Raw genomic sequence first — 65,841 nt, forward strand, 5'->3', positions numbered from 1 at the left:
TAACCAGGCCAGGGTCACACAAGTCAATGACAGAGCTGGGATTTGAAACCAGGTTTGGCTGAGTTCTGCTCTTTTCACTGGAATGGTACCCAGCATCTCATACTCACTAAAGCGCAGTGGGTGAGCTTCAGAGTCACTGCAGGGAGGGGGCTGGGCTGCTGAAATAGAGAACCCCCCCCCAGCATGGACCCAGGGATCTGCACTGTGACCGTCTCCTCTCTAAGTCCGTTCTCAGTGATTCTGATGCTGACCGTCTATGCACCACACTTGGGAAAACGGACTCTCTCAGATCTGTTGTTCCTCCTCTTAAAACCCTCAATGACTCTGTTTTCCCTCAGAATGGAGTCTAAAGTTCTGGGCCCTCCTTCGCTCATTCCTGAGTTTTGAGTTTGTGTCCTGCCTCACACCCCTGGGCCTTTGCACATGCTGCAGCCCTGCCTACTGCCTTCCTTCTTCCTCTAGGTGGTTCCTGCAGGTGCTGGGCTGGGAGTGAGGACTTCTGGGTCTTAGCCTCATCCGGCAGCAGTCGCATAGTAAAACTTTGGGCATGCCTTCACTCTTGGGGGGCCTCTGCTTCTCCACTGGAGCCACAAGGATCTGACTAGATAATGGCTGCGGGACCATCTGGCCAGAGCAGGATCTAACCACCAAAGGCGGGCATCTGGGCTGTTGCACTTGGCTGTGGGTCCGCAGCCTGCTTTCCTGGCAGGTGCTAAGCACTAAGTCATGTTACTGGGAAGTCCAGCCCCAGAGTCTTGGCTAAAGCCGCTTTGGCCAAATCAGTGTTTCCCCACCTTATCTCCAGCCTACTTGCTCATAATATTTAGACATTTGGTCTTAAGTTGAGAAATCTGGTGACTCAGAGAAAAAGCAGCTTTGGCCAGCCCCCGATCCTGGAGCCCTCCACCCCTAACAAGGACGCACCCTTCCACACAGAGAAATGTACTTTCCTCCCGCCGGCAGCCTTTCATGGTGTGGAAAGAGCAATCTGAGGCCCAGAGAGGGAAACCAACTTCCCTAAAGCCACACAGCCAGCCAGCAGCATGCATGCATTAAATATTTTCTGAGTGCTCACTATGTGCAAATCTCTGTGGCAGGTGCTGGGAAGACAATGGCCAACAGGACAGAGAAGGGAACAGTCCTTGTGGGAATTTTAGCCATGGCCAAAGGCTCTCGAGTGGATTAGACGCTGACACATACAAAGCTCTTATCGTGTGCTGGGCACCCTTTCAAGTGCTTTATGTGATGACTTGATTTAACCCTCATCTTAGCCTACTGAGGTAGCTGCTGTCATTTGACAGTAAGGAAACTGAGGCACAGTGAAGTTAAGACACTTGCCTGAGGTCGCACAACTAGTGTGGTGAATGGTGGGCTTCCAAGATATCAGGTCATAATCCCTGGCACCGGTGAACGTTACCGTATATGGTGAAGTCTTTGCCGATGTGACCAAATTAAGGATCCAGGGATGAGATGAACCTGGATTAGCCAGGTGGGCTCTCAGTGCCACCAAACGTGTCGTCGTAAGGGGAAGAGTAGACAGACACACAGCAGAGGAGAGGTGATGCGGAGTCAGAGACCGTGGTAATGTGTCACCAAGCAAAGGGATGCCAGCAGCCACCAGAAGCGGGAAAGGGCGAGAGATGGTCCCCCCCACCCCGCCCCCGAGGCTCTGGAGGGAGCACCTTGGTTTCCACCTGGCGAAGCTGGTATTGACCTTCTGCCCCCCAGAACTGAGCCGGAGTAAGTTTCTGTTGTCCTAAGCCAACAAGTTTGTGGTAATTTCTTATTTATTTATTTGACAGAGTGAGAGAGATCCCAAGGAGGCAGAGAGGGGTGGGGGAGCAGACTCCCCGCTGAGCAGAGAGCCCGTTGCGGGACTCGATCCCAGGACCCTGAGATCATGACCTGAGCCGAAGGCAGAGGCTTTAACCCACTGAGCCACCCAGTTGCCCCTGTGGTAATTTCTTACCGCAGCCACAGGAAACAAATACAACTAGTAAGTGGCCAAACCAACATTTAAACCCTGGCAGCCTTCCAACGTTCAACGTCCTAGATGCACCTTATTTCTGTTTCACGGGCCAGAGCTCGTCTGAATCCGGTCAGCCCGGATTCAGGGCCTGTGGAGGTAAGTCATGCTGCCAAGGGCTTGGGTCCAAGGAGATCATGAATTAGGGCATCAAGGCAGTGAAACAACCCCAGTCCCCACCTCCTGCTCAGGAAGTGAGCTGGAGAACCAGAAGGGCCAAAAAATAATAATAACAACTACAACAATTATTATTACTATGATTTTGCTTAAGCCAGGATGAGTTGAGTTTCTACCCTCTACAATGAAAAACAGGTCGACTATTCTACATAGACAAACGGTTCTCATACCGAACACTTTGTCAGTAAGGCAGAGAGTTCTTCCCTTAGGGATTAAGTGACATGGGCCACCAGGAGCATAGGAGCTTCTGAATCTGGTCCCATCACTTGGAACCGGAACACAGTTGATGGGAGCAGAGGAAAGCCAGGCTTTGGAGTCCAACATTCTGGAGTCTCTGCCTCCCCCATTACCTGCAAGCTCCCAACTCTGGTTAAGGGAGTCTTGAGTCCTGCCGTGGGGGAGGGGGACAAAGGGGGTGGGGGAGATGGCGTTATGAGGATTTGAGGACCTCACGCACCTCTGCCTGCTTCGTGCAGAGGGGACTCTCACTAGATGGCACTCTGGAACCTCAACTTTTCTCCTCGGAGCTCCGTTTCGCTGTGACCAAGGCAGGGTGCAGGCAGATGCCATCGTGGAGAGAAGCAGGGGAGGAAAGAAAACGAAACAACCACACTTGTCCCTGAAACAGCCAAGTGAAACCCATCTTACCTGAACAAACAGTTCAAATTATTGTCCTAGCTTAAGATTTTGTATTTCTTCCCTCACGAAGGCTCATGACAAGATCAGGCTAGGGACCCAAGCAGAAACTTCTGTGGTACTTACTCTATGCCAGACCCTGGTCACATGGGTCCCAAGGGAAACTGAGGCCCAGAGAGGTTAAGTGACTTGCCTGAGGTCACACAGTAAGTAGCAGAGCTGGGATTTGAACTCGGGTCCTCTGGCCCCATAATATCCCTCACTCTTAATCATTGCACTAGATGACACCTAAGGAGGGTATAAAAGGCTAGTTTTTCTTTGCATATCCAAATTCAAAGTAAGGATATTTGTAACTTAGTGCAACCCCGACAGTGTAGGCCCTTGTAGTGGGGCCTTAATCTTTGTGTGCACAAAGGAGCCTTCCAGAACTCACATGGGCCATCCTTAGGCTGCCTCCGACGTGCACAGATTTTGTTTATCCATGAAGTGTTTTGCATCTTGAATAACTAGACCTCCCACCCACCCCGCCCCAACCTTCCTGGCTTCTCTTAAAAAACACAGGGCTGGAGCTGAGGGGCAAGCCTGGATTTGAAGGGGGTGTCTGTTCACTGCAGGAAGAGAAAACGGAGGAGGCCTAGCCCCCTGAATACAGCTCAGTCTGAGGTGGTTTCCTGTGCCCAGAAGACCTTGTCTGGGTCAGGCACATCCCCACGATCCAGCCATTCATTCCTGCCAGGAGCACAAAGCCCCCTTGTTCCCCTGACGGCCTGGAGCCCCGCGGGGGAATGACAGCAAAGGGTCTCTGGTCAGAACCCAGACCCCACTCCACTGTTCCACGGCTCTGTGGCCTTGCTGATTCCTGTCCCTCTCTGGGCTTCCCTTTCCTCCTCCTAAGGTGGGAAGGCAGTCATCCCTGCCCAACATCCCACCTCCCCACTCCACTGTTTGGTCCTCCTCCGGGGGGGATCTACTCCTCTCACCTTGTTTGGCTGTCCATCAAGGTCGGTTGGGGGGGTCACATGACCCAAACTCAGCCAATCAGATTCTCTCTCGTGAGAAGCGTCTCTAAGGGGAAATTAATGCTGGGACCGGCCAAGACCTGGCCCTTTGGTTCCTACTCCCCACAACCCTGGCTTCTGTTTCCTGTGTCCCTGGAGCTGACCTTGACTGTCATTTCTAAGTCCCAGCTGTTCAACTTCTCCTTCCATTACCCTCCTTTCTGCTTTTTTTGCTTAAATTGGCCAGGGTTGGTTTCTGCTGCTTGGCACCCAGGAACTCTGCCTGATGCCAGGGTGACAGCTGTCGCTTCTATAGTTGGTGTGATGACCACATCATACACACTAAAGTAAACTGTAAAGTGCCACAAAAAAAACATGAGGAACTGTCGAGACACTGCATGTAGGTCTTATTCACTTGGGCCTTGGAATCAGAATGAGACTCCTGGTTTTACCCCTTTCTTGCTGTGTGACCTTGGGCTATTTAGGACCCCATGTCTTGAGTACCAAATATGGAACAGAAACTTTTGTGTGCTATTCTTATGTTATTCACGCCTCAGAATGGACAACTTTTTATGATTACAAGTGACAGAAACCCAACCCAAACCAGCACAAGCAAAAAAGATAATTTAATTGTTCCTGTAGTCAGGAGTGGTCCAGCTTCAGGCATGGCTGGATCCAGAGGTTCAGATTATGCCTAAAGAAATTAGTTTTTCCCCATCGCATGGCTCTGCTTCCCTATGTGTTGGTTTCATGCTAAGACAGGCTCTCGCATGGCCCCAGTATCCCACCAGCTCAGAAATCCTTCTGATCACCAAGGCAGGAGACATCTCCCTTCACCAAAATGAGGGGAATCTATAGATCTCCCTTTGTTCCTCGTGTGTGTGTGTGTATTTACTTAGTAAGGCCAGAAGGCTGTAATAAGTATGCTTACCAGGCTACATTTAACTAATGTTTCCAATACTTCCAGATACTAACTTTTTCATCCTCCCAGCCGTCCTGTGATAGAGGTTCTATGACCATCCCCATTTGATACATGGAGAACTGAAGCACAGAGAGGTTAAGAAATTGCCTGGGGCCACACAGCTTTTAAGTGGAGGTACCAGGCTTTGAGTCCACTCAGCCTGGCTCTGGAGCACAAGCTTTTACACTTACACCACCTCTGCGGAAGCAGAACCATAGACATTTGGGCTCCGCGATGACCTGGGCATCAGAATTTGGAGCTGTGAACTACACGCATGACTGAACAGCCACCTAAAGACTTCCTAACTCACCGCTGATTTGAGATGTTAACTGTGCCGGTTACCTATGGCTGCAGGAAAATTACCTCAAAAGTGGCTTAAAAAAATAATTTCATTAATGGATCTTCATTCTGAGTAGGGGTCGGTAGGGAAGACTGTGTTCCACTTAACATCAACTGGACAGGGACCACCAAGGGCTAGAGGATCCACTTTCAAGATGACTCACTGACATGACTGGCAAGTTGGTGCTGGTTGTTGGCTAAGCTGGGATGGAGATTTGGGGACCTTGATATGTCTCCACACAGACCTCTTTAGGTGCGCCAGGCTTCCTCCCAACCTGGCAGCTAGGATCTGAAGGCAAGCATCTCCATACAGAGGGATAAAACCAGGCAGAGGCTGCATTGTCTTTATGACCTAGCCTCCAGAGCTAAATAGCATCACTCACACTGTACTTTATTAATTAAGGTGGTCACAAAAGCCTGCCCAGGTTCAAGGGAAGGTCAAGGTCTGGAAGAGTTTATGGGACCAGAAATACCGTCATGGCTCTTTTTGGAAAACACAACCTCCCACGTTAACTTTGTCATATACTAGATGCCTGAGTGGATTTGGATCTATTTCTGGTTTTGTTCCATTAATCCCTCTGTTAATATCCACCAGTACCACAATGTTTTAATTTATTAAGACTTTATCATTTGGCCTAATATCAGATAGCTCTTCTCTTCTCCCCCTCGCTGCTCCTCTCTCCCAGAGATCTCTTGAATATTTTCGCTTGTCTAATTTTTTGTATGATTAATTTTTAAATTAGCTCATCTGGTTAAAAAGCTGTTGGTATTTTACTATGATAACATTGAACTTAGAAATTCATGTTAAGGAAAACAGACACTGCTTGAAAGACGAAACTTGCCACCCAAAATCATGGTGTATCTTTGTTCAGGTATTTGAAACATGTAATAAATACATTTGTTCAAGGTTTTTTTGTGTGCCGTTCAGTAATGATTTCAAGACTTCTTCGTGGAGGTCTTACTTATCTTTTACGCATTCAATCTTGATTTTGTTACTGTAAGTGGGAAATTATCTTTCGGTAGATCTTCCACTTGATAATCGTTTGAATATAGGGAAGCTATGGATTGATGTGTGCTAATTTTGTGTCTTGACATCTTACGGCATTATCTGGGGTTTCTCACAGACAGGATCATTTTATATACACAATACTGGTAATTTTACCTTCTGCTGTTCAGTTTTCATGTCTCTGTAACCTCTTTCTTTGTCACCTAATTTGGCACTGACTGGTGCCATCTTAAATATCCAGTTCTATGTTAAATTATAGTATTGAAAATGGACATTTTTGTCTTCGTCCTTTAGTGGACACGCTCCTAGGAATTCTCCAATAAGCATGATGTACTTAGATATATTTTATCATGTTAAAGAGGCAAATACCTATTTACACTTTACTGAGTATCTATGGATTCTTAGTTATTGAATGCATGAGTTGTGTTTTCATCAAGAATGGATGTTGGACTTTCCCTAATGCCTAAAAAGAATCACATCTATTAATATCATAAATTACATTAACAAGGGTGCTTGGGTGGCTCAGTTGGTTAAGTGGCTGACTCTTGATTTTGGCTCAGGTCATGATCTCAGGGTTCTGGGATCCAGCCCCGTGTCCTGCTCCGCTTGAGAATTCTCTCTCTCCCTTTCCCTCTGCCCCTCCCCAGCCCATGAGCACACACACACTCTCTCTCTTTCTTTCTCTCATAAATAAATAAATCTTTAAAAAAATTACATTAACAAGGGCACCTGGGCGGCTTAGTTGTTAAGCGTCTGCCTTCGGCTCAGGTCATGATCTCAGGGTCCTGGGATCGAGCCCCACATTGGGCTCCCTGCTCGGCGGGAAGCCTGCTTCTCCCTCTCCCACTCCCCTGCTTGTGTCTTCTCTCGCTGTGTCTCTCTCTGTTAAATAATTATTTAAAAAAAAAAAAAAAAGTACTATCCTCCACCAGCATTTCAGCCAGCAACAGGACAAGAGAAGTTGAACAACTCTCTGTCCTGTGGGCGCCTCATCTTAAAAAAAAAAAAAAAAAAAAAAATTACATTAACAGATTTCCCAATATTGAACTAGCTTTGCATTCCTAGAATAAAACCCACTTGGTTATGACGTCTTATGCTTTCCCCCCCCTAGATTTTACTTTTAAGTAAACTCTGCACCCCACATGGGGCTTGAACTCATAGCCTTAGGATCAAGAGTCACATGCTCTACTGACCGAGCCAGCCAGGTGCCATGAGCCAGCCAGGTGCCACTGATGTGTTATTCTTTTATTGTGCTTCCGGTTCTGTTTGCTAACATGTTATTGAGAATTTTTGCATGGACAGTTAAACGTGAAAGTTGTTACTTTCTTTGTGCCAGCCAAGGCTTCAATCTCAACCTCATACTTGCTTCTCAAAAATAATTTCAAAGTTTTTTTTTTCTTTGCTTATACTCCAAAAGGACTTAAACACCTTAGAATGGTTTGTTCTTTAAAAGTTTCAGAGGATTTCTCTGTGAGGCTACCTAAGTTAGGTATTTTTGGTGTTGGGGGTGCAGATCCCCAACAGCCTTCTCTATTTCTCCCATGACCTTCACCCTCATCCAGATATAGCAGCAGCATCTGGGAGATGCTTTACAAAATTGAGGGTCTCGGACAAAACCCCAAAACCAGAATCTCAATTTTAACAAGATCTTCATGTGGTCTGTGTGCTCCTAAGAGCAGCATTTCTGTGGGAATCAGTCTGGTTTTTTTCTTCTGTTCTGAAGCCAAATATGGTAAATTATATTTTCCTGGAGAATTCTTCTTTTCATTCAGATTTTCAATTTTCATTACAGAGAGGTGAACAAAGTAGATAGACCCCTGTGATCTTTTAAATTTTCTCTTTTTCTGTGGCTAATTCTCCCCTTATCGTTTCTTATGATACACGCTTGCATGAACTCCGTTTTTTCTGGATTGTGTTAACTAGTGATTGGTCTGTTTCACCATTGATGCCCGCTCTCTGCCATCATCCAAAGAACCAGCTTTGGGGATTTATATATCAGTCTTCTTTTCTTCCCTCCGTTTTACATGGCTGCTCATTAAAACAAAAATAGATATTTACCTCTTTAACGTGATAAAGATTGATTTCTCCTGCATTCATATTAATTACTTTTACTTTCCTTCAGTTTGTTTTCTTCTGTAGTTCCTTTTCATAAAACATTTTGTATTTTACTTTTTTTATCATTTTATTTTTATTAACATAGAATGTATTATTTGTTCCAGGGGTACAGGTCTATGATTCATCAGTCTTACACAATTCACAGCGCTCACCATAGCACATAACCTCCCCAGTGTCCATCACCCAGCCACCCCATCCCTCCCAACCCCCTCCACTCCAGCAATCCTCAGTTTGTTTCCTGAGATTAAGAGTCTCTTATGGTTTGTCTCCCTCTCTGGTTTCGTCTTGTTCCATTTTTTTCCTCCCTTCCCCTATGATCGTCTGCCTTGTTTCTCAAATTCCATATATCAGTGAGATCATAGGATAATTGTCTTTCTCTGATTGACTTATTGCACTCAGTATAATACCCTCTAGTTCCATCCATGTCGTTGAAAATGGCAAGATTTTATTTTTGATGGCTGCATAGTATCCCATTGTGTGTGTGTGTGTGTGTGTGTGTGTGTGTGTGTACACCACATCTTCTTTATCCATTCATCTGTTGATGGACATCCAGGTTCTTTCCATAGTTTGGCTATTGTGAACATTGCTGCTATAAATATTGGGGTGTGGATGCCCCTTCTGATTATATTTTATTTTATTTTTTAAGTCATCTCTATGCCCAGCATGGCACTTGAACTCACGTCCTGGAGATCAAGAGTCACACGCTCTACTGACTGAGCCAGCCAGGTGCCCCTTAACTCTGTCATTTTGGGATTTTTGTGGTGGGGGAAGGGGGGCAGTTCAAAGTATTTCACTGTGAAGTCTGCTTCTCCAAAATTTGTTTTGTTTTTTCAGGCCCTTCTTCCAACATTTAGTGAAGTTTGGAGTCTTTTTGTAATGGCTCCTTTTGTGCATATAACATATCATATCCATAGTCCCTTATTTCTTTAGACGGTGTCTATTAGTTCTCTTTTATAAAATTGCATTTTACTTCTATAATCGTTTACTTCTAGACTTATACGTGATAGATCAGTTTTGAATTGTATGCTCCAACTCCCAGGTATTGCAAACGACATCTTTTGCCCAGTTGTCCAAAGATTCGTTCTTTATCTTTAATGTACAATGAGTACTGGCATGTGGCTTCGTGTCATTTTCCCTGGCACAGAATGTGACCCCCTATTGTGTAGATTCAAGTCTTCTTTCACTTCAAGTTTTCTTGAATTATATCTTTAAATGTTCTGTTCAATTATTTTGTATTTCTTCTTTGTAGGTTCCAATCATGCACACATTGGCTCTCTGCTGTCTCCTCTCCTTTTCTTGTCATTTTCTTTCTACCATTCTCTTACACGTCATTGTCTCCCCCTTTCCTCGTTTCCGTCGTCTGTGTTCCTCGCTGTATTTTCCACAAGGTCTGTTCTTCATGTTTCTTCCAAGTTGGTCTTACTTTCTGTGCATTTTTCTATCCTTCTGTTTCTTTCCTGATCTCTGCTGACTCATCATCGTTATCTTCTGTGGACCATTTTCTGGGTTCTTCAGTTATTTCGGCTTTATTGTCCTCCTTCACAGAGGTAATTTCTCCGTCCGTTTTTATTCATTCCAAAATTATCTGGGTACAATTTTCATCCTCTCCATGGTCACCTTTTCCATCTGTTGGTAGAATTTAATGCTCTTTTCTGCAGGATTTAGTACAATAGTTTTGTATCGAGGCTTCTACATTTATTTTTTAATATTGGAAGGGCTTGCTTTTCCTGGGTCCCCTATTTGCTGATTGTTCCGGTGGGTGTGGGGAAGAAGGATAGTTGCCTGGCTTCCTAACTGAACGGTTCTCCCCTCTACCGCCAGAGAGACAGACTGGTTCCTGTAAATGTCTTCTCTCTGTACTTCTCTGCTCTACTCTGTTTCTCTGAACAAGACCAGATCCAAGAGGGCTTCTGCTGCCAGCACAACTCACCCCAGGGTCTACATTCATAGCTTCCCACCCTGGGGCAAGTGCTCATCCCCAGAAAGTATTTTTGCTCCTGCTTTCTGAGATTTGCCACCCCTGAGCCCACTCACTACATCGTGTGTGGCTTCTGCCCTATTTTAAATCCGCTTTTGGAAAACTTCACATACACTATGAAGTTTATGGGTTATATCCTTCTCCTGGTTTTGCTAAAAATGGAGTTTATGAGGCTTTTTTTTTTTTTTTAACTCTCCTTGATGCTTTGGTATAATTTCAGGAAGGAGAAGGGGAAAATGTTGCCATATGCGGCCACTTTTCCTACCCCCATTATCTTACTGGGTTCTCTTCAGCTACTCTGAGACATAACCAAACAATGATGATTGCTGTCCCCACGTTTCTACATGAGGAAACAGGGGTTCTGGAAAGTTCTCAGGGTGCTGCAGGGTGGCACGAGGATCCGCCCTTGCAGATTGGATCCACATGGGTCTGTTCTCTCCTTGTCCTCCCTGTCAGGCTTGTGCTCAGGCATGAGTGGAGGAGACGGAGGTCTGGTGGCATCAGTTTTTCCACTCCAAAGTGCCAAGGCAGCTGGTTGGGAGCCTGGGACTGCCCGTACCCCCATCCAGGGGGCAATCGAAGGAGGGGAGGCTTGCTGGAGCCCCTCTCCTCCAGCACCCTTCCCCTTTGGCAGATAGCCTGGTGACAGGACAAGACCCCTCCTGAGCATCATATCCCAGCCTGGGGACAAGCCTGAGAAAGCTACAGAGAAGGCTGCCCAGCTCAGCCTTCTTGCGCCCGTCCGTCCTGAGAGCTGCCCCCAGCCTCTGGGCTCTTTGCCGACTACATAATGCATTCCCTGCATAATCCTGGCCCTCCTGGGGGAGGATGCTGGAGGATAGCTTCACTGCAGCTCAAAACCTTGTTCTTTAGAGAACCTCCAGTCTCCTAACCCATGGGTGTGCCCCCATCGCAGAGACAATCAGCAAGGCCTGGATGTCAGAAAACAGGTCATTTCCCGCAGCCCTCCTTTGCCTCCAATCCAGATATGTTTTTCCTACTCCTGTATGAAAATGACCAAATACGGAATGTTCTCCTTCTTTCCTACTTCTAAAATTCTCGATAAAGAGGCTTACACAGTGCTGGCAAAGAAATACTCAGCACGTGTATGCCGAAAGAATTACACTACGTCATTTTTATTAGGCACTTACTGTATGTGCTAGACACACGGTCTTCCTGACTCCTTCCATCCATCCTGGGAACGAGGCCCTGCCATTACCCTTGAGAAAACCAAGATTCCAAGCATAAAAAGCAGCTTACTCTGTATGTAGCTGATACAAACGGCATGTAGTCAAATTGACACAGAAAAGTTCAGAGATTAAGGCATGCCTTTGTCAGTTTTTGCTGGTAACAAAAAAACCTCAGAATCTCCGTGATTTAGAATAATAAATCTTCAGTTTCTTACTCACAAGTCTGCTGAGCAATCTCTGCTTCAGGCATCAGGTTGAATTCCGACTTCTCCATGTGTCACGACTAAGGGCAGAAACCAAGAAGTTCAATGGAAACACACAGTTCCTCTTAAAATCTGTGCTCAGGACCGGCCCGCCCGTCATCACTTCTTCCCCTCCCACTGGTAAGCGCACATCACACGCCCGAGTCCAGCATCACTGGTGAGGGAGAGATCCTCTGCCCACTGTGGGAGGCCCTGCGGGCATGTGGTAAAGGCTGTGGATGTCTAATTCCAATACAGGGAAAGGGTAAGAACGGGACACCATGGTCTACTCTACCACGGGACCGTTCCAGGGCAGTTAGTTCGCGGTGGGGCTCGGTCATGACTCTCCTCCGGGTCCAAGATGGCTGCTACAGCTTTGAACCAGTCTCCAACCTACCTTCATGTCAGCCTGGCCTTCACCTCCTCGCTCTCAGGCTTCCCTCTAAAACTCCACTATCCTTCTCTGATTCTACAGAGGGGTTCAGTTCCACATCCCAACTCCAGATCTGTTTGGCATGCCCCAAAGGGCTTAGCCACTGGCCTTTGGCACAGCTAAACTCCAGGGCCAAAATCAGGGGGCAGATGGGCCTTGTTGGCCTCTGCGGTGTTTTAAAATAATGTGAGCTCTCATTTCTGGCTTCTCTTGAATCAGAAGACCTGGCCACACCGGACACGTAGTTATGGCCACACATGGCCATAGTTAATTCAACTGAGTAGAAGCGGCTTCCTTTTGGATGGCACAGGGCTCTCCACTTTCCCCTGTCTCCACCCCTCCCTATCGCCTCCCTAATAGGACAGGCTCACCTCACTGGTTTACAGGACTTGCTGGCAGACTTGACTTTGCCGCCCTCTCTTGAGCAGCATGGGAACAATAGAAACTTTGCAGCTTGGGTCTCTCCTACCCCCCGACCGCCCCCCACTTCTCAACCTGGAAGATTCTATTCTTGCACTGATATGATTCATGCCTACAGAAGCATATACAGTCAGCTGATTATTACCATTTTTCTGGTTCTTGTTTTAGATGTACTTCCTTGCTTTGGCAGCCATGACGTGCACCTGTCAGGTCTCCAGTGTGGGGCCTAACGGACAGATAGACCATGGACTCATCCCGACAGTCGAGCCAAGACCACGCTTCTGTGTCTCCCGGTTCAAGAGTGAGCGAGGCAGGGAAGAAGGCCCAGTCCTCGGAGACACAGGGCTCTTCCGGAAGCACAAGGACTCTTTGTCGCATTACGGAATTTTCTCAGTATGGCACTGCAGTCTACAACTGCCCAATCTTCCTTTCCTCCTCCCTCCCAGCCTCCTCTGGCTCCCTCCTCACTACTCCTCCCCCCAACCCTGGCATTTCCCCCCCCCCAAAATCTCTTGGATAGTTCATCCCTCTTGACTATCTCAGAGGACCTGGCCTAACACCACTTCCCATAATAGATTTGGGTAAACTAAAAGAAAGAGAGAGGTCTTCCAGGCAGGTAAACAATTTGAATAAAGGTGTGGAGGTAGCAAAGCCCAGGGTGTGCTCACACCACATCGGGAAATGAGCCTGTCCTAAGAGGACATCAAATCCCCATGCTATAGCCTAGCAAAAGAAGTGCTGTGTGACCTTGGGTAATTAACTGAGTCTCTCTGGGCCTTGGTTTCACCATTTGCAAACTGGGAATATGAATAGTACCCACTTTGCAGGCTCTTGTGGGGGATTAGACAAGTTAACATGAAAAAAATTTTTTTTAATATTTTATTCATCCATTTGACAGAGAGAGGGAGAGAGCACAAGCAGGCAGAGCAACAGAGGAAGAGGGAGAAGCAGACTCCCTACTGAGCAGGGAGCCTGATATGGGGCTCAATCCCAGGACCCCGAGATCATGACCAGAGCCGAAGATGGACGCTCAATGGACTGAGCCACCCAGGTGCCCCTGAAAAAGTATTTTGAATGGTCTAAATGGTCCAACTAAAGTTAGAGTCATAATTACAAAAATATTTAAAACTGGCCGCCTCTGATGAGGCTGGATTTTAGCTTTGAAGAAGGCAACACACATAATATTTTCCTTTCCAAACATAATTTGTTTGTGGTCTTTGGGCTATAGACATGAACAGGATCTGGTCCCTGGAAAAAGCAGGGGTGTGGGAGGAAAGATGTCCTTTCTCAGCCGAGTCTCCCATTTTCTGGAGTTGGGTCTTGAAATTGTCCTCATGACCCTATGGCAGCCAGATAAGAAAGGGAAGGTTAGGAGGGATGAGAGAGTTCTCCAGATGTCTTGTCTCTGCTGAACAGTGGACATCTGGACACAAGAAGACTCCTCCTATGTGGATGCTTGTCCCTGGGTGACAGCCCCTGGGAGAGGTGGAGGGAAGAAGGAATTTTCTGAGACTCCACCTGACATGTGGGCTTCACCTCCTAGAAGGAGGCTTGGACGCCAGGGTGGAGCCCTGCTGGGTAACTCTCTGCCATCGCCACTACCGGCAAAGTGCTCATTATACAGATGAAGTAGTTGAGGCACAGTGAGATGAAGTAATTTGCTTAGGGTCGTGCAGCGAGCGAGCTTGGGATTTGAATTTAGCTCTTAAGCCTCGTGTGTCCTAGCCCTTCCACCACGGGCTGGAGGGGTGGCCCTTGAGAAAGTTCTCCCTCATCTTCAGTCTTGAAGGCCATACCAGCCCTCAGCAGGGCGCTATCAGGCCTCCTGGGTCAGGGGAGTTTGGAATCTCTGCTTCTTGCCCTAGCCTGCCTGTTCGGCAAGGCGCCATAGCTGGAGAGTTGGGCCGCCTGTGAAGAGGATACCCTATTAGCTTCATCAAGTTAGCAAGCCTGGCCTGTAGTAAAAGTGAGGCTAATTAGATGAAGGGACACCCTTGAAAGCTCACATGGGCCGGTACCGTGAAAGGTGCTTTGGGTGCATTTACCTCACGGGGTCCTCACACAGCCATGCCCCGAAGGTCGTCTTAGCTAGAAATGTTTTGGGCTGCACGTAAGACTCATGGTGTGACTCATGGTGTCTATGGCAACACAGACGTTTGATGAATTCTTAAACAAAAGCCTGGAGATAGGTGGTTCCTGGGATAGCTATTCTTTAGCTCGGGTTTGGGGTTCTGCAATTTTCCTGGCCTCCCCTCAGGACACCCCACCATCACATCCTCACACTATAGTCTCCAGAGAAGAGGAGGCAAATAGGGAGGGGAAAATCCCCCAGAGTCCCCCAGCAGAGGTCCAGAAGGCTCCCACGTGGCCTCGCCAGAACCAATTCCTAGCAAAGAGGGATATCCCTGCTTGGGTCAGACCAATAAGAAGAAGGCAGGGCCACCTTCCTAAACATGTGCCCCATTCCTGAACAAAATCAGGTTCCATTAGCAAAGGTAGAGGCCAGGGGCCCCAGTACATTCTTCTCTAATTGATGTGGGAACAGCTGGTCTCCTTCCCCGGGGGTGGGGGAGGGGGAGTTGTCCCTAGATTGAGTAGGCAGGAGAGACATACTATATGGGAGTGATTTGGACTGGGGAGCTGCTGGTTTACATTCAAGCCTGGGAAGTGAGGTGGAAGAGCTGACATTTATTGAGCACCTACTGTATACCAGCCCCCATGCTAGATGATTTCTGTCTCTCATCATGTAAACCAGTCCTCACAACAGACCTATGAGGAAGGAATTATTCTGCCCATTTTTCAGATGGTGAAACTGAGACCTAGCCCTGATCACATATATGGGGAGAGGCTGAACTGGATTAAGTGCTGACAGCAGTTCACTTTCACTAACGCTCGCTTGTGTATCTGGCATCCAAGACGTGTCCGCCAGATCACGTCATTTCCTCAGCTCCACTGGCGAGGCACCCTGGCTCAGGGGGGTGAAGCAGACTGCTCAGAGTCACACAGTTGAGCATTGGCCAAGTTGGGCTGTGAACCCCAGTGCCAGAAGGCCGCCCTATCATGCTCCCCAAATTTGGAGAAAACCCTACAGGCCTGTTCTGTGGCCTTTTTGGGATTGTTGGCTTTGTAGGCGGGTAAGCTAGATAAATAAACAAGAGGTTCAGGAAACTCCTTTTGCCTCTTGATGTTCTGAATCCAGAGAACACATGAGGGTCATCCAGCTGCCTTGACAGCCAACATTAAACAGGCAAATAAATGAATCTTTAACATCATAGCAGGAATGGTAAGTACTGTCAAGAAAAAAACCGAAACAGGTTAAGGCAATAGAGAATGATGGCATGACCACTTTAGACCAGTTGGTCAGGGAGGGCCTCTCGGAGGAGGTGACAGTTGAATAGGGAGAGAGGGATGAGGGATGTGATGGAAAGAGCCAGCTGTGCAAGTCTCTGAGAGGAGATCGTTCCAGACAGAGGGAGTATCACGTGCAAAAGTCCTCCTTGGGGAAGGACAAGAGATGAGTGTGGCTGGAGCAGAGTTGGGGAGGGAGAGAGTGGAGGGCATGAGGTTAGGGAGGGAAAAGTGGGAGGGGGCAGGTCATGCGGACCTCGGACCTCGTAAGGACTTGGAGCTGTGCTTTGAGTGAGATGGAGCCATGGGAAGTTCTGAGCAGGATTCAGTTACAGGATCTAACTTGGTTCTTTTTTTTTTTTTTTAAGATTTTATTTATTTATTTGAGAGAGAGATCACAAGTAGGCAGAGAGGCAGGCAGAGAAAGGGGGGAAGCAGGCTCCCTGCTGAGCAGAGAGCCCGATGCGGCTCGATCCCAGGACCCTGAGACCATGACCTGAGCCGAATGCAGAGGCTTTAACCCACTGAGCCACCCAGGCGCCCCAGGATCTAACTTGGTTCTAACAGGATCCATCTTTGGAGGGAGGAGGCTGAAACCAGGAGACCAGGGAGGAGGAACAGCTGCTCCAGGGGGCTACTGGAAAGACAGAAAGGAAACCTGCCTAAAGGCACCAGCAGGGGTGCCTGGGGGCTCAGTCCGTAGTTAAACCTCTGGTTCTTGCTTTCATCTCAGGCGGTCATCTCATGAGTCATGACCTTATCCGTGGGGAGGTCAAACCCAGCATCAAGAGATCACTCAGGATCATCCCTGAGTCCGCCTGCAATTCTCTCCTTCTCTCTCTCTGGCCACCCCCCTCTCAAATAAATAAATAAATCTAAAAAAAAAAAAAAAAAAAAAAGCACCCAAGCAGTAAGAAACAGACGTCGGATTAGAATCAGACCTCCGCCCACTGACTCACAACAGTCACCTGTGCCAAGCACAGTTGTTTGCAACCTCTTTTCACTCACTGACAAGCTCGCATTAATTTCTCACAACTTTGACATGTCTGTTCCAACAAGGAGCTGGCCTCAGAGCGGGTGTAAATCATTTGAAGAGTCAGTGGCGGGGAGGGGGGTGTCCTCCTAGCACCCAGGGGTGGTCTCTTGCAGAGTCACAAGACCTGGAGGCTGGCACCCTCGGCACCAGGTAATCGGCGCGATGGCCACCACTGAGCCCCTACTGTGCTCCAGTACGGGTCTGGGTGCCTTACCGGGTCTCCTGTAGCAGGGGGGGACTCGGTGACTCAGAGCTAATCCGGGGCGGCTGTTGCAGCCCCATTCACTGAAGTTATTGAAGGTAACAGCGCCGTGTAATCCAGCCAACCCCACCTAGCCCAGACAGGCTAGAGAATTCCACGTCCGGGGTGAGGATGGGATGAGGAGACTGTAGGTAGAACGTGGGGCTCTCCCACACCTCTCACTGCATTTACCCGTGTCCCCACATCACCTCCCACCCGCATACCCCCTTCCCTATCCCCATCACCCCTGGGTTTCCCCATAGTCCATCTCCTCCTCCTCTTCTCTCCCCCCTCCCTCCCCTCCCTCCCTCCCAGGAACCCCTCCCCTTCCCTGCATCACCCCTCCCGTCCCACCTCGTCCATACCGCCCCCCGCCCCAGCTGCCCTCCGCTCCATCCCACGTTTTCCACCCCCCATCCGGGCCCTGGCAGGGGGCCGCGCCGCCGGGCTGGGGGAGGGGCTCCCTGAGGGCGCCCCGCCCCTCCCCCCGGGACCCCGGCGCCGTCGGCGGGCCCGCCCCCTGCCCCACAGCTGCCAGCACGCGGGGAGCGAGGGCGGCTGGCTTGAGAGGCACCTGGGCGCCCCGGAGTCCGCCCGCCGCCGCACCTCGCCCGCCGGCCCGCCGCCCCGCCATGTCCTGGGCCCTGCTCCTCGGGCTCCTGGCCGCGCTGCTGCTGCTGCTGCTGCTGAGCCGCCGGCGCACGCGGTGAGTGTCCCCGCCCGCCCCGCCGCCCGGACAAAGCGGCGCCTTCGTGGGGTCCCGAGCTGCGCCGGCCCGCCGACCCCGCTCCCTCGGCGGAGCCCCCCGCGAGGGGCGAAGGGGCCGGTCCGTCGCCCCACCCCGGGGAGGGCGCCCGGCTGGGCCGCAGCCGCTAGAGGCTCCCAGCGGGGAGGAGGCGCGGGAAGTAGGGGACGGGGTGGGGGACCGGTCCGATGGCACCCGGTGCACAGCGCTAGGCCGGCACCTGCGCAGGGCTTTCGGGGGAGAGAGCCCGGGGTCTCCGGTTGGGGAGTGGGTGCGTGGACAGGCTCGAGCCGCTCCGGGTGCGAGAAGCCCCCTCCTGCTCCTCAGCCTCTGCCTGGGTCCCCCTATTCTAGCCAGTCCCCAGCCTTTGTCGGGTAGCCTTGCTCCTCGACCCATTGCACAGATGCGAGAGTTGAGGCTGGGGAAGGCAGAGGCCCTGAAGGATGCCCTCTTACCGGCCCTGGAACCATTTTCCATGGGATACCCCCTCCTGGACGAGGGAGCTCGGTAGGCTCGGATCCAGAAAGGGGTCTCCCCTCCCCTGAGACCCCACAGCCTGACAGGGTAGACCAGGGACCAAACTTAACAGCTTTCTCATTCCAGAGGTTGTCCTGCTCTGCTATTTAGGATATGCAAATCTCATACATCTCAAATCAGGGACATGGCAGTAGGTCTTTCTTTTATAAAACATTTAAAAAACTGATTTGGATTGCCCATGCAATAGCTGAGTACATTTGACTTAAGTATTTGTGCTGTTATAGATAAGACTAAAGCCCTTCCCTTCCTTTCCGGCAATTCCAGACTTCTTTTGTTGATCAGGGCTCCCTCATAGGGCTGCCTGAGAGCAGGGCTGGCAGGGAAACTTCCAGATTTTTTTTTTTTAAGTCCGCTTTTTATTTTAGACCGGTTTTATATTTACAGAAAAGTTGCCAAGGTTGTACAAAGAGTGCCCAAATACCCCTCATCCAGTTTCCGCCATTGTTAACACTTTACACTATGGTGGTACGTTCGTCAAAACTAAAAACCAACACTGGTCCGTTAAGATCAAGCAAACTCCAGACTTAATTTGAATTTTGTCAGTTTTTCCATCATGTCCTCCTGTGCCAGGATCCAGTTCAGAGTACCACACTGCCTTAATTATACCTCTTCCACGGGGCTGTAGGTAATACAGGGCAGTGTGTGTGTGAGCGTGAAATGAGAGTGCCTAAAAATTCCAGAACATTTCTGGGAACTTTTAATTTTTAGACAATGTATGTTAAATTTCCAAACAACAAACTCATGATATTTTCCTTCAACCCCTGGACACCTTTTCAGGTTAGATTTAAAACTATGTATTCATTCATTTGCCTGAAAAAATAAATGAGGAAAAAAGGAAAAAAGCAAAACGTAATTTTTTTCTCTGAAGAAATGAATTATTCTTCGGAAGTGGTCAGGCTTTTTGGAAACTCTGGAGGTGTTTTCAGACTGTGCATTTGCTTTTTTTTTTCCTCCAGATTTTAGTTTTGATATCCGTCCATATTGCTACATGGAGATCTGACTCATTCTTTTGATTGCCTGTGTAGTATTCCATAGTAGAAATAAATGCAAGGTTTCTTTTTTTCCTTTTTATTCCTGTCCCCATTGATGGACTCTTAGGTTGTCTCCAGGATTTTTGCTGTTTCAGACAAAGTGTTGTGGTCTTCCCGTGAGACCCACTCCTTTGCGCTCTACTCCGGGGTAGATAGGGCAGCTGTAGACCACATGGATTCTGGGAGGCAGGGTCCCTGGGTGCTCAGCATATGGAAATTCTCAGCCTCTAGGAATAAGAACAACCCGAGTGACTTCTCTCTGCCTTGGTTTCCCAATCTTTAAAATGGGGAGGATGATGGAAATAGGAGAGAGTGGAATTGCTGGGTTAGAAAAAATGCCAGTTAAACGTTGTTTGAGAAAATTCTTGCTCTAATTCAGAGAGCAAATTTATCTTTGAGGCTGAGTTGTTGATTTTTATACCTGATGGCTTAGGAGAGCCAGCAAGTGGGTACTGGGGAGAAGTGTGGGTGTCTGGGTCACGGACAGCTCAGGGGCCGCTGGGTAGACCCTGGGGAGATCCCATGGGGACTCCACAATCGAGGTCTCAATCTCATTTTCTTCTCCCAGCTCAGTAGGGGGCACTCTTGTTCCTTCCATTTTACAGAGGAGGGAACTGAGGCTCAGGGAGGCTAAGCTACTTGTCCAGGGTCTGCCTGGATTCCAAATCTGGGCTGTAAGAATTTTTAATTCCCCGGAAAAACGAATTTCCGTGCTCCCCACACAGTTTATTTGTAATCAGAACACTCAAAAGTCTTAGAACCGTATGATGTTAAGATGGTAAGATGTGGCTGTAACCAGAAGGTTCTTAAGGAGGGACAAATAAGTGTTGCAAAAGAGGCATCTGACCCTAATGCTGTGTAGACAGTGAGCCAGTGTGAGTCAAACAAGGAAGGCCCAACACCTTCCCTTCTGCTTGCTGACCCTCGAGGTATGGCTCACCACCCTGTGTTATGGCTGAGGCCTGCAAGGGCTCGGTGACCTGCTCAGGGCCACACAGGAATTATATTCCACATCTAGCCAGTTCCAAAAATTCATACTTTTCTCAGTAAAAAGCAAAAAGGAAAAGAAGAACGATTTCAGTCGATTAGCAGCTGTCTTAACCTCTCGTTTGCTTTTTAAGTTAAAATTTATAATTATCAAAAATCTCAACTATCCAGAAAAATAATAGCGTAAGAACCCCCACGTACGGATCCCCTTTTGATCTGACAGCATTTTTACAAAAAAATTACAGGTGGTATAGTATCCCCCCAGGGAATATTTCAGAGTGCACATCAAAAACAACCACGGTTCTATTATTCTGCCCGAGAATATAAAAATTCTTAATGTCCTCTAGTCTCCAGTCCAGACTTCTGCAGTTACGGCAAGGATACTAAAACCCAGCTCAGTAGCTGTGACTGTCTTCTGCTGGGACAGGTTGTGAGCCGGAATCAGGAGGCCTTGGGTTGGGAATTAGGAGTCTGATTTCTGTGCCCACTGGGGCTCATGATCTGCACGCAGGTGTCAGAAACCTTCTTCCTGCTTCCCTTTCGGGCCTTGGTTTCTCCATCTGTACCCTGAGGTGGCTCACAGAGCTGTCCTCTCGTGCCCTAGCCACTCTACAGGCAGAGTACATTGCCCTCTCTCGCTCTCTAGGCGCATGTGTCTGCTGCTTGCTCTAGGAGCATTGGAAGAGGTCTCCGGGTGGGAGGCCCCTTTTTCGGGGCACCAGAGGGCACCCTAGCATCAGGTGAGGGTCCCCTGGTGGCCCAGGATCTGGGCCTTTGAAGGATACGAAATTTCTAGGCACAATTAGATCTATCTCATTCCAACATGCACTAACCAGAGGCCGCCAAACGGAGGTCCATGGCCAGATTCAGCACCAATGAGGGGCTGCTGTGTGCCACATAGAGAGCAAGAGGAGAAAATTGGGGGGTTTCCACGCACAAAATTCCCCATTTCCAACTTCTCATGAAAAATGGGACAATGGAGCATCACCTGAGGGGGGCTCCGGAGAAGAGCCTCTCCCAGCCTCGCCACAGTCCCCACCACTCCTTGTTGCCTCTCCTGCCCATCTGTTCTATCACTCTCCTTGCTCTGACTGTTCCTTACTTGGTCGAGAATTCTCTGAACCTTCTGTATTGGTTACAAAAATGGGAAGACAAAAACTAGAGGAAAATGGCCACGTGCTTTTTCTACACAGTAGGAGGCAAGGGGCAGGAGGTGGGAAGCCAAAGGGCGTTAATGGCAGACAGACAGCTTGTGAGTGAGCCCTGGGAAAGGATGGGTCCAGCCCTTTAAGTGGAAGCTCAGATGGCGGAAGCCAGCTCCCCGCTGCCCCCCCAGGAAATCGTCCCAGAGCCCAAGGCTCTGAATGGAGGCACACCACTGGATAGAGAGGGAGTCTACCCACACAGCACAGCTGAGTGACGCAGCCTCTGCTCTGGGCAATCCGGAGTCCCTTGACTCCTTCAGCAACTCTGGGGGGCAGGTGCTGCTCTTTGAGCACCAACTGTATACATATACTGTATACATGAACTGTATACATATACATATACTGTATACATGAACTGTATACATGAATCATGCATCTGACACGTATGTATTAGATACCTGCTCTGTGCCAGGCACTGGTGTAAGTGTCGGGGTCGACGACAGGTGTCTACTTTGGTGGAACTTCCGTCCCATGTAGGTGTAATTCTTCAGGGCACAAAGCGGGGGTGATATGCATCCTTAACTCCCTCCCCTTATTTGCAGAGCGTTGAGTGGGAGAGAGATGGGACAGGTGGCGAGGCTGGCAATGGAGTCTGTGAATGAGGAGTGGGCAGTTTGGGAGGAACCCATGTGATGGGAATTAAAGCTGGGGTGGCGGGGTTGGAGGGATCAGAAAAGGTGTCCCGGAATCTGAAACAGGAAGGGCAGGCTGTGTGGGCAGGAGCTGGGGATGAGAGGGTCCAGCACTCCCCAGGGCCTGGCAGTGCCTCAAAACAGTGAGAGTGTCAGTGGGTGAGGCTAGAGACCGCAGACCCCAAAATAGAGCCTCCTTCATCCCTGCTAGCTGACGGCTGAGTCACCCTGGAATGTGGCCTGGGCCGGAGCTGGAGGGCCCAGCCTCCGAGAGCCAGCGACCACATCAGGAGTCAGACGCCTGGGCTCCCAGCTTCCTGCCTTTGTCTGAGCCTCCTTGGGACTTTTCTGGGGGGACGCTGGAAGTTGCCAGAAATAACACATGGCTTGTGGGGAGTTCTGGCAGCAGCCTGGACAAAGAGCAAGGAAAGGAAGCTCTAGCCCTGCCCCTACCCCCAAAGGTATCTCGGGGGAAGAAAAGCCCCCCCGTCCTGGAAGTGGGGGAGCCGGATGCTAGCCTCGCCTCCACGTCCATTGTTGCTCTCCTGGCTGATCACAGTAGTCTCTGTGTTGAGACTTTTTTTTTTTTTTAAGGTTTTATTTATTTGACAGAGAGATAGAGAGTACAAGTAGGCAGAGCAGCAGGCAGAGGAATAGGGAGAAGCAGGCTCCCCACTGAGCAGGGAGCCTGATGTGGGGCTCGATCCCAGGACCCTGGGATCATGACCTGAGCTGAAGGCAGCCATTTAACCAACTGAGCCACCCAGGTGCCCCTATGTCGAGACTTTTTAAAAGCATAACTTCATCACTTCCCAGCTCCCACTTCCAACCCTCTAGGGGCTCCCTGTGGCACCCTGCGTGGAAGCCTGACCCTGGCCATGGGTCATGTCCTGCCTCTCATCCCCACACTCTCCACTGCAACTACACTGGCTCCTGCTGCCTTGAAAGCCTCGCAGGCATGCTCCTACCCCAGGGCCTTTGCACTTGCTGTTCCCACTGCCTGAAAGCCTCTTCTCCCCACTCTTCCACTGCACTCCCTTCTCATCCTGCTGGTCTTTGCTCACGTGGCACCTCCGTGGGGAGGCCTTCCCGGACCCCTTCTCTAAACCAGTCCCCCTCCCTGTGCCCTATCACCCTTCTTTCTCTTTTATTTAAGGACTTATAATTTACATACTCTAACATTCAGCCTTTTAAAGTATACAGCTCAGTGGGTTTTAGAACAGCCACAAGGTTGTGCCACGGTTGATCACCACCGCCTAACTCCAGGATATTTTTCGTCATCCCTAAAAGAAATTCCATCCCCGTTAGCACTCGCTCCGCATTCTCCCCTCCCCTCTACCCCCCCGGCAACCACTAATCTCCTTTCCATCTCTACGGAGGTGACTTTTCGGGACATTCCATGGAAATAGATCATACAGTACGTGACCTTTGGTGTCTGGTTCCTTTCACTTAGCGTGGTGGCTTGGACGTTCTTGCACACTATGGCGTGAATCAGTACTTCGTTCCTCTTTGTGGCTGAGGACCGGTCCCTGGCACGGGCACCCGTATTTGGTCTCTCCGTTCATCAGCCGATGGGACTCCCGCGTTGGCTCCCTCTTTCGGCCACTGTGCATGAAGCGCCCGTGAACGCTAGCATCTGGGGTTGTTCCTGACCTTCCGTTCTCAGCTCCTTGGGGTGTACTCGTACAGTAACTCTGTTTAACCTTTTGAGGACCTGCCCGATGAGTTTCTGAAACAGCCGCCCCATTTTACGCCCCACCAGAAATAGGGGAGGGTCCCCGTTTCTCCCCGTCCTCGCCCGTGGTTACTTTCCTTGTTTTTCCTTGGATTACAGCCACCTTGGTGTGAAGGGGACCCGCTCTGTGGTTTTGCGTTTCCCCCGTTCCTCAGGACGTTGAGCATCTTTTCGTGTGCTTGCTGGCCGATCGTACCTCTTCTTTGGGGGACTGAACTGTCCATTCAGATCCTTTGTGCATTTTAAAATTGAGTCATCCTTTTTTTTTTTAGAGAGTGTGAGAGTGAGCTGGGGGAGAGGCAGAGGGAGAGAGAGAGAGAAAATCCCAAGCAGACTCCATGCCCATTGTGCAGCCTGACACAGGGCTCGATCTCATGACCCTGAGATCACGACCTGAGCCAAAATCAAGAATGGGGCGCCTGTCAGAGCCATCCATGGTGGCTCTTTGTCTTTTTACTGTTGAGTTATATCTCCTTTATCTTATCTCACTTCCCACTCCCTGAAATGATTTTGCTTTTTCTTTTTTCTTTTTGTCTGCCTCCCCTTATGAGTATGGAAGCGCTGTGAAGTCAGGCACCTCGCCTCTCCGTTCGCGGCTGTATCTCCAGCACGCAGAGTGGCACCTGCTCCCTAGTTAGTATTTGCTGAGCGAGTAAACGACTCCGCAGTGACCGGAGATGGGATGACTCAGTCATTCAGCAGTCCAGGAGCTCTCTGCATCCCTGGGGTCCTGATAATTCTAAGATGAGAACACTCCTTCCAGTCTGGGTCAGTCGTGGTGGTGACGTAGCTCTCCCTAGCTAACAGCCCCTCCCCCAGAGGATGGTGGGCCAGGGGCGACCGGGGGCCAGTGATCAGGCCAGTTCTTCCACTATCTTCTGCCACTCCCACCATGCTCTCCAGTCTCGACCTTTCCCTGTGGGCATGACAGGGAGTATGAGGTGACCAAAGCCCTGTCCAGGCTGGCTCAGGCAGAAACTCTGGGTCCTTGTACTGCTGAGTTCTAGAAAGCTCTCGCACCCACAGGGAAGTGATTGGACTCCCTAACATGTACCAAGGTCTACTGGTCACCCAGCTTTTGCTCTTGGTCCCCTGAAATCCATCTTCTACTCAGCAGCCAAAAGGATTCTGAAAAAAAAAAAAAAAAAAAAAAAAAAAAGCCTAAGTCAAATCATGTCCCTTTGCTACTTGAAACTCCCGGGGATCCCACCTCACTCACAGGAGAGGCTAAAGTCCTCACAGGTGCGTCCAAACCCCCACATGTTCTGGCATCCATTACCAATCTGGCCTCGGCTTCTGCTGTTTCCCCTTGCTCCCTCCAACCCAGCCACACTGGCCTCCTTATTGTTCTAGGAACACATCAGGCATGTTGCAGCCTCAGGGCCTTTGCACTTGCTCCTTCTGCCCGGAAAGCTCTTCTCCCAGATATCTATGTGACTCCTTCCCTCACCACCTTCAGGTCTTTCTCAAATATTTCAGGGAAGCCTGCTCTGCCCTCTCTACTTAAAAATCACACCCCATGCCCCACTCTTTTTGTCTTCTTCCCTGCTTAATCAAATGGTGATAAGTACTGTGGCTTCTGCAGGCGACCTGGCGAGCCTCCCCTGGACCTGGGCAGTATCCCTTGGCTGGGCCATGCCTTGGAGTTTGGAAAAGATGCTGCCAGCTTCCTCACTAGGATGAAGAAGAAGCATGGTGACATCTTTACTGTAAGTGCCGCCTGTGCCTCTAGGGGCAGGAAGGGAAGGGGATGAGCAGCTGGGCTGACCATACCTGGTGTTCTCAGATTGCTTCTACATCCTTCCATACACTAACCCACCCATCCACTGTTCTTACCAGCTTTCTATCCATTTTTCCATCCAACTACAGCCAGCACTAAACTAACATCCGTTCCTTCATTGTCCCTTTCGCATCTTCCCAACATTGAGTCATTCGATGTCCAGTTCTTGTATGTCCATCCAGCCAACCCCTATCCATCCACCCAGCTTCCATCTACCCAACAACCATCCATCCATCCAACATTTATCCCTCTGCCTGTCTACTCAGTATATAAGCAGCATCCTTCCATCCTAATATCCACTAAACCCTCATTCATGTATTCTGTTTCCATCAAACCTCTATCCACTCACCCATCTTTCCATATATCTATCCAACATCTGTCTATCCATCCATTTGTCCACCATCCAACCTTTCATCTGTCTACCCAAATGTATCTAGCATCCTTCCATTCATGTACCTAACATCTATGCAGTTTTTATCTATACATTCAGTATCTTTTTTTTTTGGGTGTGGAGCCTAGTGTGGGGTTTGAACTTACAACTGTGAGATCAAGACCTGAGCTGAGATCAAGAGTCAGGCAGTTAATTGACTGAACCTCCATATATTCAATTTCTACCAACTTCCATTTAACTACCCATCTTCCTGTCCATCTGCCACTATTAACCTAACATCTGGTTACCTATCCATCCAGTATCCAATGTCTGCGTATTCTGTATGCATCTATTTATATCTCCATCCATCCATCCATCTATCCACCTATCCCCTCAACATCCAAACAACCACCACATCCATCTACCTTCCATGTATCCTTTCAAGTTCCACCCGTCCAACATTCATACTTAAATCCTACCCAGTATCACTGAGGACCCTGCCATCATGTACCCAACATTCATTCAAACTTTTAGTTTCCAGCTAACCTTTAGCTACTCATGCATTCATCTTTCCATCCAATATACATTCACTGACGATATTCTTCTGTTTACCCACCCATCTAACAATCTGTTCAACAACATATTTTCTTGGATATTGGCCTATATTTCAAAGATTTATTTACTTATTTTAGCGGGTAGGGGTGGGACAGAGAGAGAGAGGGAATCAGCGCAAAGCTCGATGCGGGGCTTGATCTCACGACCCTGACATCATGACCTGATGGTCTGTATTTTATAAGAGTTTGATTAACGTGACTCCCAGATCACACTTTGGAAATGGGGCCAAGGCAGTAGGTGGTTAGGATTGTGTGACTCGCCTCCCCTCGCTCCCCCCCACCCGCCCCAGCAGACGTTTGAGGGAAGAACGCCGTTTCCTTTGATAATTACAGGCTTACAGCTCCCCATGGCTCCTTCCCTTCTTGGGCAGCAGAGCCTCCCATAGAAGCAGGTACTGCTGGCACGTCCACTAGCCTGAACCCAACAGCATCCCTTCATCCGTCCGTCTGTCTGCCCACCCAAGACGCACACAGCATCCATCTGCTGCCTTCTGGGGGCAGACTCTCCCCTGGAGGCTGGGGATCCGGCAGTAACCGAGATAATGATGGGAGGTGCTTAAGAGTGAGGTGGTTAAGAGCATAACCTGTGACGCAGAAAAACCAGTGGCTGTCCTCACTCTACCGCATCTCAGCTGCGTGATCTCAGGCACATCCCGTGCCTTCTCTAAGCCTCAGTTTCTGGCCATCAGTGGTCCCGACCTCATAGGGTCGTCATGAGGGGTGGCTGAGAGGACACTGTGTGTTAAGTGTCTAGCACAAGGTGGGCCCCAGGCCCTGAGAGCTGCTGTCCTTCATAGCGGCTCTCCTCCGTCCCTACTGACCTCCCACAGGTGCTGGTCGGGGGCAGGTATGTCACCGTCCTCCTGGACCCCCACTCCTATGATGCGGTGGTGTGGGAGCCTCGCAGCAAGCTGGACTTCCACGCCTATGCTGTCTTCCTCATGGAGAGGATTTTCGATGTGCAGCTCCCACATTACAGCCCCAGTGATGAAAAGGCCAAGATGAAACCGTGAGTGGCTGGAAACGGGGCCTGCGGGAGGGGAGGGGCGGACGGGCTTCTACCTGTGTAGCCCAGGTGCCGTGCGGCCCGAGATCGTCTCTGCAACAGGCATCCAGTAACGGCATTTTGTTCTGAGAAGACAAACGAACAAAACAAATAACAGCACAAGAGAATTGGGCAGAAGAAAGGCTGCTTTCATCTTTATTCCTTTTAGGAGGCAGGTCTGATTTCAGTAGGAGGAGACCGGGGTTTGGGTTGGCCGGACCTGGATTCAGATCCCAGCTCCATCACTTCCTAACTGTGTGACTTTGAGCAAGTCCCTTGCCCTCTCTGAGCCTCTGTTTCCTCATTATAAAAGGAAGGGAAGTGGGTGGGGTGATTATTATTTTTGAGTCCATATTCTGTGATCTCATTAGCTTTCCCAGCAGTGCTGGAGGGTAAGTCACTCACAGCCCCCACTTTTTGGACGAGGACACTGGGACCCAGAGAGGAGCAGTGACTTGCCCTAGGTCACACAGCAAGAAAGTGGTGCCAGTCCTGAAACACAGGAATCATTCTGTCAACAAGAGGATATGTGAGCACCTTTATTCTGCATTCATTACATCTGCAAATATCTGAGGACCTACTGTTCGCCAGTCACCGTCTAGATGCGGGGCGGGGCTGCGCAACCATGCTGACCTGCCTACCATATGCCGGTGTTCGCTAGGAACGCTTTACTCTCTGTGCCATTGCCTCGAGAGATAGGTACTTTCATCCCTATCTTACAGCTGAGGAAACAGACTCAGGGAAGTAAAGTGACTTACCCACAGTCCACCGTTAGCAGATGGCACCCCTGAGATTTGAACTCAGGTTTGCAGACTCCACAGCCTAGTCCCCTCCAGCTGACGTACTGAGGAAATAAGACTCTGGGTCTGCTAGAGTTCACGCAGTCTGGTGGTGATTCGTAGTGGTCTGTCTCCAGGAAGGACAGCCTCCTGGGGTTAGGAAAAGCGTCTAGAATGGATTTTGCAGGGCTGCTAAAGCTGAGGAGAGGCCAGAGTGTGACGTGAACCTCAGTAAGAGGCGATTCCCAGTCTGACCTTGGCTTTGTGGGGTGGCTGCTAAGAGTATTTTTGAGCCCAAGTGTCCTCAGTCCTGGCATTCTAGGGGGATCATCAGGTCCCATTGGCAGTAAGAATCCCCAGTTCACTGCATTCTGCCTTCCTACCCAGGGGGTCTCCACTTTCCCCCAGTGTCTGCGCTAAGAGTTCCTGGGAATTTCCTCCACTGTCTGCCCTGAGTGTTCCTGGGAATTCCCATCAGCCAGCATGTGGTCTTCTGGGCATAGCTCCCACGTCTGTTAAGGGCTACTGTCTCCGTCGAAGACTAGTGCTTAGTGTGGGGTCTGGGTCACTGGTGGGTCAAGGTCAATCACTAGGCCAGCTCCCATTTATCCAGCATTTACCATGTGCAAGGCACGGCAGCAAGCCCTTTCACACGTTATCGCACGTGGGCCACGTCTCTTGTGTCTCCAACAACGTCTCAACTTGAACATCCAAAAGCTTATATTTCCTGGGAGTTTGTGGAACCCTTCTGGAGGCTTTCCCCTCTTGAGTTAATCTAGAACCCAGTGGCTTTCTCCATCTACGGGGGGTCCACCCTGTAGCGGGGGACAGAGAGCTGGGTCAGCACACTGGGCCTGTTCTCGGTGCTGCCACGAGGTGTCGCTGTGGAATGTTGGTTCTGCCCTGTTGAGCGGACACTGTGGGCTTGCTGTGGGGGTGGAGGGGGGGAGGAGGGGGATGTGGGGCGGGAGGGGGGGACCTTTTTCTGTTCTAGATGCCTGCGCATGCTCCAAAGGGACCTTCACCTCAGACACGAAATCCTACCTTTGGTTGGCTTCTAATCACAGGCTCAGCCATGGCTCGGTGTTGGCTCTGTACTGTGGAGGCTCAGTACGGAGGAGCTCCTGCTTCAGCTGCACACACTGCAAGGCTCCTAGGCACACGCGGTGAGACCAGGTCGCCAGCCCAGGCGACCTGATTCCTCGTGTCGCCTTCACTCAGGGTCACGTCTTAGCAGTCCTTGGTCGGAGGGATGCTTTACCCAAACAGGTGTCCCTAACTTCAGATCTCAAGGAGAAAGGGTTGCCTTGCTCGTTCTCTCTCCTCCAGAAGTGTGTGGGTTCCTTATCCGAGCTTGTGTGTCCTGAGGAGGGACAGACTGTCACGGTCGGGAGTTCAGACTCTGGGGTCGGGCAGACCAGGGTTTCAATCCCAGCTTCATCACTTACTGGCTGTGTGACCTCGGGAAAGTCACGTTCTTCTCTGTCCCTGAGTTTCTCAGTCTGTAAAATGGGTGGCATGGTAGTACCTGGGATCCCTAGAGTTGTCAAAAGATGAAATGAGATCATGGCACTTGGCACAATAAAAAGCAACTGTCACTGTCATTGTTATCGACAATGATAGTAATAATAACAATAATATCATATTTATGCCAATTGTCCGCAGGCCCCCATGGCCAATGAGGAACCAGAGCCCTGGGACCCTAAGGTTTCGGGATAGGGGGCGCCTGTGTGCACATTCCCCTTCGAAGGCTGTACCCTTACTCTGTTCCCTGCCCTAGGACCCTCCTCCACAGAGACCTCCAGGCACTCACGGACGCCATGTATAGCAACCTCCGCACCATCCTGCTGGGCGACACCACAGAAGCGGCCGGTGGATGGCATGAGATGGGTCTCCTCGATTTCTCCTACAGCTGCCTGCTCAGGTGAGCCAGGGTGGCTCCCCATCTCGGGAATGGAGCCCAGCTCCCTGGACCTGGGTTAGCCACTGAGAGTGGCCACGGGAGCCATGAAGACTTTATGGGTGGGGAAGCAGTTCGGGACACGCAAAGCAAAGACTGTAAGATGACCTGTTGTATCTGGGACCCCAAGTGTTTACCTGGCTCAGTCTATGAGTTGAAAAAGGAGGCTCACCCGGGTCAGGGAGAGGGACGTTGCCAGCGGTCCGGAGAGGGAATAGCAGAACAAGGTTTTAGAGACCGTCTTGTCCCAAACCTTGGACTTCACAGACCAGGAAAACAGTATTTGGGAGACCAACCCAGGACTTTAATTTTTTTTACCAGATCTTATAAACTCAGATCACACACCACACTATCCAACGTCCCTTCCTTCGGCAGTGGCAAACACAATTCCAAGCTCCGACGCACAGCAGGGGGAAAACAATACCCCGAAACTCATATAGCTGACATGAGCTGGAGAGACAGATCACAAACCAGTAAATAAAGACGGATATGTTCAAGAGGGGAAACATGGCAGCATATGGGGTGAGAGTGCCTAGGGGTTCTTTCGACCAGACTGGAAAGGAGGGCTTTTCCGAGCATCTGGCCTCAGAGTTGGGGGCTGGCTACAAGTGCGACACCCCCCCCCACCCGCCGCCACTGAGATTGTTGGCAAAAGGAGTCAGCAGGTGCAGAGTGGTGGAGGTAGGAGGATGCTTGGCCAGAGGGCCAGTGCAGCTGAGCCCAGCGAGCCGAGGCGATGCGGTTAAGATGAGGTCAGAGCCCTTGGCTTTGGGAGACCCGGTCTCACTGAGCCTCAAGGCGGGGAAGGGCTTTGGAATTTATTCTAAGTAAGATGAGTGACACTGGGGGTTTGGGCAGGGGCGTGACATGATTAGGCTTGGGTTTTAAAGCTCTCTCTGGCTGCGGACGGAGACCGAGCTTGGTTGGGCGGGGTGGGGCTGGTGGTTGTGGCTGGAGAGGCAGGAGGTCTTGTTAGGAGGCTGTTGATGTTGGCTGGGTGAGAGAACAGGAGTCTAGACCTGGAGGTGACCAGGAAATGGCGACAAGTTGTAGCTCTGGGGGACAGACAGACTTGGTAGGACCTGCTGAGGATTGGATGGGAGGGGGATCAGGGAGCATGGGCACAGGCAACGGGGAAGAGCTGGAAGGATAGTCTGTGGATTTCTGGTAGTGCCAGTAACTGACCAGCATTTCAGAAACCAAAGACCATTTCAACTACTGCAAAAAAAATTAGAGACATGATTTCAGAATAAGGGACAGGCCTTTGCTGACACATCTGGGCACACAGGTACATTTATGACACCTACGTATGTGCTCACATGTAGGATCAATGTGTATTAACACTTTTCACCCTCACAACAGCTCCATGAGGCTGGAACTTTACAAACCCCATTCGACAGATGAAGAAACTGAGGCCCGGAGAGCCTAAGACATTTGCCCAGAGTCCCATCATTTGGGGTCATGGTGAGGCTGGCTATAGAGTCTGCACTTTTTTAAATAAAGATTTTATTTATTGATTGATTTAAGAAAGAGAGAGCAAATGGGGGGAAGGTTGAAGGGAGAGAAGGAATCTCCAGCAGACTCCACGCTCTGCACGGACCCTGATGCGGGGCTCGATCCCACGACCCTGAGATCATGACGAGCTGAAATCAAGAGCCAGTCGCCCAGCCGACAGAGCCACCCAGGCAGCCCGGCAGGGTCCCCACTCTCACGCACACTCTTGCTGTGTAAGTGGTCCGCGTCTTTCTCCTGTCACCCTGGAGTGGTGCGAGCACCGTCAAGGGCTATAATTCGTCCGGGTGATGCTGGTCCAGTCCACCTTGTCATTGTGGGATCGGGGGAAGGGGGAGCTGAGGCCCAGAGTAGCAGCTAAAACCACACAGCAGGTTCACAGCAGGGCATCTCCCACGGTTTCTGGCTTCTGTCACCCTATGTCCTTGGTTGAGAAAAGTCAGGGAGGCTGTGCCCTTGGGGGACATGGGCGCAGCATGGGGGCAGCTGAGTCTGTTTACACCCATGGTGCATGTGGGGGTGGAGGGTGGAGGGAATCACATGTAAATGGATCCCTGTCTTCAGGATCTGAGGCCTGGCCTGGAGCTTCAGTTTCTTGGCCTGGTGGACTTGGCCTTCTTGGTGCCATCTGCAGATCCTGAGATAGGAAGGGAACGAGTGAGTTGGGTGACAGGAGGTGCAGGCTCGTGTGGCCCCAAACCATGAGATGCCACCACTTAGGCCTTCCAACCTGTCCTGTGGCTCTCCTGCCTCAGTCAGAGTCCTGTCCAAAGTTCTCACCCTGGTTCGATCTTCCTGCGTGATCAGCCGCAGCCCAGCACACGTCCTGCCCCAAGGGCTTTGCACTTTCTGTTCCCTTGCCCAAGAATGCTGTTCCCTACACGTCCGCATGGCTCTCACCTCACTTCATTCATGTGTCAAGTGATATCTCCTCGCAGAGGCCACTCCTGACACCCAGTTCATAGGATGGCCCCCACGCCTCACCCAGCTCCCTGCGGCTTTATTTTTCTTCCTGACTTCTAGCACCACCTACAGGTTGTGTGTGTTTACGCACCACGATTTATTCTGTCTGCCGCCCTGTCCTAGTCCCTTTGCTGGGCAGGTGCCGCGGGAGGGACCCTCCCTTCCACAGTGGGAAACCTCATGGCCTTCTTAGGTTTTACTGGGGTCATTTTTGATAGAAATATATATACATACACACAGGAAAATGGTTCTCTGCTTTAAGGAAAACACTGGTGCAAGTGGAACCAGGGCCCAGCTCCAGGATAAGGGCAGCAGCTGTGACTCCATGGCTGTCCAGGGTTACCAGGCAGGACTGCAGGTTTGGGGGGGAGGGTAAGATCCTCTCCTTTTTCAACAGGAGATAAGAGAGGGCATCCAGATTTTGTAAGGTTTTTCCCAATCGTTCAGTTTGTTTGTAGGAAAACTCTATTCACCAAACCAAACATGTTGGTGGGCTGAATCCGGTTTGCGAGTTGCACCATTACAACTCTGCTGGAAGGAAACTGGGGGCGCTGGTCTGGAGAACAGGGTCCCGGGGCCTCGTGTGACTGGAGGGGCACCGGGACGAGTAGGATGCAGAGGTACGAGCCTGGGAGGGTCCGCTCTTCCAAAGGAAGGGTTGCTGTCTTAGAGCGGTAGGATGGGTAGGTGGTGAGCTTTCCATCTCTGTGGGGCATGGAAGCCGGGCCGGACGAGGGAGATGGATGCAGGGGAAAGGTGGCATGGGAACAGCCAGGACTAGCACAGGAATAGTAACCGAGCTCAGAATCAGGATGACCCTACAGTTTCTCCCAAGATCATGTTCTTAGGATCAAATTCTAACCCATCCAACCACCCACCCTCCCTCTCTCCCATCCATCCATCCGTCCAGCCACCCACCCGTCTATTCACACAGCCTCCGACCCATCCGTCTGTCCCTCCTTCGAATATTGATAGACGATCTGCTGGGAGCCCTCACTGCACAGATGAGGGACAGAGTGGGACTAGACCAGCCTCTCTGCCCCCCCCCCATTCCTGCTTCCACCCTTGGGAAGTCCCTCTCCTGGGAGACCAGGGATGAGCAGCAGCTGACGGGGGACAGGTCAGGGCATCTCTGCAGAGGGCCAGTCCCTCCCACCGCATGGAAAAAGTGAAAACCTGTGGCTTTTCTCCCAGGACGGAAGCCAGCGGGGCTAGGCTTTTGGAACATTTACAAGTAGCTGGTGGAGAAAACATTTTCTTTAAGAGCATTCCTGTGGTCAGTGTGTGTGCGTGCTCATACTCTCTCCTGGGTCTCATCCTTTATCCACACACCACCCCCCCCCGCCCTGCCCTTCCTGTTCAGACCCCCAGCACCCTTCAGGTCCAGCCCAGCCTTCTCCCCGTGGCCACCCAGCCCCCTGCCCTGCATCACTGGCCCTGCCACCGCCCTGGTACTCCCGTGCTGTCCCCCACATTCCAGCTCCAGTGCCTGGGCCAGTGACACCCAGCAGCTCTCTGACCAGACCACACTTGCCCCCTCAGTTCTGAGCCTTGGCCCAGGTTGTGCTCTTGGCCCGCACCCCTTCGTCTCCCCTTCTCCCTACTCAGCTCAGACCCTGCCTCCTCCAGGAAGCCTGCCCTGACTTCATCTGTAGGGTCAATAGCCTCTTCTCCTGATCGGTGCCTCCATCTCGCCCTGCCGTCCCCTCAGTTCCTTCGTTCCAGCCTCACCAGCCTCTTCGCGGCTCTTCAACTCTGCATCTGCTTCCTGGCTCGGGATGTTGCCCTGAACCCCCTCTCTCTCCTCTTTGTACTCTGAGCACCTCCCCACTCTTCACTGCCCCCCCCCCACATTCCAGCCAGCTTTGTTGTCCGCGTCTCTGAGCACCGGCGGGTAGGACTTGTTCACGTACTCTATTGCCGGCCGTCTGTGTCCCGCATGATGGGGCCACCCCCCGAGGGCTGGAGTGCTTTGTCTGTTTTCTCCATTGCTGACTCCCTGGCACAGAACAGTCCGGCGTAAAGCAGGAAAAGCAGGTGCTCATTAGCTACATGCGTGAAGAAACGCTTGCAAGCCGCTGCGGGAAGGTTTTGCCAGGTGTGCCCAAGGAGGACCCCCTCACCCACTGTTTGCCGCCCGCAGAGCCGGCTACCTGACTCTGTACGGAGTCGAAGCTCTGCCGCGTACCCATGAGAGCCAGGCCCAGGACCGCGCCCACTCAGCTGATGTCTTCCACACCTTCCGCCAGCTCGATCTCCTGCTCCCCAAACTGGCACGCGGCTCCCTCTCAGTGGGTAAGCACCGCGGGAGCCGTGGTGGGTGGTGGGGCAGACAGAGGGACTCGGGGAGCCCACGATCCAGGTGAAGGATCACAGACAACCTAAGAAGAAGGATGTTCTCTCGCCCAGGGAAGCAGTGAGATCGCTGTCCCTGGGCGTATGCAAGAGCACAGTGGTGGGGGCCAGGGTGCGGGCCAGAGCTGGAGTTCCTGGCAGACGCAGCACATCTGCGGTAGGGCCTGGAGACCTATTTGTGTGTTGTTTTTGTTCTATTAGTAAAGGTTTCTGTTACTTTTTTTTACTGAGATACAGTTTTCATAGAAGAGAGCACACAGGTCCTAAATGCACAGCTGAGAGGTAAATCTAAATGCTTCATGGCCTTTCCCAGTCAATAGCCACCCCACAGAGGAAGCCACTGGAGGGGTTCCTTTCACCTTGGATTAGTTTTACCTTTCTTGAGCTTCCCATAAATAGAATCAGGCTGTGTGTGCCCCTCTGTGTCTGGCTTCTGTCACTCAACTTCTTGTCTGTCAAGTTCGGCCGGGTTGCCTTATGGGTCAGTAGTCTGTTTTCATGGTAGCGTAGCGTTTTGTTAGGGTGATGTACCACGATTTGTTTATCCATTCCCGGTTGATGGATGTGGGGTCATTCCGAGTTTGGGGCTGTTGTGACTTGGGCTGTTCTTGTCTGTGTCTCTTGTGGCCTTCATTTCTCTTAGTTATCAACCCTAAGCTCTGAGGACATTGATCTTGCACACCGAAGGAATTGTTCAACCATTTAGCATGTTCATGAAATGCTACATCTCAAATATTTCCACTTGGGTTTGTAAAAATCCACCCCATTTATTTTTGTGGCTCCCGAGGGGACTCAGTATTGGTAAAGAGGTTCTGGCAGGATTCAGTACCCGGGGCCATGGGAATCGCTGGGCTGCGCTGTCTTCTGGCCACTGGGTCTCAAACTACCTAGTGAGAAGAATCCCCGGGCGCCCTTGTTAATGGTACAAGTCCCCAAGCCCCATCCCGCTTCAGCTGGATCCAAGTCTCCGGGGAGGCCAGGAAACTGCATGTAGGACAAGTGGCACAGGAGGTTAAAGAAATAATGTGTGTCCTGACTCAGATGCTTGCCACAAAATCTGGATTCAGATCCCTGCTGTTGGGCTTCTGCACTGATGACTTTGGGCAAGTTACTTCTTTTCGCCCCAGGTCCTTTCTCTGGAGGGGCCATTGAAGGGAGTGATTGAGACAGGCTCTCAGCTCAGGTGGCTTGAGTTGTTTTACTGGATCCTATATATAGTCCCTGTGCCTCATCGATCTCATCTGTAAAATGGGAAAAACAATAGGATCTTCCGACAGGCTGACTGTTAGGAATAGCTGAGGTGATAAGAAAAAAAGCACTTTTCTGTTGAGGACTTTCTATAAGCCAGGTACTAGGTTAAACGTGGTCTCATTCAGTGCTCTCAACAGCTTGTCACCCTCTTTCCTTTACGTATTTTTTAAAAATCAAAATTAATATTAGATTGTTTAAATTAAGAAAGAAACATTCTTGGGGTACCTGGGTGGCTCGGTCAGTCCAGAATCTGATTTTAGCTCAGGTCCTGGGATGGAGCCCCGTGTCGGGCTCCTTACTTGGTGGGGAGTCTGCTTCTCCCTCCCCGCCCACCCCGCTCATGCTCTTTTTCAAATAAAAAAAATATTTTAAAAAAGAAAGAAAGAAATATTATTGGGGTTAACAATTCAAAGATGTCGACAGTAAGAGTAACAATACTCTTCCAAGCCTAGCTTCTTGTGGAAACCAGTGTTAACATGCTGGTATATACCCCCTCACACTGTTTTATAGGAATACTGCGTTTTGCAATAGAGACAAATATACATATCTAGAGTTTCACCGTGTATTTTAGAAAGCGATTATATCTATGGTCTGCAATTTAATTTTTTTAACCTAATACTGTAGCTGTGAATTCTTCCCTGTCAACACAAACATCTTCTAGTGGTGTTAGCCAATGCAATTAGATAAGAGAAATCAATTACTGGTCTAAGAATGGGTAGAGAAGAGGTCAACTGTGCCTGTTTGCAGAAGATGTCACGCTATGCTGGGAAAACCCCAGGAAATCCATGATAAAAATAAATCAAAAAAGACTCTAACAAAGTAGAAGGATATAAAATCAACATGCGGAAGAATTGAGACATCTTTGCAGCTCTTGCTTGCCAGCATTTAGACAGCCATCCCCCTCCAGTGGATATTTATAATTGTTTCCTTGTATGTGTGTGTGTGGCTATTACAGTATTTCATTGTACTTGTATCTTCTCTACCATCTGGTGATTTTATTCCTCTCTGACAGTTTCCTGGAAGTGGGTTTGCCACGTCAAAGGGCAGACACGTTAAAATTCTTGTTAGCTGCTGCCACATCATGTCCAAAACCATGGAGCAGTTCATACTCCTGCCTGAAGAGAGGGAGTCTGGTCATTCCCCACCAGATGTTATCGGTCTCTCTATTTGTTTGCCAATCTGATGGGCAGAGGCAGGTAACTTGTTTTAATTTGCATTTCCCCACGACCTTGTCCACAAGCAGTTATCAGCCTTTAAAACCTTGCCAATCTGTTGGGCCAAAAAAAGGGCATCTGGCTTTATGGACATTTCCCCGACCACGGTGATGAGCCAGCCGTTTGTTTCTCCGCTCTGAGTTACCTCTTCGCATCCTTTCATAGACAACTCCTTGTGTCATTGAATCCTGCCATCCAGACTAGAAGGTTGGCATTATTATACTCATTTTGCAAGTAGGGAAACCGAGGCTCAGAGAGGTGAAGTCATTTGTCAGGGACACACAGCTGGGAGATGGCAGAACCAGCAAAATGAAAAGTTGTTCTGATTGCAAAAACCTGTGTGTAAAGCACCTGACAAGGCACCCGAAACACCCCAGCCCCGACTGCTTCTCCAGGAAAGAGAGGTTTCTCTCCATTGCCCATTCCTCCATACAGAGGATCCCAGGGACCCTGGGTCGTTCAGGGAGCAGCCCTGATCTCAGTATAGGAAGGCTGCATTTCCCAATGTGGGCAGCAGGTGGCAGTGTCGGGGAAGGTTTCTTATCCTGGGGCTGGAGGCTGAATGACAACGCTGCCCCCAGACCTTGTTGGGCTTGTGAAGAGTGCGGCCTCTTTGGAAGAGTGATTTGGCAGAATCTATCAAAACAGAAAGGCCCATTCCTTTGATCCTGAACTTCCGCTACTAGGAATTATCCTACAGCAAGTCTTGCACGTGCCCTGAAATGTGCAAAGTTATTCCTTGCCCGGCTGCCCGTAATAGCAAATGCCGCAAACAGCCTAAAGGTTCCCGGGTAGGGACTGATGAAATAAATTATGCATTCACGTGAAGGAGGACTGCACCTGAAAAGCAGAACGGGATATACTGTGATAGGATGAACTCCCTTACGAAAAAGGGGCGGGAAAAGGTGGGTAGATTTTGAGGTTTTTTTATTTGTTTGTTTCCTGTTTTGTTGAGCTGTGATTGACATACAACATCATACAAGTTTAAGGCCTTCAGCATCATCACTTGACTTACTTATATTGTGAAATGAGCACCAAAATAAGTTTAGTTAACATCCCTGGTTTTTAAGAATGTAGGAACATGTATAGATTTTTGCTTCTGAGGAGGCTGAGGTGGTATGAAAATGTCCACTGGAACTCTCGGAGAAGCTTTCTTTCTTTCTTTTTTTCACCAGGTGCATGTATTATTCCCCCTCCACTATTAAAAATAAAACACATTTTAAAAGAAAATTGACCCTTCGTGGGACCTTAGATCCCTGAGTCTGGTGCTTCTCATACAAGAGGGAATTGGGGGCAGTTAAATAGAGCCCCAAGCTAAATATTCTGGAACATTCAGTTTACTGGATTATTTGGGAGAGGCTTGTTTTCTTTGAATATTGCTTTGGGGGCGAAAGGCATTCTTGTTTTAAAGAATCACAGAGTCAGGGCACCTGGGTGGCTCAGTGGGTTAAGCCTCTGCCTTCGGCTCAGGTCATGATCCCAGGGTCCTGTGATCGAGCCCCGCATTGGGCTCTCTGCTCAGCGGAGATCCTGCTTCCCTTCCTCTCTCTCTGCCTGCCTCTCTGCCTACTTGTGATCTCTGTCTGTCAAATAAATAAATAAAATCTTAAAAAAAAAAAAAGAATCACAGACTCTAATGCAAAAATCTAATATATCTCAAAGGGAAAACATAAGACTGTAAAGATATGTCCCTCTCTAGACTGTGACCCCAGGTTCGTGGGGAACAGATGGGCTTCTGAGGAAAAACTTGAGAGGTACTCTAGTCTGAGCCCCTCATTTTACAGATGAGGAGACTGAGGCGCAGAGGTAGACAGGGCCTCGGCTAAGGCCACGCGGCCTGGGAGGTCTGGGATTTGAAACTAGTGCCATTTCTAGTTACACGGGCCTGGCCGTTCTGAATCACAGCACTGAGTCATTACACTGGGGCTGTTGATACCTTATAATAACAGCAAGAATGTAGCAAGCATGACTTACGAAGCCCCTACCAATACCAAGTGTGTTCTGTGTTTTTATATTCTCCTGATAATCCCATGAGCTAGGTTGCTTCCATTTTACAGATGGGAAAACTGAGCCTCAGAGATCCAAATTATTTGCATGAGATCATCTTTCTAGGAAGGAACAGCGCTAGGATTTCTACCTGGGTCTCCCTGGCCGTGAACTCTGTGTTTATTACACAAACTACTAGTTCCGAATTATAGAAACAATACGTGAATATATTCTCCATGGACTAATAATTTGCCAACGTTCACTAGTTTATTTAGTAATATAGATACTGTTTACTAGGCCTATGCCTGGCATCGCTCTCTGTGCTTTATAGGTTAACACATTCATAACCCTGCATAACGCTTTGCATGGGAACTCAAGCTATCCCAGTTTACTTGAGTTGAGAGGTGGGGTGGATTTTTGTTGTTGTTGAATCGTAGGAGTCCTTTATATATTTTGGATACTGTACCCTTATCAGATCCATGATCTGCAAATATCTTCCCTCCTTCTACTGGTTGTCTTTTCATACTGCATTCCTTTTTAAAGTCATCCTTAAAAGCTGTGTTGACTGATATTCAAGGTTTGTAGCGTGCATGTCAGACCTCAAAGAATGCCAGTCGTCTCCAAATCTGTGTTAAATTTCCCTGCTTTCTTTAGCTTTGTCATTAGATAATTCTTCTAAGCATCCAGATTGAGCATCAACTGGGGCCACTTCAACACTTTCTATACCCTCCATTCACCTGCTGAAACCCTCTGTGTGCCCAGGTCCTACCCCCCAAGGTTCTGGCAAGATTGTTCTACAGTGGGACCTGGGCATCCGGAGATTTCAAAGCTCTGGGGTGATTCTCCAGTGCCCCCAAAGTTAAGAAACACAGATAATGTAGTTGATGGACAGTTGGGCTCATTGCTTTAAATCGAGAATTGTATCACCTGAAAGGGTCAGAGGTTGAAGAACAGCCTGCGGGGCAGAGTATTTGAAAATGTAACTAAGATCCTTAAAATATGTGCATATTTTAATATAAGTTGAGCCTGCATTTTCCACCCTTTCAAATGCCCTGTAATACGCAGCCCAGTTTAGAACCATTGGGTAGATGGGTCTTTCTGAGACACTGCTTTGTGGTTCCAAACAGCCAGTGAGAAATTTCTAGTGCCTGGGAATCCTGCAACAATCCAAAGCAACATCCGCTTTTCCGAAGGGCGATTTCGGAAGAACCCAGTCTTTCATTTGCATACACACGTGTAAATACAGCATCATCTTGTAGCGTTAACACAACGTATACGTTAATAAGCACCCGGCTTGACAGCCTCGGCGGTCTGCCCTTGTGGACCCATCTGGATCTGTACATGGTTTCCACCACCACGCGGCCCTCCAGAGCGTGACCCACCCGTGTTTGTTTCATGGTGACTGCCACCTGGCGATCCACAGGCCCAAGCTGACCTTCCGAGATGCTTTTGTGGCCTGCGTCGTGATGCACAGTTCTTGCTTAGACAGTAACCTTAAAAAATGGGAAGATTCCATATGAACATCTGGAGTTTTATCATCTTCTGAAAACTTAGGCTCCCTGGCCATGCTGGGCCAGGTTTCTCCATCAGGCCTACGTGGCTGAGAAGAGGCGCCCCACCCCTCCTGTTCCCCATGGCCCCTTCTTGGCTCTCCTCCCTCCTTTATCTTTCCTACCTTCCCTGGAGGTAGTTGAGTGTGAGACCCCAAACCCGTCTGTCCCCACTGGATGGCAGCTAGATTATTTCCCAGTGTCTCCTGAATGCCGCTGTGCTGAGTCTGCTCATAGGGTCCCCCCACGCGCACAGGCTGGCGTTGCTCTGGGGTTGGAGCCTGGGAAGGGAGAATGCTGCCTGTGTTCCGTGTTCCTTCGCCTGCAGCTTAAGAAGCACCATTCACCTAAGGCATACTGATGGGGCGTCGACTGCGGGCCAGGTGCTAGAGACAGAGACGAGTAATACCGACCAAGCCCTTCACTCCTGTCCACCTGGGCTGGGGCGACAGGGAATAACAGCTCAGCATTTCAAGGCCTTCCCTGGCGCCTCTTTTCCCATCCCCAAGAAGTGACACCCAGCAGACCCTTGGCCACATGGGACATCAAGTTGGACGGCCCTGGGCTGGGCTTGGGGGGAGATCTGTAACCTCCAGCCTCTGTGCTCTGGCCCCGTAGGGGACAAGGACCACGCGTGCCGAGTCAAAGGTCGCCTGTGGAAGTTGCTGTCCCCGGCCAGGCTGGCCACACGGTCCCAGCGGAGCAGCTGGCTGGAGAGTTACCTGCAGCACCTGGAGGAGACAGGCGTGTCCGAGGACATGCAGGCCCGGGCCATGGTGCTACAGCTCTGGGCCACGCAGGTGGGTGTGGGCGTGCGAGCCGGGCCGCGCAGGTGTGGCTATGCCTGTGAGCCCCTGTGTGTGCTGTCAGGCACACGTGTGCGTGTGTGTACGAGTGTGCATACGTACATGGGCGCATTTGTGAACGTTTGTCCACATGAGTGTGGGCGTGGGTGTGTGGCCACAGACCCAGCCATCAGTTCCCTGACTTTCCAGACTGTCAGACCGTTCGCACCAACAGGATGGATCATTCAGTGTTCAGTTTTTATTTTAGTTTGGTCAAACTGAGAGAAAAGCTGTGCAACTAGTTTAATAAACACTTACATACACTTCACCTTGATTTACCCATTTTGGATATTTTATCGCGCGTGTTCTCTCTCTCCCCTCCTCTCCCTCCTCCCCCTCCTCCCCCTCCGCCCCCTCCTCCCCCTCCTCCCCCTCCTCCCCCTATGCTACTGTGATTATTTTACTGAACCATTTGCAAATAAGTTGCAGACATCATGGCTCTTTACCCCTCATTACTTGAGCACACATTCCTGGGAACAAGAATTTTTCCTTCCAGGACCCAGTACAATGATCACATTCGGGACAATTAACCCAGATTCAGGATCATTAGTTAATAGACAGTCCCTCTTCCAGTTTTGCTGGTTGCCCAGTAATGTCCTTTATGGCTCATCTTGGTCCTATGGCCAGTCCGGGATCACATGGTACATTTAGTCATTCTGTCTTTTGCGTTTTCTTCAGTATGGAACAGTTCCTATGCCTTTCATTGTTTTTCTTGACCTTGACATTTTGGGAGTATGCAGAACAGTCATTTTGAAGAAGTATGTAAATTTCCTTTGAGTACTTCCCATAGGCCTCAAAGACCTGCTTTTGTTGCTTATGTTTTTGCTGGCTGTGGGGGTGGGGCAAACAGTCAAGGAAACACATATATAGGGTGATTTTAGATGTGGATATGCAGGGTGTAAGATGGAGTCATGAATAGAGATCCTCGGGGTCTCCTGTAGCCATGGAGGTAGGTGAGGACTCTCTGAATGAGGAGATGTCTGGCTGATAAGAAAGAGCTAAAGTTGGGAGCTTGGGAGGGAGGTGGGAGTAGAGCCCTCCAGGGGGGGAAACCACAAGTGCAAAGGCCCTGAGGTTGTCTCATACCCAGTGTTTGAGCAACAGCAAGGAGTTGAGTATGGCTGAAGCAGAGTGGGGAGGGTGTGGTGCTGGGAGTGAGGGAAGAGATACTGGCGGGCTTATGGGTCCCAGTAAGGACGGACTTGGGATTTTTCTCCGGGTGAGGTTGGGAGTCCTGGGAGCGTCTAAGCAGAGGAGGGACAGGATCTGAGGAGCAAAGGCAGAAGCAGGGGCACCAATAAGGAGACAGTGGTGTTAGGACTTGGTGGTGGCCATGGAGGTGATGAGGATTCTGGAAAAAGAGGACAGCGCCAATGGATGTGGTAAAGGACCAGATACTGGGGAGAAAGTAGGGATCAGGATGCTGCCTCTCAAGGCCTGGTTCCTGCCCTCTCCTGAACCCCAGAGTCCCGCTCCTTCTCTCGGCCCCTCCTCACAGGGACAGCTGCACAGACTGACGTTTCCGGGTAATTCCCTTCCCATCGACTTGCAGCTTATTTTTAGTTTTCTCTCAGAGCCATTAACTGTCCTTGCAGGCAAAGGCTGGCAAGAGGCAAGGGCTGGGTTTAATCAGCAGTTGGGGCCCCATTAGTGCCTAATAACATATTGATGGGCAGAGACTTGGAGTTCCAAAGTGCCCCCAGCATCCCTTGCCGAATGACCTCTGTCAGCAGAACTGGACGCTGGCTTGGGGGCTTGAGTGGCAGAAAGTCTGGGGAAGAGCCTTTGGCGGGGCCAGGAGAACTGAGCAGGACTTGGGGACAGGACATCCTCTGACTCGGAGCCGTTGGCAGCGTGCAGAATCCAGGCAGGTGGGAAAACACTTCAAGAGCCCGAGTCTTGATAGGAGGGCCAGGATGCTGAGTGGCCCAGCGGTTTCAGGCGCAGGCTCTGTGAGCAACCTGCCTGGATTCGAATCCTGACTTTGCCACTCCCTGGCAAACCAGTCACTGAAGTTGTTGGTGCCTCAGTTTACTCAACTGTAAAACGAAAACAGCAGTCCCTTCCTCAAGGCCCTGTGGTGAGGAGATGAAGAGGTGATGCAAAGCCTGGAACTGTGCTTGGAGATAGCTAGAGCTCAGGAGACACGTTCAACAGATACTTAGTGAGGGCCCACTGTGTGCTGGTGGGGAAATTCTAGAAGCTGGGGATAGAGCAGAGAGCAGACCAGAGATCCCTGCTCTTATGGAGCCGACATTCTGGGGAGAGAACAACTGATAAACAAGTAAGCATATTAAAATACAGTCAAGTTCTGCAGAGAAAGGATAAAGCAGGGGAGGGACTAGCAGAGGGGAGTGAGGAGAGGCTGCTTTATATAGGGTGGACAAGGAAGGCCTCACCAAGAAGATGACATCTGAGCAGAAACTCAAAGGGAGGGAGGTGAGGGAGCCATATAGATACATAGGATGAGGGTATCTGAGCTGGGGACACAGCAAGTGCAAAGGCCCTGAGGCGGGGATGAAGATGATGAGAGAGAGAGCAGGTGCCAGACCATGCAGGGCCCTGTGGGCTTTGGGGAGGACTTTGACCCTAAGAAAGGAATTCTTAGAGGGCTCGGAAGAGGAGCAACATGGCCTGCCATCTGCTTTAGGGAGATCATTCTGGCTATATTCCTAAGAATTGGCTGTAGTGGAGAAGGGGAAGCAGGGAAACTAGAGATAAGGCCGCTGCAGTATCCAGGCAAGAGACGATGGTGTTGGACCAGGGTAGGCCCAGAGGACGAGTACATGCATTCTGGACTCACTTCTGGGTAGAGCCAACAGGATTTGCTGTTGGACGGGACATTGAGAGGGGGCACCAACGAGGATGCCTCCAGGTTTGGGTCTGATTAACAGGAAGGATGAAAATGCTGTGAACAGATGAGCAAGATTGTGAAAGGGGCAAGTCTGGGGGTAGAAAATTCAGAGGGTTGATTTTGGGTATGCTGAGCTCAAAACGGAGAACTGAGTGGGCGGTAGGGAGGTATACCTGGAGTAAAGAAGAATCTGGAGTTCAGGGTCAAGGTCCAGGAGGGAGATGTGCATTTGAGAGTTGGCAGTGTAGGGGTGACTGGAGACAGTGGGGGCTTGGGTGGATGGAGGAGGGACCAGGCCCTGGGCCTCTCCAGCTGTGGGGGTCAGGAAGATCGAGGGGAGCCCACACAGGAGACTGAGGAGGAGTGGCCGGGGGCTCGGAGGGGAGCCAGAAGGGAGGCCACCCAGAGAACAGGTGCAGAAAGAGTTCTGCAAGGGGGCAGAATGGCATAACTATGATTCCTGGTGTCCGATCAGAGTGAAGTCGGGAAGAGTACTAGAGGGGTCAAGGAAGCTTCCAGCATCCAGGGCCCTAAAGGGCCACCCGCTGGGCTGAGATCCAAGGTGGCTCTAAGTGGACCGGGTGGGCAGAGAGAGGAGTTCATGCAGGTCTGCCCACCAGGCGCACGACAGTCCGGGCTCCCCTCCCAGCTCTGAGCCTTTAGGCAATGGGCAATCTTGTTGACCCTAAAAAAAAAATATTTTCTAATCATAAAAAATGAAAAGAAAGATCGTCTATGATGTCCCATCCTTCAGCTCTGCTTTCTTCTGCAGCGGCTCCAACCCCAGATGGGCTTCCCCAGCTGTGGCAACAAAGGTCCCCGTGGCTCCTGGCTGTTGGGCAGCCCCTGTGGAGGAGGGCCTCTCCTTCCCTGGGATTCTTGCAGAAATCCCAAGTGTGCTGCTCACTGGCCCAGCCGGGGTCACACATCCCCTCTGAGGGCATCGCTCCCAGTGGCCCAGCCCAGGTCCCATGGCCACAGCTGAGGTCTAGGGAGATGGGTCAGCCCCAGATGACCAAAGTGAAGTGGAGGTAGTTCTTTGAAGGGAAACGGGGCTGTTACCCACAGGCAAGGGGGGAATGCCGGGCAGGCAGGGCTGCAGGTGTCCCCACTCTGACTGACTGGTGAGGTGGCCACAAAATGGCGCACAGGCGTCTCCGGGAGCTACGCTCCGCACCCTTTGAGCGCCCCCTGGAGGCCAGCTACCGCCATTCACAGAAAATGTAGAGCCGAGGACAGGTGCTCCTGGATGAATGGACTTTGGCTGCAGGGGTAAGGGATGAGGCCAGATGGACATGTTCTCTTGGGAAAACTGAGGCAAGGCCCTATGGGAGACTCAGCTTCCAGGATAGTGAATTCAAGATCTCTTGTAGCAGTGTGACCACATGCACACATGCACATTCACACGTCTGTGCAGTGGGCGGAACACAGGCTTCGCCACCTCCCTAACTTGCCACAGTTTCTTCCTGAAAGCAGAGATCACTGAGCAGCCTCCTGTTCCCCTCCTACTGCATAATCAATCAGCGGTGGCCCCCACCGGACTGTCTGGGCGAGATAAAATGGCCTTTGCACTGAGTTAACCCAAGGCTGAATTATTTATCACCTACACTCCCCTGGCTATTTAAGTGATGGACAGCAAGTGACCTTGCCTGTGTCTGCTGGACCTGAGTTCCCCCTTGCTCTCGAACAGTGCGGGGGAGGGTGAAGAAGGGTGCCGGGAGGGGAAACCCCTTCTGAGCCCCTAGTCTGTGCCCGGCGTGTGGAAGTTGCTTGTATCCGGTCTCGGGCCCCTTGTGGACACCCCAGGAGTGAGCAAGTTATCCTCTTTTTACCAAGAGGGAGGGTTTTTTTGTTTTGTTTTTAAGATTTATTTATTCATTTATTTTAGAGAGAGATGGGAGGGGAGGGACAGAGGGAGAGCGAAAGAGAAGTTTTTTTTTTTTTAAGATTTTATTTATTTATTTGACAGTGGGAGAGATCACAAGTAGGCAGAGAGGCAGGCAGAGAGAGAGGGGAAAGAAGGCTCCCCGCTGAGCAGAGAGCCTGATGTGGGGCTCGATCCCAGGACCCTGCAATCCTGACCTGAGCTGAAAACAAAGGCTTAACCCACTGAGCCACCCAGCGCCCCGGGAGAGAGAGTCTTAAGCAGATTCCACACAGAGTGCAGAGCCCAACCTGGGGCTCGATCTCACAACCCTGAGGTCATGACCTGAGCCAAAATCAAGAGTTGGATGCTTAGCCAACTGCACCACCCAGGCGCCCCTCAAGAAGGAGGTTCTGAGCCCCAGAGAGGGAAGAGACTCATCTGGAATCACAGAAAGGGGGAGTTGGGATTTGAACCCAGCTCTGGTCCAGCCCAGAGTTCTGCCAGCCCACCTCCCGGGCAGCTGTGGGACATGGACATTTATTTGACAAATGCCATTGAGCCCCTACTATGTGCTGGGCCATGAGCAGAGACTAGGGAGTGCGTAGTTTTCCTTTCCATGGAAAAGGGTGAAAATGGTCCCTGCTTGAAGGGAGGACTGAGTGAGGAAACGTGGTACCTCCTTGTTAGGGAATTCACAGCTACAGAAAAAAAGCAGAATCTGTGTCCCCGTTGTCGATGCTCTGGCGCTCTTGTTTACTATCTTGTTCTGAATGTTTTCTTCTGTGATGAAGATCACCCAGTTTTTAAAATCCACGTTTTTAATATTACTTAATATGGTGTCATGAGCCTTCCTCCTGGTCGTTGCAGATCACTATAAAAATACTCATTTTTGTTTTGCTTAAAAGTACTGTATCCAGGGGCACCTGGGCGACTCAGGCAGTGAAGTGTCCGGCTCTCGATCCCGGCTCAGGTCATGACCTCAGGATCGTGAGACTGAGCCCCATGGCGGGTTCCGTGCTCAGCGGGGAGTTTGCTTGAGATTCTTTCTGTCCCTCTACCCCTCCCTCCTCTCTTTCTCTAAAAATAAATAAATAATTTTTTTTTTTGGTTTAAAAAAGTACTGCATCCATTACAAAAAAGTCAAACAGTTTAAAAAGACATATGCAGTGGAAATCGGTACCTGCCCCCTTCCCCCCACGCCGTCCTTCCCGCTTCTGTCCCAGAGGCTCCTTGAAGAGCTGGTCCGTGCTTCTTCATATGATCCCTCATGAAACGTACCCACAAGTGGGAGCACAGTGAAGCCGCCTTCCGCGTCATGCTTCCGTGCGCCTCAGCTCCGGTCCCGTCAGTCCACACACCGCCGCAAAGCCAGGTGCCTTACGCCCTGTATCGGGAGGACGGATCATTCTTTATCTCATCCATCTATTGATAGACATCGAGATTGCGTCCAATCTTTTGTTGTTATGTCAGCACTGTGATCGGTATCCTCCTGCAAATGTCCTTTTGTCTGCGTGCGATTATGCGTGTAACAGAGTCACTGGGGAAACATGGTATGTAGCGACTGTTAACATTATCGAGGTGCGATGGTGGACAAACTCTTCCCCCCAGCCGAGGTGAATCGATGTTCCACCCAAACCTGGAGCTCGTTTCCGGGAACCCCACACACATCTTAGCCACATGCTAAATACCTGAATATTAAAACATTCAGCTAAGGCTGAAGTCTTGCAGCAAGAAATTTTAGCCATTTTCCTAATTATTAAACTATTGGGAATTTTTATGTAATTTTTGTTCAAGAAATGACGGGCTCTCGCTGTCCCCCTTGATTATGGCTTCCTTTCTTCATACACACACAACACTCAGATATTTGAAAGTAGATGTCCGGATGTCACGTCACTTGGCAATTGAGTACCAGCCAGCCATAAAAACCCAGTGGCATACACCGCTGAGCACTTACTTAGCTCCCGTGTCCGTGGGTCGGCTGGGAGTCAGCTGCTCTCCACTAGGCTCAGCTGGACCGCTGGCTCTGCCCCATCTCGCATCCTCGTGGGACCAGCAAGCCAGCCGGGCAGGTGGAAACACACAAGGTCTCTCAAGACCTAGACTTCCTGCTGGTGCTCTGTCAATTCTGCTTCATTCTGTTGGCCAAAGCGAGTCACTGATTCACGGTGACTGGGAGGAAGTGCCAAGTCCCCGGCGAGGGGCGTGGATACAGAGAAGGGCAGAGAATTGTGGCTGAGGATGCTGTTGTCCTCAGATGTTAACCACAATCTTAGGGGATACGCCTGGTTCCTTCTTCTGACACTGCTTCACCGATTAGCTATGAAGATTACCTGTGTGAGCTCAGATCAATGAGTTCGCTCAAGGTCAAGGATGCCAAGAATAGCCCTGAGGTCCACATTGGGCTACACCAAAGCCCCAGAGCATATTTGGGCCACAGCCTGAGCTGAAGATAAACATGAGTCATACCTAGATGTTTGGCAGGCGTGGGAACCTCTGTGCCTTGGCCAGGGCTGTGTTTGTGGCACAGACCGGTCAGCTCTCGCCCCAGGCCTGCCCTCTTGGTGGTATAACGGGCTCCTTCTCATTGCAGGGGAATATGGGTCCTGCTGCCTTCTGGGTTCTGCTCTTCCTCCTCAAGAATCCCGAGGCCCTGGCGGCTGTTCGTGGAGAGCTCGAGCAGCTCCTCTCCAGAGCAGAGCAGCCCATTTCGCAGATGACTACCCTCCCCCAGAAGGTTTTGGACAGCATGCCTGTGCTTGGTGAGAGAAGCAGACCCTCCAAATGAGCCCCAAAGACTCGGTCCTTGTGGGCACGCTAAGCCCTTCCCAGCACGGGCTCCCACCGTCCGGGGTCCATTGGCATCCTCTGACCTAGGGTCCCCCTAGACCTCCTATCTTCTTATACCTAGCATCTCTGTGCCCCTCTCTCAGCTGCCCAGGACTCGTGGACTCAGTCAATTTGTGGTTGCTATTGGCAGAAAACCTCACTTAAACTGGCTGAAGCAGAGGAAGGACTTTTTTTGAGGGCGTTAACTAGAAAGTTCAGAAGATAGCTAGCTTCAGGCACAGGTGGACCCAGGTGCTTTCACAGGACTCAGTACTCCCTCCCAGCCCTGCTCTGCCGGGTCGGCTCCAGTCTTGGGCCTGCAGAGGGTGGAGGGTGCACTTCTCTGCAACAATGCTACCCAAAGTCCCAGGAATGTGTCTTGGAGTTGTATGTCCACCTGAACAAATCATGGGGTTCAAAAATTTGGGATGCTTGGATTGGCCAATTACACACAGCCCATGGAATTGGGAGTAAAGTCAACAGCCTAACCTCTGAGACCGGGAGAGGCTGTGGTCCCCAAAAGAAAACCAGGGAACTGTGTCCAGATGGGGATTGTAAGCTGGGCAGACAGAAACAGCCAATATCGATGGCCTTGCTCTCCCCTAATCTGCTCTGATATCTCCCTGGCTCCCCTAGTCCCTCACATCTTCTCCTAGAGTCAGACCTAAACCCTCACATCCCTCTGAGGACCACAGTAATCATATCTCATCACTTGGCCTTTTGTTGTCTCACTGTGTGATGGTGGGCAAGTTATACACCCTCTCTGAGCCTGCCCACCTTCCTCTATAAAATGAGAGCCAATGGTAGCATGGGAGTGTGTGAGGGGACAGCTGCTGACCCTTCCTGGTACTTGCCTGTGCAGATAGTGTGCTGAGTGAGAGCCTCAGGCTCACCGCTGCGCCCTTCATTACCCGGGAGGTTGTGGTGGACCTGGCCCTGCCCATGGCAGATGGGCGGGAATTCAGCCTGCGACGTGGAGACCGCCTCCTCCTCTTTCCCTTCCTGAGTCCCCAGAAAGATCCGGAAATCTACACAGACCCAGAGGTAAATTACATACTCGAGACCGTGGGGGCAAAATCAGTGGCTTTGGGACCAGTCAGATCTGAGTGGCAGCCCACTTCTGCTCTTTGCTGTGTGACCATGCCCAGATTACTTTATCTCTCTGCGTCTCCGTTTTCTCACCTGTGAAATGGACCTCATAATAGCACCTGCCTCACAGGGTTGTCAGGAAGATTAAATGAGAACATGTAAGAAAGGCTTCACAGTGCCTGGCACACAGAGACTGCTCTGTAAGCGCTAGCTGAGCAATTTTCCTTTTTTTGGAATGTTACAGTGTCAGCTTCTCAACACTTTTCTCCCTCCCTGGACTTTGAGATGGGTCAAATTTTCGTAATTTCTAACAGATTTGGGTGCTTACTGTGTGCCAGGCCCTGTGCTGTGTATCCATCCACCCACCCACCCTCCCATCCCCCCACCCACTTACTCAGGCATCCATCCATCCACCCACCCATACATCTGTCCACCCCGTCCACCCACCCATCCATCCATCCTTCCCAGCCATCCACTCACCCATCTGTCCATCCGTCCACCCACCCACCCATCAACTCACACTTCCGTCTGTCTGTCCACTGATCCATTCCCCTTCCTTCCACCCTCCTTTCATTCACGACCTCCTCCGTGCCAAGTCCTGTGCTCAGACACAATCTCCCCTTACCATTCTACAGTGCAACCAAAGGAAATTGGCATCCTCTTTTTTAAAAATAAATTTTTAAAATAACCTCTGTGCCCCTACACGGGGCTTGAACTCATGACCCCGAGATCAAGAGCCGCATGCTCCCCTGACAGAGCCCGCCAGGCGCCTCTAAAAATCATTTTAATCTTTAAATTTTAAACTGCCTAAGCCATGGATGCTTATAAAGTAGAAATACACAGGCACGTATGTTTAAAAGCAAAAATTCTCCTTTATTCCTTTCACTTTCCAGTTCCACAGAGTTCCCTAACAACGCTTTGGAGTGCAGCCTTTAAGTTATTTTTATGTCTTTGCAGACATACACACAACACACTCACGCACGTAGGAACAGTTAGGTGTGTGGACAGGATCACACAACACGCGCTCTTCCGAAACTTCAGCAACCGGTCTAAAAAATTCTGTGCGCACACACGGACCAAGCTCAGCCTCCTAAACGGCTACCGTAATTACTTTAACCAGTCCGCTATCGATTGACCTTTACAATGTTTTCAGTTTTCTCCTCTTATAAACAACACTTTGAGGAACATCCTGACACAGTTTTCTTCAGGGACGCCTGTTGTGGGGGCGGAGTCGGAAAATGGACCTCCTTCCTCTTCCAGGTATTTAAATATAACCGATTCCTGAGCTCTGATGGGTCAGAGAAGAAAGACTTTTACAAGGACGGGAAGCGACTGAAAAATTATAGCATGCCGTGGGGAGCTGGGCACAACCAGTGCCTGGGGAAGGCTTACGCCATTAGCAGCATCAAACAGTGAGTGTGGGAGTGGGGGCGGGGGGGAGAGGAGCGGGCCTGATGGGGGAGGTTCCTGCCCCAGCTCATTGGCACATGCCCTCCTCTTCTGAGATCGCCGCTTCTCAGCCAGGAAAATGGGCAGAGGCTCCAGAGGGCCTGTGAGCCATCTCCTGCCCACAGATCTGTTTATTTGTGTGCTCAAAATGCCTGCTAACTTTGAAGAATCAGAAGATCTCACATAAAAAGTCAGATTTCTGGTCTCTTTTGAAATAATCAGATCTGGCAGTGAGCTCTTCCCTCCGAACGTGGTGTCCGAATACTAAACACGGACGTTCTGTGCAGCTGACCGCTGCCGTCTGTCTGCAGCTGCCCTGCACGTTCAGACCCCCTCGGCAGGAACTGGCCAAACGGCATTATTCCCTCTTGGTTATTTTAACGCCTGTGGACCCGAGTGCCTTATAAATTCTCTTCCCTGGCAAAAGCCTTGGCCCCCAGGCCACAAACAGATCAGGCCAGGGTTAGGACATCCGTCCTGTCCTGTGCTGCCCCCTGTGTGACTGTAAGCTGGGTGACCTGCTGTGTCTGGGTCCTCAACTGTCCAGGTGGGGGTACTGATCATACTGTATCCCAGGGGTGTCAGAACAAAGGAATTGGGTCTTGCAAAGTACTTAACCCACTGCCTGGCTCCTTGTAGGCATCTAATAAGGACTAGTTATTACTGTAATTACTAATATGCCAGCATTGTGCCAAGTGAATGGGCATGTTACATTAACCTATTGGTCTCCGTTTTCTCGGAAGTGAAATGGAGCTCCTAGTATAGCCCGTTCTGCCATGATGCTGCAGGTTACTTCCCTAAAAATCATGGCCATGTGAAACCACACAATAAAATCCACAGGGATTTGGCGGGGACATGGGGCTGGGACCTGACAGACAAAAAAACCTCCTAAGTGCCACGTGCAAGTTAAGAACCCAGAGGGGAGAAGGTCGTACAGGCTCACACGTGTTTCAGGGCTGAGAAGTACGTAGGTGCTGCCATAAGTATGGCGTTTGACCTTGAAAACCACCTGAAGCTTGTTGGTGGCAGCGGGCGGTGGGCGGGTTGCAGCTGTGCTGTGAAGCGTGGAAGGAGGGTCCCCTGAAATCGGACACCCAATGTCAGTGGGGGCGCACCAGCCGCCCCGGGAGCCGAGCTCTCTGGGGGAGTTCAGGTGTGTGTGTGCGTGGGTCCGTGGATGCCCGCCAGTGGGTCCAGCTGGCTGCGGCTTTGCATTGTCCTTGTGCTTCTCGCACAAGAAACACATGAGCAAATGGGAAATTTGCCTGAGGTCTCCTCGGGGCCCCAATACCTCCATCACGTTGAAACAGACCCACGTGTTCAAAAGTGTTGTAGCAGAACTGACTGCAGGTCCTACTTCATAAAGTTTTTGGACAGATAAAAAGAGACCTGGGATGCTAAATGCTTAGCCCAGTGCCTGGGACCTAGCATTTCAACAAATCAGTCAATTTGTTATTTGCTCTCCCCTCACGGTTGTGCAACACTGCTCAGTAGGGGTTAGTCCAATACTGACTCTGGAGGTCAGATCACCTGCCACTGTGGCCATTCCCCTGGGTGAGGGGAGGTGCTGGGATCCCTATCCAGCCGCGGGTGCAGAACTCCCCACCCTGTCTAAACTCACTCTCCAGCGTCCTATAGCTTCAGGGTTGGGACAGACCCATGCCACTTCTTTAACTTCCTTCAACCAGGTGGGGAAACTGAGACCCAGAGTGGGAAAGAAGCTTGATGAGGGTCAAGAGGCAGAGCCACGTGTGCCTAGCTCTGCTGTCAAGAGCGTGGACTTCGCTCTGTCGTCAGAGCAGACAGTAAGGGTTCCAGGAGCTGGGTAGGGCGCCAGGAGTGGGGAGGACTCTGGTCTGCAGGAGTCGGAAAGGGTCACTTAGTCAGGAGGACTCATCGGGTGATGCTGTTGTAACAAACGACCCCCAGACCCCTGTGGCCTGTGACAACGGGTTTAGTTTCCGCTCACTAAGTGGGTTATGGGTGTGGGAGTCCCTGCCCTCCACACACAGATTCAGGGACCAAGCTCTTTCCATCTCCCCACTCCACCACCCCAACTGGAGGTACATGCAGCCATCAGGCAGAGAGCACACCGGGAGTCTCATGCTCACCACGCTGTCTTTGGTGTGGAGTCAACCCTTGTCACTTCTACTCCCAGTCTCTTAGCCACAGGGTCAGGTGGATTGGGAGGGGCAGGAACCACCTGGGGTCAGACTCAGGAGGAAGCTGTTGCCTTCCTGCCTTCCTGCTCTATTCCAGAGATGCCCCTCTCATCTCCCAATCCTGCACACCTTCAACACCATCTCTCTGCAGATTCGTGTTCCTAGTGCTGGTGCACTTTGACCTGGAGCTGATCAACCCCGACGTGGAGATCCCCGAGTTCGATCTCAGCAGGTACGGCTTCGGGCTGATGCAGCCGGAACACGACGTGCCTGTCCGCTACCGCGCCCGGCCGTGAGCTCCAGGAGCAGATAGGGCTCTGCACACATGCCTCCACCCAGCCTGCCCCCCATCACCCAACTTCCTGTGTCTACATTAGCCCTGGGTGCAGGAGCTTTGACCACCCAACGGGGCCAGCATTTTCCTGATTTTTTCCTAGAAGGCTGTGTCTGGGGAGGGGAATGAAGGCACGCTGAGAGGAGGGCGTTGGAAAAGGACACCAAAAGCTCCATGAATTGTCTGCGGCTATGACCGAGTTCCACATGAGGCCCTGCTCCCAGCTCACCTCCCCCCCCCCCCCCCCCGGGTAGGATAGCTACAGAAGCTGGGGCAGGCAGGGCAGAAGCGGAAGTTCTGCCGTGTGCCAGCTCCCCAGTGGGGCCAAGTCCTTGACAGTGCTGTGGTCCAGGCCTTAGCCAGTCAAAGCAGATGCTGGCCTTAAAAGGGCCAATCAGGGCCTCACCGTGTATCTATTGAAATAAGCTGTGTCCCCAAACTATTATTAAACTAGCCAACACCAAAGGAGTCCCTTAGAATATGCCTTCCCTAGGTACCCCATTCACTAGACACATCCCTCATCTCTCCAGTCACACTGATGCTTGAGAAAAGTCAGGAAGGTTTTCCCAAAAGTCAGGAAGGTTTTCCCAAAGGTCAAGGTGCAGATCATGAGCCCCGTGCAAAGGCTGGGCTCTGAGGAGTAGAGTTCTCTGTTCTAGACATACAGCCTCCAGATGGGAGAGCTTTCCCAGGGTCGACACTCAAGTAGGGAATAAGGAAGACCGTCCCAACAGGATGGTCCTGATGGAAGAAACCAGCCGGGGCTCCTGGGAATGGTTAAGCAAAAAAAAAGAGGTGTTGGTTTTCTAGCTTGGGAGCTCCAGCCGTGGTATATGGTCCATTGGCAGACCTGTTTCGTTTGGCCTACGCTTATGAAAAAAATACATGAGTTGTTACCATGTCATCTGGGGGAGAGTTCATTTAAAATGCCCAGCTTCTCTTGAAAACTTGGAAGAGCGGGCTGCGCTGGGCCCATATTCCCAAGGGCAGCTGTTGGCCGGGGTTGAGCAACAGCCCACTCCCTTACCCAAGCCATGGGCATTCTGGCTCACGAGGGTTTCCACGTGGTGGACATTTTTTTCTGCTCCATTCACAGTGTCTCGTGGCCCTTGAAGGCATTCCTGTTTGAGAGCCCTGTTCTGATTCTTAGAAGTGATATTGGAGGAGGTGGTAGGAGCCTACTCATTGGTCCTCAGACCAGTGACCCTCCCTATCCCGGCTGCGCCACCCTTTGAACAGACAGATTAAGGATGAAAACTTGCTTTTGCATCAGCTTTAGAGAAAAACAGGTCAAAGAGAAAAACTGCCTGGAAACATTTATTCTGATAAATTAAGTATTATAATGAACATTAGGTCCTGTTTATTGAGGACCCTCTATAGGCCCGTGACAGGCACAGTGGATGCAGTATTTCTGCTTCTCGCAGCATCTCTGTGAAGAGAGGGCGGTTAGGCCTTCTTGAGAGATGAGGAAATGGGCTCAGAGAAGTGATGTGACTTGGTAAGATTTGGCAGAATTATTGTCCCAGTAGCACACGGTAGATGGGCAGCTCTGCGTTCCTTGGGCTCAAGGGGGGTGGTGGACACCAGTTCCGATTCGCACTGGAGAGCTGACAGAGCCAGAGGCACCCATGGCTGGCAGCGTCTCACGAGACACAGACATGCATATGCATGCATAGCTCGGTCCCTGTAGCTTTAGCTGGAGGGAGGAGAGGACATGAGATCTCAGAATGGTCCAGGGGCCAGTCTCTGCTCGGAGCCTCGCCAGGGCTTGGGGGCTTCCCTGGCCCTCAGCCTCCAGGCACCTCCAGGATTCCCAGACAGACGCTGTGATTGGCAGGAGGCAGGATATCCCCAGGGAAACCCATCTTCACGCCTGGGTGACCCCCGCTGCCGCCTGCTTCTTAACTCTGCAGGAAATCAGGGTTGGCAGCCTTCCGTGGGAGGACAGAGCCGGTTTCCATGGCAACCGTAGCTGCCGCCTCCTGGCTTGGAAGGGAAGGAAAAGGCTGGCAGAAATAGAAGCAGGAAGGTCTCTGGGTGTGGGGCTGTACCCTGGTGCGCTGGGGAAAAGCCCTCATGACTTGCCCCGCCGCCAAGTCGCCAAGTCACGGCTGTCCTATCACCAGGGCTAGGTTCTCACCCACGTTCCCAAAAAGGCCAATTCCTTTTAAAGGTGGTGCCTCCTTGGAGCCACAGACATTAGGAAGAGATGGTTCTCCCACCAGGCGGCCCCAGCTGGTACCAGAGATACTGAAGCAGAGCTTGGGAACCGATGCTTTAAGCCCTCCCTTGTTTTAATCCTTTTTCCTTTTTTCTTCCCTCCACCCACCCTTTTCTTTTCAAGAAAAAAAAAATCAATATAAGATATAGAGTAAAGAGGGGAAGATGCGTGTGTTAGCTCCTTGCTGCAGGTTAGGTAGGTAGGTACCGGGATATCATTGTATTTCTTCAGACTTTGCTTTAGAACCACAAAGGTGCAGCAGGCATGTCAGAAATGCTCTTAGGTCGACCGGATGAAGTGTTTCCTTCCCATCGGCATTATTATTTTGTTTGTGTTCTATTTCGTATTGTTGTTTACCAGATATTTTCCTTTAAAACAGACTCATTGTTTCAACTTTAAATTTGCTTAAAAGGGGGAACTTTATTCCACCGCAGCCAGTAAAGGACAACATGTATCACTCGCTGCCAAAAATAGAAAGTGGCTGTGAAAAATACATTTGCGGGGGCGGGAGGGGAGGAGGCGGTGGGGGACGGTGGGAGGGCCTCTGGGCCCCTGTCGCCGAGGCTCAGAGCCTGAGTTCTGGCTCTTCTTCCTTGCAAAATGAGACAAGCAAGCGTTGCCGGGGTGTTACAGCGAGGCGGGCACCACCCCAACCTTCTCCCTGACCATCCCGGGCTGGAAGAGGAGTAAGCGAGCTCCGCCCCTTCTCCGGCCGCCGGCTGGCCCCGCCCACAGTGAGCTGGGACCGGCCCACCTGCCCATTTTCCGGATGGAGAAACAGGCTCCGGGAGTTCAAGTGTCTTGCCAAAGTCCTTGATCATGGTGTGCGTGGTGTGTGTGTGCGCGCGCGTGTAAATAAACACACTGGTTGGGGGGGGGTAGCAGTCATGATTATGCCTTGCTGTTTTAATAAAGAATTCTATTTTCATATAATCTCGATGAACGGAAAAGTGCTGAAATGTATTAAACCATCCTTGTTTGTGGAACTGCCTCTGAGTGTGATTCAGGTTGACAGTCGGCCATGTCCTCGACGGCAAGGCTGGTTTCTGGGAAGGGAGCACAGAGGACCCGCTGTGTGCGTGCTTTGGGACAGGGCCTTTCGAATCCAGTCGGACGGCCAGCGTTCCTCTGTATATTCTGACCCATTTTTACAGATGGAGAAACTGATGGTCGGAGAGGTGAAGTGGCTTGCCCGAGATCACGTGGCTAGTTAGTAGCCACAAGAGTTGAGGGCAGTCCTCTCTGCCTCCTGAGACTGTGTTCCGGATCTTTCTATCAACAATCCTCCTGTAGGCAAAAGAGGGCCCAGATGCCTATAGAGGACCTTGGGGAGGAGTCTCACAACCCAAAGTAAGACAAACAGAAAAAAATCGTCAGAAAAATTCACTGGATGTTCTCTGTCCTTCACTATAACATATGCATTTGGGGTTTTGTTTTGTTTAAAGATTTTATTTGTTTGAAAGCGTGCATGAGCAGAGGGAGGGGCTGAGGGAGAAGCAGACTCCCCGCTGAGAAGGCAGCATGGGGGACCATGTGACCTGCGGCATGCTTGGGGTAGGGCTCTGTCCCAGAACTCTGGATCATGACCTGAGCCAAAGGCAGACACTCAACCAACTGAGCCATCCAGGTGTCCCTGCATTTATTTTAATACAAAAATGAAGAGGTGAAATGAATTAGATTTGGGGAAGATAAAAAGAAAATTGTGTTTTTCTCTCCAATCTTAGATGAAAAAGTAATTTCCCAAGGTAAATGTCCCTCACATCAGGTTCCTCGTTTATAAGGGGGCATGGAGGCATGGAGGCAGGTCTGGTGGGATTGAACTTGGCTGTGATAGACCTCTCAAGTAAGACAGTGACATTTTTTTACATATAAGATGTTTCCATTCAATGTAGCAGACAGTTCTTGCCCTTCCATCCAGATACAGGAGACCAGAGGTGGTGTGGCAGCTCCCCTCTGCTCTGGTTGCTCCAGCATCTGTGTGTGTGTGTGTATGAAAGATGGTGCCGAGTGGGGAGAGTTGGTGGCATGCTGTCCTCTTGCCCTGGGACCTCCCCTAGGACCTGCTCTATGTGAGAAAGAAGGAAATACTCAGAATTCTGGCAACTGTCTCCCCAAACCCAAAATGCCATCAGATGCCTCCCCATCTCTGTGGAGGGGATGACGGGCAGGGGACGCAAAGTCCATCTGGGGCTGGACCTGTGTCAGAGGGGCCGTCACGCTCCCTTGAGGGAGGGGACTTGTCACGATTGTCCTCAGTTTGAAGACTCGGAGGCCACAGCAGAAACTGAGAACTCAGAAGTCTTTAAAACACTCTTTTACATCCTAAAGGTAAAAATCAAATCAGCTACTCCCTGCTTAAGACTCTCCAAGGCTCTTGACATAAAATCCAAACACCTCTCCACAGCCCTCACCTACGTAATTTTTCTCCTTCTCTGTTTTTCTCTCCTATTCCTTCTTGGGCCACTCTTGCCCTGCTCACTTAGTCTGCTACCGCCACAGCCACCACCTTCCATCTCCTTCAACCCGCCTGCCCCAGGGCCTTTGAACCTGCTCTCCCTTCTACCTTTAGCTTGGAATGCCCTTCCCTTTGCTCTTTTATGGCTTGCTGATTACTCTGCTTCACCATTCACCTGTAGCATCCCTCCTCCCTCCTTTCCATTGTTCTGACATTCATACTTTTCTTATTTCCTTCTCAGTGATTATCAATATCAGATTATTTTTAAATGTCTCTGTTTATGCCTCCCAGTTGAATGTGATCTCCAGGAGTGAAGTTTAGCTTTACCACTCCCTCATTCCCAGCATGCAACATAAGCTTGACACATAGTAGGTGCTCAGGAAATACACACTAAGGGAACAAGTGGTCTTTTCCTCATTGTGGGCGAGTTTGTCTTTTATCCTGGATGGCAAGGAGTCATGAAGGTTTATCAGCAGGGGAGTGACATGGCCAGACTTCTGTTTAAAGCCTACCCTGGTAGCTGTGGGGAGGTTGGGTTAGAGGAAGGATAAAACTAGGGGAGGAAGATCAGAGAGGAGTCAGATGAGACCAGGAAGAGGTGGACAAGGGCAGTGGAGAAAAGGTAGAAAAGATAGCAGTTCCCCAAGGGCAGGAGAGCTAGATGTCAATGAAATGTTATCTTATAGGAATCAGTTCATTTGCTCCCAATCTCTGTAGCTTTGATTTCCTCCTTTTGCTGACTTGCTCCTTTTCCATCACATCTTGGAGTTCCCAGGCCATCTGCGGGGAAGAAATATTACTTTACCTTTAATTGCTTTGCTGGAAGCTCATGCCTCAATCCATCCATGCCCTGTATTTCATCATTTTTTGGCTGTAGACCCTGGGAGTCGATGGCTTTGGCAAAGTCCAGGCTACAAAGGGGTTTGATGGACTATGTACAGGTTTATCTATCTCCTTCTGTGGGACCCTCGGGGGGACCCATATTTCCTCCCAGGGAGGGAGCTGGAGCTCACCACAGAGCATTACATGTAATAACAACTCTAAAATGGTAGGTGGAAGATGAGTGAGTGATGGCCAAGAGAGTGATGGCCAGTGAGTGGGTGGGTGGATGGATGGGTAGACATATGCATGAATATTTGGTCTGGATAACTGTGGGGGGGGGGGAGAATGAGTAAGTAAGTAGATGCATGGATAGGTGGATGGATAAGTGGATGAGTAAGTAGGTGGGTAGGTAATTGGGTATATGGGTGAGTGGGTAGATGAATGGGTAAATAAATGAATAGGTAGCGGATGGATAAATGGTTGGTGGGTGTATGAATGGGTGGAAAGATGGGTAGTGGATAGAATACGTGAATGAATGGAAGAAAGAAGGTTGTGTGAGTACATAGATTGATAGATAAGTGGGTAGATAAATGGTTGGGTGTACAGATGGATAATTTGATGGCTATATGGTTGGATAGTATATGGATGGTTGAATAGATGGCTGGATTGATGGGTAGGTGCTGGGCAAAAGATGGAAGAAGAACAGATAAATATTTGAGTTGCTAAGAAAACCGGGCTCACCCTTTACCAGGAACCTGGTCCAGGAAACCCAGGGCTTGATGAAGTCCATCAGGCTAGAATAGAATGGGATGGATACTAGAATCAGACATCGGGTCACTCAAGGATCATCCAACAGCAAATAGGTCTTTCTATTAGAATAGTCAGCCCAAGGGTGAGAGAGCTTGAAAGAATCGTAAATGAGGTCAGATGCATGCAAAGCATTTAGTACAGTGTCTGGTATAGAGTAACCACTCAATGTTGGCTGTTACTATTGTGGCTGTTGCTACTATGTTGTATGAGCGTGTACTTCCTAGTGTTAGGCATGGGTGCTAAGCACTACGCATGTATTATCTCATTAGACTCCCCAGCAACTCTGGGGGGTAGATTTTACCATGAGCCCCATTTTATTCGTGATTATGATTATTATTATTGGGTGTGACAAAAGAGTAGCAGGCGAGAAGACTGGAGTCCAAGCTGATGGAAAATCCCCCGGGGCTGCTGGAACTTTGGGCAAGGCCACAGCAAAGAGGAGTCCTCCTGAGTGACATCCACTCAGAGATGTCAATGATTTCCCTTGAGCCTTCGGGTGTCCCCGTAACTACCCCATAAAGCAGCTATTCCTTCCCAGGGGTCTGTGAGAGAGGGGGGAGAGGAGAACTTCTCGTTCAGTGCCTGGAAGTGCCAAGAAACTTGATGACACTCAGTAGGATTATAAGTAAGTGATAGCTGGTATTATGGAGTTTAAGAAGGAAAAAACTGACTTCAAGTGGATACATGTCTTGCTACCACAGTTGAGAAGGGATTCACTTGTATTTATAGGGGTGAATTGGGTTAACTTGGTATCACTCAGCCTCAGGTAAAAAATCTCAACAGCTCTGGGGAGGAAGTCTGCCGAGAGGGCCTGAGTAGATATGGTTTGTGACCTGGAACCAGCCCTCAGCTGCCCCCCTCTTTGGTTGACTTTTGGGGTGCTGTTCTCCTTGATGAGCTGGTAATGTTTCCCATCTATAAAATGACATGGTTATACTTGAACACTTACGCAGTGGGGGGGGGGGGCTTCTCTGTAAAACATTCTGAATTTTATTATTCTTTTTGCCCTGTTTCCCATAAGTTCATTTGCTTTCCCCCTGTTTCTTATAAGTACATTATAAGGAGATGGTAAACTTTTGGTTTGTGGAGAAAGAATTGTATCAGTTGGACTCTTTGGGACATAAAGGAAAACATCACAACTCAATCTGGGTTAGATAAAGAGGGAGAATTTACTAGCTCACACGGCTGGAAAACCCAGGGCACTGCCTTGAGGCACAACTGGATCCAGAAACTCTAATGACATTGTCAGGACTCAGTATCTCAACCTCTGGGCTGTACTTTCCCCTGAATTGCTTTTAAGTCTCTCCTCTTATGATGGCAGAAAATTCTAGGAAATGAAGGCGAGATGTTTTCAAATAGTTATAGTCTTTTCATTCAGAAAGTAAAAATTCTCAGCCGTATGCTGTGCAGAGCCTGGGGAAACAGAGAGAGACAGAGCTATTCCCACTGTCTGTACTTCCAAGATCCAGATGTATCTAGATGTTCTTTATCTAAATCTGGAACCCAACTTTGCAGGACTTGGGCCACCCAGAGGAAAGAATCCAAATGACAAGGAATATCTAGCACTAGCCTCGGGCTTGGGGAAGAATCAGTCTCCTGCCCGAGCCTTGTGACTGTGACCTTGCCTCCCATCTCCACCACCATCTCCCAGTCTCAGGCCTTCACCTCTGGCCCCGACAGCTGCAGGTGCCTCATGAGGGGTCTTCCTGCTGTCATCTTTGTCCCCCCCCCCAGTACTCCATAATGCACACAGCTGCTCACCTCACAGAATATATCAGCATGTGGGACTTCCCTGCTTAAAACTCTGTCATGGCTTCCCATCAGGATTAGAAAAAACTCAAACTCATTCTTTATAACCCTGAGAATAAAATTCCAACAAGGGTCTGCATGGCCTAGTCCGGTCTACCTCTCTAACCTCCCTTCCCAAGGTTATTTCCACCTTACAGCCTTTGCTTTCATTAGCTCCCCTGCCTATACCCCCTCCTCAGAACTTCACATGGTTGTCCTCTCCTTGCCCTGAGGTTCTGAGCTTAGATATATCACCTCCTCCTGGAAGACTTCCCGTCTGACAACCCTATCTAAAGTTGCTGGCGCCTCTCCCAGATATGCTCTGCGCTTCCTCTTGTTTACTTTTCTTCATGGCATTTATCACAATCTAAGTGATCAGATTTCTTTATTTAACTTGTTTACTAACTGTATTCCCCCGCCAGAATATAAGTCCAAGAGCATGGGGATTGCTTGTTTTATTCTTCTCACTGTATCTCCAGTGTCTAAGAGTAGTGTTTGGCATATAGTAGGTGCTCACTAAGTCGTGGTTGAGAGAATAGCATTTCCAGACCAGCAAATGCTTTTGCCTTCTATTAAATTAATCTAGGGTTTTTCAACCTTGGCACTATTGACATTTAGAACAGGAGGATTATTTATCGTGAGTGTCCATCCTGTGCCCTGGAGGATGTTTAGCAGCATCTCTGGATTCTACCCACAAGATGATGACATCTTGGACAAGGACCATGATGATGGAGATGATGAAAAGTGAACAGACTTTAAAAAATATAGTAATATTGGGGCTCCTGGGTGGCTCAGTCTTTTAAGGGCCCAACTCTTGATTTCAGCTCAGGTCTTGATCTCAGGGTCATGAATTCAAGCTGTGTGTTGGGCTCCATGCTGGGCATGGAGCCTACTTTAAAAAAATAAAATAAAATAAAATAAATATATATATATATATATACACACACACATATATACATATATATTTGTATATTTTATTTAATATATTTTAATATAAAATATATTTTAATATAAAATATATTTAAATATAAAATTTTAAAAATTTAAATATAAAAATATATAAATATAAAAAATAAAATATACATATATGTACCTATATATTATGTTAATAGTATGTATATAATTGTATATATACACATAATACTATGTATATAATATGTATATATTATGCTACATGTATATATAGTAATATTATGTGCAACACTATGGAAATGAATCTCTTTGTTTTATAAATGAAGAAAAGGGTCAGAGAGGGGAAGGGGCCCTGTGGCTTAGCCACAGCTTTCTCGTCCAAAACAGGTGCTTACTGTGTATCCCTATCACCTATTTACTTGTCAGCAGTAAATATTTGAAAGAATAAATAAGTGAACAAGAGGCCCAACTATGGCATCCTTAGGGAAGCCTTGCTCACCTCTTCAGGTAAATCCTTTGGTTCTGTATTCATTTCTAGAGATTATTTAATGGATTCTCTCTCCTCCACTGGACAGAAGCTCCAGGGGAGGATGGTACCTTTACCGAGCCTGGCACAGGGCCAGACACACAGTAAACTCTCAATAACCAGCTGCTCAAGGTAACATGAACGAATGAATAAATCACCAGGCTCTATAGACCTCACTCTCTTTCCCTCACCCTACTTTATTTTTCATCTTAGCCCTTGCCACCAACTGCCACATTGCCTATTTCTCTGTTGATCGACTTCATTGTCCACCTTCCTCCACTAGAATCCAGAATTCCATCCTACAATTCGATTTGAGAATCTAGCATGGAAGCTCATGAAAGCAATGGCTATTTAAAATTGGACTCTGCCCCCACCGCACCCCCGCCTCTATCCCTCTTTTCTGCTTCCTTATCCCCCCAGCGCTTATCATCGTCGGACATATCTTTGGACTTTCTTGGTTTTTGTCAGTCTCCAGCCAGCTCTCCAAGGACTAAACATTTGTGTTTGATTCCCAGCTGTTTCTCAGCCGTTTATCCTAGTGCCTCACACAGAGTAGGCGCTCACCCCCACCTTCTTCACCTGACAAAGGAAGGCGGGATTGCGAGGCAGCCAGGAGACGGAGCCCAGGTGGGAAGGGCCGGGCCGCCAGGTGCAGCGCCTTCTCTCAAAGCCCTAGCCCGCCCCCATCCTCACCTGGAGGCTGGGCCGGGCAGGCAGGAGTTAAGCGGCGCGCACGCTTCCGACCCGCAGGTGGCGCCGTCCCGCCTCGGTGCCCGACTCCCGGCGCTCCGAAGTGCGGGACAGAATCGCAGCCAGCGCAGAGCCTAAGCTCAGCCCCGACTTGTTGATCTCGCTCAAGCAGCAGCCGCCGCCGCCGCCGCCGCCGCGGGAGCAGGAGCAGGAGCAGGAGGAGGTGGAGCAGGAGGCGCCGCCCGATCGCGGACCTGCCACCCGCGCTCCCAGCGCTCGCCCGCGCCCCCAGCCTCGGAGAGGGCGCCCCGGCTCCGCGGCGCCTGCAGCCCTAGCGCGTCGCCTGCCCGGCCGGCGTAGGCCGGGCCCGGCCCGGCCCCGGGTCCGCCGCTGCCCGCGGGCGGGGGCGCCCGGGCTGCCGGGGCGATGCGCGTTCCCTGGCCCCGGGAAGCGGCCGCCCAGGGGGTGAGTGTTGAGGCGCGCGGCCAGCGGCGGAGACACAGAGGAACAGAGGAAGGGGACTCGGTTGCCGCGGTTCGGCCTGTTGGTCTACCCGGGCTCCGCGGCTTCAGGCGGGGGTGTGGGGGGTGGGGGGATATTATGGGGGGGGATTCTTCGGGCAAGGGTTGGGGCCTAGGGAGGCACGAGGGGGAGAGGGCGTCAGGATCACATGCTGGGGGGCTTAGGGCAGCCCCCGAAATCACCAGCGCGCGGCGGGAGGAGGGCACGTTTTGAAAAGGCCAGAAAATTCAGCTCCTTTCCCCGCCTCCCACCTCCCCCACCCATTCCCTTCC

The 65,841-nt window shown here is 50.3% G+C and overlaps 1 protein-coding gene across 2 annotated transcripts; it reads left to right on the forward strand.

Annotated features, from left to right (window-relative positions):
- Positions 1-17,778: 17,778 nt before the first annotated feature.
- On the forward strand, positions 17,779-58,022 carry PTGIS (prostaglandin I2 synthase; the record flags this gene model as incomplete). 2 transcript variants are annotated; one of them, XM_080813975.1, is made up of 10 exons in its annotated part: positions 17,779-17,852; positions 25,604-25,727; positions 27,613-27,791; positions 30,387-30,530; positions 35,185-35,336; positions 42,016-42,197; positions 49,554-49,722; positions 50,652-50,833; positions 52,139-52,290; positions 54,641-58,022. In XM_080813975.1, the coding sequence occupies 10 exons, from the start codon at positions 17,779-17,781 to the stop codon at positions 54,783-54,785; spliced, it is 1,503 nt and encodes a 500-aa protein (XP_080670101.1). In that variant the 3' UTR covers positions 54,786-58,022. The 2 variants fall into 2 exon arrangements, with proteins under 2 accessions (XP_080670101.1, XP_080670102.1); XM_080813976.1 differs by having other exon boundaries at positions 30,402-30,530.
- Positions 58,023-65,841: the final 7,819 nt, after the last annotated feature.

This window comes from Martes martes (genome assembly GCF_963455335.1).
Source record: "Martes martes genome assembly, chromosome: 9".
Taxonomy (NCBI): domain Eukaryota; kingdom Metazoa; phylum Chordata; class Mammalia; order Carnivora; family Mustelidae; genus Martes; species Martes martes.